The sequence below is a fragment of the Rhinopithecus roxellana genome, chromosome 12, assembly GCF_007565055.1.
Source record: "Rhinopithecus roxellana isolate Shanxi Qingling chromosome 12, ASM756505v1, whole genome shotgun sequence".
Classification (NCBI taxonomy): domain Eukaryota; kingdom Metazoa; phylum Chordata; class Mammalia; order Primates; family Cercopithecidae; genus Rhinopithecus; species Rhinopithecus roxellana.
Window position 1 is genome coordinate 114,922,886 of NC_044560.1, and position 60,948 is coordinate 114,983,833.

At 49.8% G+C, this 60,948-nt stretch overlaps 2 protein-coding genes across 4 annotated transcripts in view; one reads left to right on the forward strand and one right to left on the reverse strand.

Annotated features, from left to right (window-relative positions):
* Positions 1 to 10,193, reverse strand: part of NLRP7 (NLR family pyrin domain containing 7) — a 23,319-nt gene extending 13,126 nt beyond the window's left edge. For 2 of the 3 annotated variants that reach the window (XM_030912849.1, XM_030912847.1), the window contains exons 1-5: positions 10,168 to 10,193; positions 7,721 to 8,036; positions 5,793 to 5,867; positions 2,847 to 4,428; positions 1,572 to 1,769 (exon numbers count right to left, since the gene is read on the reverse strand). In XM_030912849.1, the coding sequence (XP_030768709.1) occupies positions 1,572 to 1,769; positions 2,847 to 4,428; positions 5,793 to 5,867; positions 7,721 to 7,997 (2,132 nt within the window). In that variant the 5' untranslated portion in view covers positions 7,998 to 8,036; positions 10,168 to 10,193. The remainder of the gene's footprint in view (positions 1 to 1,571; positions 1,770 to 2,846; positions 4,429 to 5,792; positions 5,868 to 7,720; positions 8,037 to 10,167) is intronic. The other variant, XM_030912848.1, reaches the window with a different exon arrangement.
* A 14,514-nt stretch (positions 10,194 to 24,707) lies between these two features.
* NLRP2 (NLR family pyrin domain containing 2) lies at positions 24,708 to 60,471 on the forward strand. The gene is made up of 13 exons (XM_010379162.2): positions 24,708 to 24,738; positions 31,595 to 31,893; positions 35,066 to 35,110; positions 38,942 to 39,013; positions 42,338 to 42,406; positions 43,675 to 45,241; positions 46,544 to 46,714; positions 48,762 to 48,926; positions 52,617 to 52,787; positions 53,086 to 53,256; positions 56,864 to 57,034; positions 57,643 to 57,813; positions 60,092 to 60,471. The coding sequence occupies exons 2-13, from the start codon at positions 31,614 to 31,616 to the stop codon at positions 60,228 to 60,230; spliced, it is 3,192 nt and encodes a 1,063-aa protein (XP_010377464.2). The 5' UTR covers positions 24,708 to 24,738; positions 31,595 to 31,613; the 3' UTR covers positions 60,231 to 60,471.
* Positions 60,472 to 60,948: the final 477 nt, after the last annotated feature.

The window sequence follows — 60,948 nt, forward strand, 5'->3', positions numbered from 1 at the left end:
ACATGTATAAACGAAAAGCTGTTTCACATTTAGAAACTATTAGAAGTTCTTGGCCAGGCACGGTGGCTCGTGTCTGTAATCCCAGCACTTTGGGAGGCCGAGGCAGGAGGATCACCCGAGGTCAGGAGTTCGAGACCAGCCTGGGCAACATGGTGAAACCCCATCTCTACAAAAAATACAAAAATTAAGGCCGGGCGCAGTGGCTCACGTCTGTAATCCCAGCACTTTGGGAGGCCGAGGTGGGTGGATCACGAGGTCAGGAGATCGAGACCATCCTGGCTAACACAGTGAAACCCCATCTCTACTAAAAATACAAAAAATTAGCCTGGCGAGGTGGTGGGCACCTGTAGTCCCAGCTACTCGGGAGGCTGAGGCAGAAGAATGGCGTGAACCTGGGAGGCGGAGGTTGCAGCGAGCCGAGATTGTGCCACTGCACTCCAGCCTGGGCGACGGAGCCAGACTCCATCTCAACAACAACAACTAAAATGCAAAAATTAGCTGGGGCCGAGGCAGGCAGATTGCCTGAGGTCAGGAGTTTGAGGCCAGTCTGACCAACATGGTGAAGCTCTGTCTCTACTAAAAATACAAAAAATTAGCCAGGTGTGATGGCGGGCGCTTGTAGTCCCAGCTACTCGGGAGGCTGAAGCAGGAGAATGGCGGGGACCCAGGAGGTGGAGGTTACAGTGAGCCAAGACCACGCGACTGCACTCCAGCCTGGGTGACAGAGCATGACTCCTTCTAAAGAAAAAAAAACATTCAAGAAGCAGAGGATCAGGATAAACAACTAATGGGTACTAGGCTCAATACCTGGGTGATAAAATCTGTACAACAAACTCCCATGTCACATGTTTACCTGGGTAACTAACCTGCACTTGTACCTACTTTTCGGTTTGCTTTGGTAACAAACAAAAAAAAAAAAGAAAGAAAGATAGCTAGGCCAGGCATGGTGGCTCATGCCTGTAACCCCAGCACTTTTGAAGGCCAAGGAGGGTGCATCACCTTAGGTCAGAAGTTTGAGACCAGCCTGGCCAACATGGAGAAACTCCACCTCTACCAAAAACACAAGATTGCACCACTGCACTCCAGCCTGGGTGACAGCGTGAAATTCTGTCTCAAAAAAGAAAAAGAAAACAAAGAAAAGAAAAAAAGATAGCTGGAAAATCCCCAAATCCATGGAGATGAAACAACACATTTCTAAATTTAAAAAAAAGTGCGGGCCGAACGCGGTGGCTCAAGCCTGCAATCCCAGCACTTTGGGAGGCCGAGATGGGCGGATCACGAGGTCAGGAGATCGAGTCCATCCTGGCTAACACAGTGAAACCCCGTGTCTACTAAAAAAAAATACAAAAAACTAGCCGGGCGAGGTGGTGGGCGCCTGTAGTCCCAGCTACTCGGGAAGCTGAGGCAGGAGAATGGCGTGAACCCGGGAGGCGGAGCTTGCAGTGAGCTGAGATCCGGTCACTGTGCTCCAGCCTGGGCGACAGAGCAAGACTCCGTCTCAAAAAAAAAAGGGGGGGCAAGAAGCTGAGTCATGGTTCAGGGTCTCCCTCGAAAGATGAGTTTCTGCTTACTCCACTTTCTGCAGATGACACGTGCTACGGGTTATGTGGTCACAAAGAATCCGCACAGAAGAGTCGCTCAGGAAGCTTTGTTTCACTTCCAGAAACTTCAGATTGCTCTTTGAGCTGAAGAGAGAGCAGAAATCCGTCCAGAGGCGAAGAGAGCGAAGATCCTGCTGAGCCCAGCTGGGAAGGCTTACGTAGGTGCACCTGCGGGAGAACACACGGTCATCTCCTATGCCTAGTACCTGCGTCGGGGGACGGGTGTCTGCAAACCACATTTCAATGGCAAAAACCACAATGACTTTTGCACCAACCTAAAGCAGTGTCTATAGTAAACAATATTGAATCACATACTTTGCTAGGAGTATAGATCTTAAGTTTTACAAAAAAATAAAATAGCCAGGTGTGGTGGCTCATGCCCTCCTCGGCCTCCCAAAGTGCTGGGAGGCCGAGGCGGGCAGATCACGAGGTCAGGAGATCAACACCATCCTGGCTAACACAGTGAATCTCCGTCTCTACCAAAAATACAAGAAAATTAGCCGGGCGTGGTGGCGGGCGCCTGTAGTCCCAGCTACTCGTGAGAGAGCTTGCAGTGAGCAGAGATCACGCCACTGCAGTCCAGCCTGGGTGACAGAGCGAGACTCCCTCTCAAAAAAAAAAAAATTCCCTCCCTGCCATTGTTATATACGAAATGGCTCAAGTGTTTGGGGATATTCAGCACCATTCCCACCTGAAAACTAAACACTTAAAAGTCTGTGTTTTAAGCCTCAATTCCTGGCCGGGCTGAGTGAGTGAAGACAGGCGAGGGGGAAGGAGGTGGTGCAGCAGACCAAAGGGTACAGACGGGCCGGGTGCAGTGGCTCAGGTCTGTAATCCCAGCACTTTGGGAAGCCGAGGCGGGCAGATCATCTGAGGTCAGGGGTTCAAGACCAGCCTGGCCAATGTGATGAAACCCCATCTCTACTAAAATTACAAAAATTAGCTGGGCATGGTGGCAAGCGGCTGTAGTCCAAGCTACTCGAGAGGCTGAGGCAGGAGAATCGCCTGAACCTAGGAGGCAGAAGTTGCAGTGAGCCACTGCACTCCAGCCTGGGCAACAAGAACAAAACTGTCAAAAAAAAAAAAAAAAAAAGCCCCAATTCCTAATTGCCAAATCGCATCTCCATGTTGAACTGTGAAGCTGGAAGAAAGTCTAGCCAGAGGGAAATTCTGACCGTAAACCACAGGGCACAAGAGACGCTGGCCTCTTCCTAGTGGAACATGGGATGGGAAAACAGTTCTTACCTCTCAAATTCAATGTCTGGTTCGAAATCCACGTAATTCTCCAGGAACACCCCCTTTGCAACCTGCAGGGAGACCTTCTCCAAGTCTCGACAATGCTTCAGGCTGAAGGAACAGTGCATCATTTCAGAAGTATTTGTCAAGTTAATAGAAATTTCCTTGAACGGGGCCACCACCACCTTCGCCAGCTCCTCCTCCTGAGACTCGTACAGGCAGCACAAGACCTCCTTCAGCTCTGTCATGGATAAGGGCTTATTTGCATGAAGATTTGCTTTGCATCGCAGTAATCCCTGTTTGATCTCCGGTGACATCTGGCAGCCAAAAGTGGCCTCCAACTCCTTGGCTCTCTTCTCATTAGCCAGGCCGAATAAGAAGTGCCCTACTTGAATCAGGTCGGGGTTCTTGAGCCTTTCTTCTTCGGAAAGCAGCTTCTGCACGTCCCCAATGTCCCAGGCATGGCCGTCCCTGTCCTCCTCCTCCTCCTCCTCCTCCAGGACGTAGAACAGCGCAGTGAGAAACTGTTGGAAGCTGAGGTGGATGAAGGAGTAGCAGCCTTTGGAGACTCTGTCCTGGCGAAGAATGTCTCTGTCCAGGAACGGGCGGAGGTCGGACTCCTGCACCCCAACCCTTTCCAGGTCCTCTCCGTGGAGCACGGACATCTGCGCCCACAAACTCTGCGCGGCCAAGAGGCTCAGCGCCCGCAGCGCACCCCGGAGCTGTGCGCCCTGCGGGAACTGGCTGCAGAGGAAGCGCAGGAACAGCCCCGTGCTGGTGAGGCAGGTGGGGGCCGGGTCCTCCCCCTTCTCCATCTGCAGCTTCAGAGTCGTGCACACGATCCAGCACACCGCGGGCGCCGAGCCCAGCTGGAACAGGGCCGCGTTGCTCCTCATCAGCTCAAAGGCACGCATGGCTTGGTCCTCGTCTCCAAAGTGTCTCAGGAAATAGGCCCTCCTGTCCTCCTCCAGGAACCCCTCTACCCTTATGTAGATCGGCTGCTGCACCAGGAGCTGGAGGTCCCTCAGGGCCCTGGGCCGCGTGGTGACCAGCAGGGCAGCCTTGGGTAACATCTTCCTCTTCAGCAAACTCCCCAGGAGGACCGGCACCGGCTTCTGCTGCTCCCAGTCCCCGCAGAGGTCCTGGATCAGCGCCCCAGGTGGGACTTTCAGCTCATCAAGGCCGTCGACCACGAACAGGATTCTCTGTGCTTGGGCTAGAATGTGTGGAATGTCATCCTGCCATTCAGGCCAGTCTTTGGAGATCAGCTCTGCAAAACTGCATGGGCCCATGTGGCTGAGCTCCTTGCAGCTGAGGTAGAAAGCGTATCTGGCCGTCGGGCTGAGGTTGCAGTCTGTCCAGTCCAGCATACACTTTTTGGCCAGTGTGGTTTTCCCCACGCCTGCGGGGCCGTGCAGCACCACGGTGTAAGGTGTTAGCTTCCTGGGTGTTCTGGGATTCAAGAATGGAATGAACCGTTGGTTTCTCCGAATGACGTCATCATGGAAACTGTCAGTGTCTCCTTGCCAAAAGGTGTTCTTCCAGACCAAAGACTGTTTCTCCACTGAATTTCTCCGTCCCTCCTTTTCACCTGCAGTGACAGCCCATAGGACAGTTGAGGTTGATGATTACGCTCTTCTGAAAATTACTTTGCCAAGTACCAGAAATGAAGGCCGGGTATGGCAGCTCATGCCTGTAATCCCAGCACTTCAGGAGGCCGAGGTGGGTGGATCACTTGAGGTCAGGAGTTCAAGACCAACCTGGCCAAGATAGTGAAACCCCATCTCTACTAAAAATATAAAACAGGCCGGGCGCGGTGGCTCAAGCCTGTAATCCCAGCACTTTGGGAGGCCGAGATGGGTGGATCACGAGGTCAGGAGATTGAGACCATCCTGGCTAACACGGTGAAACGCCGTCTCTACTAAAAATACAAAAAACTAGCCGGGTGAGGTGGCAGGCGCCTGTAGTCCCAGCTACTTCGGAGGCTGAGGCAGGAGAATGGCGTAAACCCAGGAGGCGGAGCTTGCAGTGAGCTGAGGTCCGGCCACTGCACTCCAGCCCGGGCGACAGAGCAAGACTCCGTCTCAAAAAAAAAAAAAAAAAAAAAAAAAAAAATATATATATATATATATATATATATATATATATAAAACATTAGCTGGGGGTAGTGGCGGGCGCCTGTAATCCCAGCTACTCAAGAGGCTGAGACAGAGAATTGCTTGAACCCGGGAGGCAGAGGTTGCAATGAGCAGAGATGGGACAACTGCTCTCCAGCCTAGGGGAGAGAGCAAGATTCTGTCTCAAAAAAAAAAAAAAAAGTACCAGAAATGAAGAAAACCAGGAAGAAGTGATGCACCGTGCACGCTCTCAAACACCACACTCGTGACCACACGACCGTATTTACCCACCTGGCTTTGCTAACTCTGAGTCGTCTTCTGCATCTCCCAGCTGAGGGCTATCTATTTCTTGCACCTGTCCAGCCTCTGTAAAATACTTAGATGTAAGCCTGACACAGCAATTTGCACTGCATAAATCAGACATTATTATACATAAAGTGTCAGCCGGGCGCGGCAGCTCACGCCTGTAATCACAGCACTTCCGGAGGCCGAGGTGGGTGGATCACTTGAGGTCAGGAGTTCAAGACCAACCTGGCCAAGATAGTGAAACCCCGTCTCTACTAAAAATACAAAACATTAGCTGGGGGTAGTGGTGTGCGCCTGTAATCCCAGCTACTCAAGAGGCTGAGGCAGAGAATTGCTTGAACCCGGGAGGCGGAGGTTGCAATGAGCAGAGATGGAACCACTGCACTCCAGTCCGGGGGACAGAACAAGATTCTGTCTCAAAAAAAAAAAAAAAAAAAAAATAGTACCAGAAATGAAGAAAACCAGGAAGAAGTGATGCACCGTGCATGCTCTCAAATACCACACTCATGACCACATGACCGTATTTACCCACCTGGCTTTGCTAACTCTGAGTCGTCTTCTGCATCTCCCAGCTGAGGGCTATCTATTTCTTGCACCTGTCCGGCCTCTGTAAAATACTTAGGTGTAAGCCTGACACAGCAATTTGCACTGCGTAAATCAGACATTATTAAAGTGTCAGCCGGGCGCGGCGGCTCATGCCTGTAATCCCAGCACTTTGGGAGGCTGAGGTGGGCAAATCACAAGGTCAGGAGCTCAAGACCAGCCTGGCCAATGTGGCAAAACCCCATCTCTACTAAAAATACCATAAAAAAAAAAATTAGCCAGGTATGATGGCACAGGCCTGTAATCCCAGCTACTCGGGAGGCTGAGATAGGAGAATCACTTGAACCTGGAGGCGGAAGTTGCAGTGAGCCAAGATCTCACCACTGCACTCCAGCCTGAGTGACAGAGCGAGATTCTGTCTCAAAAAAAAAAAAAAAAAAAAAAAAGTGTCAAGTATATACGTATATATTTACAGATGGGGTCTCGATTATGTTCCCCAGACTGGATTCAAACTCCTGGATTCAAGCAATCCTCCCACCTCAAGACTCCTGAGTAGCTGGGACTACAGGAACACATCACTGCCTTTGGCTCAAATATTCTTTGTTGTTGTTGTTCTATTGGCCCCACCCTTGTAACCCCATTTCATCTTTACTCCTGAAGCCTTATCTCCAAATACATAGTCACATGGCAGGTGGGGAGGTGGTTAGAGCTTCAGTTTAAGTTTTTTGGACACAATTCAGTACCTGGTTTAGAGATTGTCTTTTTTTCTCTCTCTCTAGAATAACTAGCATGTTATTTCCTGACAAATAGAAACTCGAATCTTTCCTGCATTTAAAAATAGAACAACTTGCTTCTTCAAAAACACAGAATTACCATATGACCTAGCGATTTTGCCCCCACAAAACAGAGTCAATAGGTATCCTTCCAGACCAAAGATCGTTTCTCCATAATGTTTCCGGAGGAGGCAGAGGTTGCAGTGAGATTGCGTCACTGCACTCCAGCCTGGCGACAAAGCAAAACTCCATCTCAAAAAAACATAAATAATAAAATTATTCCCAAACAAAGTATTTAAAAGCATGCTACCAGACATGGTGGCTCACACCTGTAATCTCAGCCTCTTGGGAGACGGAGGCAAGAGGATTTCTTGAGCCCAGGAGTTCGAAACCAGCCTCATCAACATAGCAAGACCCCATCTCTACAAAAGAGAAGAAAAAATGAGCTTGGAAGGCTGAGATGGGATGATAGCATGAGCCCAGGAGTTGGAGGCTGCAGTGAACCATGATCGCACCACTGCACTCCAGCCTGGGCAACAGATTGAAATTATGTCTCAAAGGAAAAAAAAAAAAATGCTGAGCCAAGCACAGGACAGGTACCTGTATCTCCAGCTACTCAACAAGCTGAGGCAGGAGGATTGCTTAAGGCAAGGCGTTTGAGGCTGTAGTGTGCTATGATTATGGCTGTGAAGAGCCTGGGCAATGTAGCAAGACCACATCTCTTAAAATATGCTAAAAATGCAAAACAGGTAATAGGAAAGTTAAGATCATGACTATATATACAAATCTATCTAATTTTTTTGAAATGGAGTCTCACTCCATCGCCCAGGCTGGAGTGCAATGGCACTATCTCGGCTCACAGCAACCTCCGCCTCCCAGGTTCAAGGGATTCTCCTGCCTCTGCCTCCTGAATGGCAGGGATTACACACATCCACCACCCCGCCACGCTCGGCTAATTTTTGTATTTTTAGTAGAGGCAGAGTTTTACCATGTTGGTCAGGTAGGTCTCAAACTCCTGACCTCAGGTGATCCCCCCCCACCGCCTCAGCTTCCCAAATCGCTAGGGTTACAGGCATGAGCCATCGCACCCGGCCAGGGCTCATTCTTTGTTACAAATGACCAGGACACCCCAGGTTCTACTTACCCAGCATCTCAGACTTTGCCACCTTACACAATTCTGTGAGGTTCATCTCTTCCAAGACAGTCACAGTTGCATTCCTTATCCAATTTTCTGAGGATGTGTTGATGAGAATTTCTGCCAGTTTCTTGCCATCAGCCTCTTCCACCTCAGACCACGGGGTCTTCTGCAGCACGTCTTCCAGGGGAAGAGCCCTTAAGAGGGATTTGAAACTCTTTAATTCATCCTCGTTCAGCTGCTCCAGAAGAGTCTGCAGGGTCCACTCGAGCTGTGGCGATGTCATAGTGCTCCAAGTATGAGACTTTAGGTTAAGGCTGAAGACCTGGGAGAAAAAAGAAAAAACAGTTCAAGGCCGGGCGCGGTGGCTCACGTCTGTCATCCTAGCACTTTGGGAGGCCGAGGCGGGCAGATCATGAGGTCAGGAGATGGAGACCATCCTGGCTAACACGGTGAAACCCCGTCTCTACTAAAAATACAAAAAAAAAAAAACTAGCCGGGCGTGGTTTCTCCATGTTGGCCAGGTTGGTTTTGAACTCCTGACCTCAGGTGATCACCCGCCGAGGCCTCCCAAAGTGCTGGGATTACAGGTGTGAGCCACGGCATCCAGAAATCTTTTTTTTTGTTTGTTTTTTTTTTGGAGACAATTTCACTCTCATTGCCCAGGCTGGAGTGCAATGGCGTGATCTCAGCTCATTGCAACCTCCGCCTCCTGGGTTCAAGTGATTCTCCTGCCTCAGCCTTCCAAGTAGCTGGGATTACAGGCGCTCACCACCACGCCCGGCTCATTTTGTATTTTTAGTAGAGACGGGTTTCTCCATGTTGGTCAGGCTGGTCTCAGACTTCCGACCTCAGGTGATCTGAAAGTGCTGGGATTACAGGAGTGAGTCGCCACACCCGGCTTACTTTTTCTTTTAAACAGGGTCTCCATCTCATCAGGCTAGAGTGCAGTGGCACAATCACACCTCATTGCACCCCCCACCTCCCGGCTCAGGTGATCCTCCCACCTCACTCCACAAGTAGCCTGGACACAGCACGAGGTCTGGCTGCCTTTGTTTTTTGAGACGGGGTCTCCCTCTGTGTCCCAGACTGGAGTGCAGTGGCGCAATCTCAGCTCACTGCAACCTCCCCCTCCCAGGTTTAAGCCATTCTCCTGCCTCAGCCTTCCAACTAACTGGGATTACAGGCATGCACCACCACACCTGGCTAATTTTTGTGTTTTTAGTAGAGACGGGGGTTTCACCATTTTGGGCAGGCTGGTCTCGAACTCCTGGCCTCAAATGATTCACCCACCTCTGCCTCCCAAAGTGTTGGGATAACAGGCATGAGCCACAGTGACTGGCCTTGTATTTTTTGGAGACAGTTTTACCATGTTGCCCAGACTAGTCTCAAACTCCTGAGCGCCTTTAAACTATATTTGAATAGAAGTCCTTAAGATAACATGAGGCCAGGCGCGGCGGCTCACGCCTGGAATCCCAGCACTTTAGGAGGCCGAGTCAGACAGATCACCTAAAGGCAGGAGTTCAAGACCAGCCTGGCCAACATGGTGAAACCCTGTGTCTACTAAAAATACAAAAATTAGCTGGGCATGGTGGCGGGTGCCTGTAATCCCAGCTACTCAGGAGACTGAGGCAAGAAAATCACTTGATCCCAGGAGACGGAGGTTGCAGTGAGCAGAGATCATGCCACTGCACTCCAGCCTGGGCAAGAGTGAGACTCTGTCTAAAAAAAAAAAAAAAAAAAAGAAAGAAAGAAAAAAGAAAAAAAGAAAAAAATCCTTCCAGGCCGGGCGCGGTGGCTCAAGCCTGTAATCCCAGCACTTTGGGAGGCCGAGACGGGCGGATCACGAGGTCAGGAGATCAAGACCATCCTGGCTAATACGGTGAAACCCCGTCTCTACTAAAAAAAAAATACAAAAAACTAGCCGGGCGACGAGGCGGGCGCCTGTAGTCCCAGCTACTCGGGAGGCTGAGACAGGAGAATGGCGTGAACCTGGGAGGCGGAGCTTGCAGTGAGCTGAGAGCCGGCCACTGCACTCCAGCCTGGGCGGCAGAGCAAGACTCCGTCTCAAAAAAAAAAAAAAAAAAAAAAATCCTTCCAGCATCCTCACACCAACCATCCAACCATTAAGGCTTGGGAAGGGCTATGGTGGAAACTCAACCAATAATGTCTTCTCTCTTAAACGAGGAGAAAAATCAATGCAAGAACCAGCACTCACCTCCCTTAGGTGAGGTCTTGCTTCCAGCCTGTAATTTCTGCAAAGGAACTGGATAAAACTCAACCACTAATTACTTCTCCCTTGAAGAAACAAATAAATTGATTCAAGAACCAGCACTCACCTCCCTTAGGTCAGGTCTTGCTTCCAGCCTGTAATTTCTGCAAAGGAACTGGATAAAACTCAACCAGTAATTCTCCCTTGAAGAGACAAATAAAATGATTCAAGAACCAGCACTCACCTCCCTTAGGTCAGGTCTTGCTTCCAGCCTGTAATTTCTGCAAAGGAACTGGATAAAACTCAACCAGTAATTCTACCTTGAAGAGACAAATAAAATGATTCAAGAACCAGCACTCACCTCCCTTAGGTCAGGACTTGCTTCCAGCCTGTATTTTCTGCAAAGGAACTGGATAAAACTCAACCAGTAATTCTCCCTTGAAGAGACAAATAAAATGATTCAAGAACCAGCACTCACCTCCCTGAGGTCAGGACTTGCTTCCAGCCTGTATTTTCTGCAAAGGAAATGGATAAAAAGGGGAGGTCTCTGATTGGCCCTCAGTACGCAGGGCGGAGAGAGACCTTTCCTGCCCAGGGTGGAGCCGCCTCGCTGAGATTAACATTGGGTGATTCCCAACCACTGACCTCAGACTCACCTTGACATCACCTGGGCCCCATCCTCAGGGATTCAGCTGTAATTGTGCTGCAGTGGGCTTTGGGGAATCATGGCTTGCTAAATCTCCCCAGGTGAAGTTAATGTCCGGTTCCCTTCCTAGACCAAGCTGTAATTGGGCTGCAGTGGGCTTTGGGGGCTGTAATTGGGCTGCAGTGGGCTTTGGGGAATCACGGTTTGCTAAATCTCCCCAGGTGAAGTTAATGTCCAATCACGGCTTGCTAAATCTCCCCAGGTGAAGTTAATGTCCAGTTCCCTTCCTAGACCACCGGGATCAGGTGTGATAGGTGACGGAACAGGAAATACACATTTTGGATTTTGCAGGGTACCTGGCTCCCAGCTCTAAAAACTCTTGTAGAGAAAAAAAATTAAACAAAAATAAATAAATAAAAATTTGTAAAAAAATAAGGATTAAAAACTCTTGTGACTTCCTAAGTTACAAATAAAATAAGTCTACTTTGTGGCCAACTGTGGTGGCTCCTGCCTATAAATCCCAGGAGGCCGAGAGGCCTAGGCCAGCGGATCCTAGGGGCCAGGAGTTTGAGACCAGCCTAGGCAACATAGCAAGATGCATTCTCTACAAAAATATTTAATAATTAGCCATGCATAGGCTGGGCATGGTAGCTCATGCCTGTACTCCCAGCACTTTGGGAGGCCAAGGTGGGTGCATCACCTGAGGTCAGGCGTTCAAGACCAGCCTGGCCAACATGGTGAAACCCTGTCTCTACTAAAAATACAAAAATTAGCCGGGCGTGGTAGCGGGTGCCTGTAATCCCAGCTACTCAGGAGGCTGAGACAGGAGAATCACTTGAACCCAGGAGGCTGAGGTTGCAGTGTGGCGAGATCACGCCATTGCACTCCAGTCTGGGTGACAAGAGCAAGACTGTCTCAAACAAAAACAAAAACAAAAAAATTGTCCATACATGATGGCCTGCACCTGTAATCCCAGCTATTCAAGAGGCTGAGGTGGGAGGATGACCTGAGCCCAGGAGTTTGAGGCTGCAGTGAGCTGTGATTGTGCCACCTCACTTCAGCCTGGGCCACAGAGGAGACCCTGTCTCAAAAAAATAAATAACTGATATTTAATTTTTTTTTTTTTTTTTTGAGATGGAGTCTCGCTCTGTGGTCCAGGCTGGAGTGCAGTAGTGCAGTCTCAGTTCACTGCAACCTCCGCCTCCCAGGTTCAAGCAATTCTCCTGCCTCAGCCTCCCGAGTAGCTGGGACTGCAGGCACATGCCACCATGCCTGACTAATTTTTTGTATTTTTAGTAGAGACAGGGTTTCACCATATTGGCCAGGCTGGTCTCGAACTCCTGATGTCAGGCAATCCACCCACCTCGGCCTCCCGAAGTGCTGGGATTACAGGCATGAGCCACCACACCTGGCCTAAAATTGTTTTTAAGTAAAATAGTGTATGTTGTGGAAAGCATTCAGCACAGAATTTTGGTAAACTGTTAATTTAATGGAAGCAAATGGTCCCACAAATGAAGACATCTGTATCAGCTGCAGCATGCCAGCTATAGAGACAGGCACTATGGAGGCCGGGCACGGTGGCTCATGCCTGTAATCCCTGCACTTCAGAAGGCCGAGGCGGGTGGATCATCTGAGGTCAGGAGTTCGAGACCAACCTGGGCAACATGACAAAATACCCCCACCTCGCTACTAAAAATAAAAAATTAGCCAGGCATGGTGCTATGTACCTGTAATCCCAGCTACTCAGGAGGCTGAGGCATGAGAATTGATTGAATCTGGGAGCCAGAGGATGCAGTGAGCCCAGATTGCACCACTGCACTCCAGCCTGGGCAACAGAGACTCCATCTTAAAAAAAAAAAGAGAGAGAGAGAGGGAGAGATAGCCAGTCGCAGTGATTCACGAATGTAATCCCAGCCCTTTGGGAGGCTGAGGCGGGAGGACGGCCTGAGTCCAGGAGTTCAAGACCAGCCTGAGCAACATGGTGAGGCTCCCTCTCTGAAAAAAAAGAAAATAAAAACAATCAAAATAAATTCTATTCTAGCTCACAAAAAAAAAAAAAAAGAGAGAGAGAGAGTATATTTTGTTAAAGCATTTGACCTTTAGTCCTAGAGCAGCTATGGAGAGAGAAAGGTAAAAGAGGTATCTCTTGTTATGCATAGCCAGGCCCTCCAACCACACCTGAGTTTATGTTAATGAGGTGATTTTTGGAAAGGCCCTAGATAACCCCACAAGGGTGGGGGACTGGCTGCCGATAACAGCAATTAGACATTAGGAACTTTCAGCCCCAGGCTCCAAGTGGCCTCCAGGGAGGGGAGAGGTGCTGAAGGTTGAATTGATTATGAACTGCCAGCTATGTGATCAGCATTGCCCACCTAAGGAATCCTCCATAAACTCCAAAAGGAAAGGGTTTGGGCCGGGCGTCATGTGGCTCATGCCTGTAATCCCAACACTTTGGGAGGCCTAGATGGGAGGATTGCTTGAGCCCAAGAATTCTAGACCACTCTGGACAAAATAGCAAGACCCTGGCTCTACAAAAAAAAAATGAAAAATTAGCCAGGCGTGGTGGAGTGCACCTGTGGACCCAGCTACTCAGGAGACTGAGGCGTGAGAATCACTTGAACGCAGGAGGCAGAGGCTGCAGTGAGTTGAGATCACGCCACTGCACTCCAGCCTGGGTGACGGAGTGAGACTGTCTCAAAAAAAAAAAAACAAAAGAGTTCAGAAGAGCTTCCTGGTTGGTGAACCGGGGTGCACCCATGTGCCAGGACTGTGGTGCACCCCAGGTCCACAGGGACAGAAGCTCCTGCACTCGGGACTCCTCTAAACATCCCCCAATGCATCTCCTCCTTCACTGTTCATTTATATCCTTTAAAATATCCTTTGTAGGCCAGGCACAGTGGCTCAGGCCTGTAATCCCAGCACTTCGGGAGGCTGAGGCAGATGCATCACTTGAGGTCAGTAGTTTGAGACCAGCCCCAGCCAACACGGTGAAACTGCGTCTCTACAAAAGTACAAAAATCAGCCGGACATGGTAGCTCACGCCTGTAATCCCAGCTACTCGAGAGGCTGAGGCAAGAGAATTGTTTGAACCCAGGAGGCAGAGGTTGCAGTGAGCCGAGATTGCACCACGGCACTCCAGCCTGGGTGCGACAGAATGAGACTCTATCTCACAAAAAAAAAAAGAAGAAGAAGAAGAAGAAGGAAAAAGAAAACCCTCTTTTAGTAAAAATAACAAAAATGAAAAAGTGTGAATCAGCCTGCACTCTGGCCCGCGTCCTGGCTGCTGAGTGTCACGTGGCTCTAGACAAGGCACGTTTGCCTCCTCATTGTTCCTGTAGATAGGATTTCTGACAGGAGGGTCATAACACAAATTTGCATCCGCATGATTCCTATAGATAAAACTCTGAGACATTAGAATTACAAGGCTTTTGTTTAAGGATGGTTTCAGATGTTTTCAGACCCTGAATTCCAGCCAAACAGCTGACGCTAACCAGTAGGAAGACCCCACTGAGGAACTGGGTCAGCATGAGAACACTGCATCTTCATGTCCCCGTCTCCACCAGCAGTCAGCATGGCCACACTCAGGCCCACACCAAAACACTTAAAAACCCTAGCCGCGGCCGGGCGCGGACGCTCACACCTGTAACTCCAGCGGACGCTCACACCTGTAACTCCAGCACTTTGGGAGGCCATGGCAGGTGAATCACCTGAAGTCAAGAGTTCAAGACCAGCCTGGCCAACATAGTGAAACCCCGTCTCTACTAAAAAAACGAAAATTAGTCAGGTGTGGTGGCAGGTGCCTGTAGTCCCAGCTACTCAGGAGGCTGAGGCACGAGAATCGCTTGAACCCAGGAGGTGTAGGTTGCAGTGAGTTGACATCGTACCACTGCACTCCAGTCTGAGTGACAGAGTGGGACACCATCTCAAAAAAAAGAAGAAGAAAAAAAAAAAACCCAGGCCTGGCCAGGCACGGTGGCTCACATCTATAATCCCAGGACTTTGGGAGGCCAAGGCAGGTGAATCACCTGAGGTCAAGAGTTCAAGACCAGCCTGGCCAATATAGTGAAACCCCATCTCTACTGAAAACACAAAAAAATTAGTCGAGTGTGGTGCCTGTAACTCCAGCTACTCAGGAGGCTGAGGCAAGAGAATTTACTTGAACCTGAGAGGCGGAGGTTGCAGTGAGCAAAGATCCGGCCACTGCACTCCAGCCTGGGCCACAGAGTGAGACTCCATCTAAAAAAAAAAACCCTAGACCCAAACTTCTGGAGGAGATGGATTGGAGGTTTCCTCCCATCTCCTCATTCCTCAGCCCTACAATTAAACTTCCTTCTCTTCTGCAACCCAGTGACACGGAAAATGGACTCACAGAGTACACTGGGCAGCGCACCTACTGTCAGAGGCGTGTGAACCAGAGCAACTCCATCTTGAATAGGAGCTGAGTGAAATAAGGCTGAGACCTACCGGGCTGCATTCCCAGACAGTTAAGGCATTCTCCAAAAAAAAGAAAAATGCCAGGCATGGTGGCCCAGCACTTTGTGAGGCCGAGGCGAGTGGAGGTCGAGTGTTCGAGACCATCCTGGCCAACATGGTGAAACCCCATCTCTAATGAAAACACAAAATTTAATCGGGCATGGTGGTGCGTGCCTGTAATCCCAGCTACTTGCGAGGCTGAGACAGGAGAATCGCTTGAGCCTGGGAGGCGGAGGTTGCAGTAAAAAGAAGGAAAAAAAAAAAAAAGCATTCTAAGTCACAGGATGAGATGGGAAGTCAGCACAAGATATAGGTCATAAGGACCTTGCTGATAAGACAGGTTGCAATGTAGCAGGACAAGCTGCAGACGAAACTCCTCAGACACCGAGTTAAAGAAGGAAGGGGTTTATTCAGCCAGGGACATGGGCAAGACGTCTGTCTCAAGAACCGAGCTCCCCAAGTGAACAATTCCTGTCCTTTTTAAGGGCTCACAACTCTAAGGGGGTGCGTGTGAGAGGGTCCTGATCAATTGAGCAAGCAGGGGGTACGTGACTGGGGCCGCGTGCACCAGTAATCAGATCAGAACAAAAAAGGACAGGGATGTTCACAGTGCATGTCTATACAATGTCTGTAATCTATAGATAACAGAACCGATTAGGTCAGGGGTGGATCTTTAACTACCAGGCCCAGGGTGTGGCGCCAGGCTGTCTGTCTGTGGATTTCATTTCTGCCTTTCAGTTTTTACTTCTTCTTTCTTTGGAAGCGGAAATTGGGCATAAGACAATGTGAGGGGTGGTCTCCTCCCTTAGCAATAAAGAAGCCAGCCAAACTCCACCAAAACCAAGATGGTGACGAGAGTGACCTCTGGTTGGCCAGACCCGGCGGCTCACGCCTGTAATCCCAGCACTTTGGGAGGCCGAGACGGGTGGATCATGAGGTCAGGAGATCGAGACCATCCAGGCTAACACGGTGAAGCCCTGTCTCTACTAAAAACACAAAAAATTAGCCAGGTGTGGTGGCGGGTGCCTGTAGTCCCAGCTACTCAGGAGCCTGAGGCAGGAGAATGGCGGGAACCCGGGACGCGGAGCTTGCAGTGAGCCGAGATCGCGCCACTGCACTCCAGCCTGGGCGACAGAGCGAGACTCCAACTCAAAAAAAAAGAAGAGTGACCTCTGGTTGTCCTCACTGCTACACTCTCCACCAGCCCAGGATAGTTTACAAATGCCATGGCCAAGTCAGGAAGTTACCTAATCTAAAAAGGGGAAGCATGAATAATCCACCCCTTTTTAGCATATCCACAGAAATAACCATCACAATGGGCAACCAAGGCCGGGTGTGGTGGCTCACGCCTGTAATCCCGACACTTTCAGAGGCCTATGCAGGCAGATCACCTGAGGTCGGGAGGTCGAGATCAGCCTGGCCAACATGGTGAAACCCCATCTCTTACTAAAAATACAAAAATTAGTGATGGCGGGCGCCTGTAATCCCAGCTACTCGGGAGGCTGAGGCAGGAGAATCGCTTGAACCCAGGAGGCGGAGGTTGTAGTGATCTGAGATCACGCCATTGCACTCCAGCCTGGGCAACAAGAGCAAAACTCCATCTCAAAAAAAAATGAGGGCAACCAGCAGCCTGTCTATGGAGCAGCTATTCTTTTATTCCTTCACTTTCCTGATAAGCTTGCTTTCACTATACTCCATGGACTTGCCTTGAGTTCTTTCTGGCGTGAGATTCAAGAACCCACTATGCCCAGCTCGTCCTTACTTGCTTTTAAAAAGTATCATTGGTGGTCAGACACGGTGGCTCACGCCTGTAATCCCAGCACTTTGGGAGGCCAAGGCGGGCAGATCACCTGAGGTCAGACGTTGGAGACCAGCCTGACCAACATGGAGAAACCCTATCTTTACTAAAATACAAAAAATATTAGCTGGGTGTGGTGGTGCATGCCTGTCATTCCAGCTACTCGGGAGGCTGAGGCAGGAGAATCACTTGAACCTGGGAGGCGGAGGTGGCAGTGAGCCAAGATCGCACCACTGCACTCCAGCCTGGGCAACAAGAGTGAAACTCCATCTCAAAAATAAATAAATGGCCGGGCGCGGTGGCTCAAGCCTGTAATCCCAGCACTTTGGGAGGCCGAGACGGGCAGATCATGAGGTCAGGAGATCGAGACCATCCTGGCTAATACAGTGAAACCCCGTCTCTACTAAAAAATACAAAAAACTAGCCGGGCGACGAGGCGGGCGCCTGTAGTCCCAGCTACTCGGGAGGCTGAGACAGGAGAATGGCGTGAACCTGGGAGGCGGAGCTTGCAGTGAGCTGAGAGCCGGCCACTGCACTCCAGCCTGGGCGGCAGAGCAAGACTCCGTCTCCAAAAAAAAAATAAAATAAATAAATAAATAAATAAATAAATGAAATTAGTGGAATAATTTTCTTTAGGAAGAGCAGCCTTGGGCCAGGCATGGTGGCACATGCCTGGAATCCCAGAACTTTGGGAAGCCCAGGCAGGTGGATTGCTTGAGCTTTCACCTGCCTGGGAGTTCCAGACTGGCCTGAACAACATGACAAAACCTCATCTCAATAAAATATACAAAATTTCGACTGAGCCTGGTGGCTGTAATCCCAGCATGTTGGGAAGCCAATGTGGGTGAATCATTTGAAGTCAGACTAGCCTAACATGGTGAAACCCCATGTCTACTAAAAATACAAAAATTAGCCAGGCATGGGGGTGAACGTCCATAAACCCAGCTACTCAGGATGCTGAGGCATGACAATCACTTGAACCCGGGAGGCTGAGGCTGCGGTGAACTGTGATCCTCAACACAATTGCAAACATTGCAATACAAAAATGCACTCGAGCTTAGATGACAGGACTGCACTCCAGCCTGGATGACAGAGCAAGACTGTGTCTCAAAAAATAAATAAATAAATAGCCAACTGTGATGGTGCATGCCTGTAGTACCAGCTGCTCAGGAGGCCAAGGTAGAAGGATCACTTGAGACTGGGAGGTAAAGGCTGCAGTGAGCCGTGAACTGCCCTCCAGCCTGGGCAACAGAGGGAGAGAAAGAGAAAGAGAAAGAGAAAAGAAAAGAAAAGAGAGAGAAACAGAGAGAGAAGGAAGGAAGAAGGAAGGAAGGAAGGAAGGAAGGAAGGAAGGAAGGAAGGAAGGAAGGAAGGAAGGAAGGAAGGAAGGAAGGAAGGAAGGAAGGAAGGAAGGAGGGAGGGAAGGAAAGAAGGGCAGTCTTGTGGGACTCAGCCCTGAACCTGTGGGATCTGATGCTGTCCCCAGGTAGAGAGTGTCAGAACCGAACCAAAGGAGAGGACAACCAGCTGGTCTCTGCTGGAGAACTGGTTGTTGGTGGGGAGAAACAAACATTTTTGGTGAAGTATTCTGTGTTGAGTGTGAAAGTAGGAAAAACAGGGCCGGGCGCCGTGGCTCATGCCTGTCATCCCAGGATTATGGGAAGCCAGGGCAGGCAGATCACTTGAGGTCAGGACTTTGAGACTACCCTGGTGAACATGGCGAAATCCCATCTCTACTAAAAAAAAATACAAAAATTAGCTGGGCGCAGTGGCGCGCGCCTGTAATACCAGCTACTCCGGAGGCTGAGGCAGAAGAATCACTTGAATCTGGGAGTCGGAAGTTACAGTGAGCCGAGATTGTGCCACTGCACTCCAGCCGGGGAGACAGAGCAAGACTCCGTCTCAAAAACAAACAAACAAACTAAAAGGCCAGGTGCGGCGGCTCACACCTGTATTATCAGCACTTTGGGAGGCCACGGCAGGTGGATCACAAGGTCAAGAGATCAAGACCATCCTAGCTAACATGGTGAAACCCCATCTCTACTGAAAATACAAAAAGTTAACTGTGCATAGTGGTCCATGCCTGTAATCCCAGCTACTCAGGAGGCTGAGGCAGGAGAATCGCTTGAACCCAGGAGGCAAAGGTTGCAGTGAGTCAAGATCAGGCCACTGCACTCCAGCCCAAGGGACAGAGTGAGACTCTGTCTCAAATAATAATAATAATAATAACTAGTGGCCAGGCGCAGTGGCTCATGCCTGCAATCCCAGCACTTTGGGAGACTGAGGCAGGCAGATCACGAGGTCAGATCAGTACTTTGGGAGGTCAATGGTGGGAGGATCCCTTGAGCCCAGGAGCTCAAGTCCAACCTGGGCAACATAGCAAGAGCCCCATTTCCGATGTTAGTGTATGTGCTGCCAAAGCAAGTACTGTGACACCCTGTTTCTACAAAAAAATAAAAAAATAAAAATTAGTCTGTCTAGAAAATAAATGGAGACAGTTTCATTTTACCCAACTGCTGCGTTTTAGGTCTGCCCTTGAGCTTCTGTTGTTCCTAGCCATGCAACCCTGAGAGCCAACTCCTGGCTGCAGAGGCTTGTTAGAAGCAGGCAATGTACACAGAGACCCAAGGCCTGGTTTAGACAGGCTTTCACGGACCTGGGCATTTTGTTGAATTGTTTTTGAATTGTGGTTTCTTATCAGTTCATCCAATACTCTGTTCTGGCCACGTAGTTCCTCTTTTGGATCTCCAAACGCCTTTGCAGGCTCCATCTATCCGAACCAAACTCACTTATTTCAACAGAAGTCTGGGTTTTTTTTTTTGCTTTGTTTTGTTTTGAGACCTTGTCTCCCTCTATTGCCCAGGCTGGAGTGCAGTGGCGAGATCTCGGCTTATTGTGACCTCCCCTTCCTGGGTTCAAGCAATTCTCCTCCCTCAGCCTCCTGAATAGCTGGCATTACAGGCACCCACCGCCACACCCAGCTAACTTTTGTATTTTTAGTGCAGATGGGATTTCACCATGTTGACCAGGCTGGTCTCCAGCTCCTGACCTCAAGTGATCCACCCACCTCGGCCTCCCAAAGTGCTGGGATTACAGCTGTGAGCCACGATGCTCAGCCAGCAGTCTGTTTAAATCGGCCGGGCGCGGTGGCTCAAGCCTGTAATCCCAGCACTTTGGGAGGCCGAGACGGGCGGATCACGAGGTCAGGAGATTGAGACCATCCTGGTCTACACGGTGAAACCCCGTCTCTACTAAAAAATACAAAAAACTAGCCGGGCGAGATGGCGGGCACCTGTAGTCCCAGCTACTCGGGAGGCTGAGGCAGGAGAATGGCGTGAACCCGGGAGGCGGAGATTGCAGTGAGCTGAGATCCGGCCACTGCACTCCAGCCTGGGCGACAGAGCGAGACTCCGTCTCAAAAAAAAAAAAAAAAAAAAAAAAAAGAAGTCTGTTTAAATCCATCCTTCTCCCTAGCCACCCTTGAGTTATGTGACCTTGGGGTTGCTACCTACCATTGCAGTCTCAATTTCCTCAATGGAACATAAGTTAGCAAGAATAACAAAAGATAATTTCTTAGTCCCATGTGTTTGAGTCTTAAAAAAAATTCTATATAATTCATAGGTCAAAGAAGAAATAACAAAGGGTATTTTTTAAAATGTTAGAACTGAGTGGTGGTGAAATGGCTGTTGAAATGTGTGTGTTGCACTCATGGAAATTCATAAATGTAAATATTTATATTAAAATATAAAATCATGGGCCAGGCATAGTGGCTCACACCTGTAATCTCAGTACTTTGGGAGGGCAAGGTGGGAGGGCCATGGAGCCCAGGAGTTCAAGACGAGCCCGGTGTACAAAGGGAGACCCAGTCTCTATTTTAAAAAGAGGGGGTACCATCCTGGCTAATACGGTGAAACCCCGTCTCTACTAAAAAATACAAAAAACCAGCCGGGCGACGAGGCGGGCGCCTGTAGTGTCAGCTACTCGGGAGGCTGAGGCAGGAGAATGGCGTCAACCCGGGAGGCGGAGCTTGCAGTGAGCTGAGAGCCGGCCACTGCACTCCAGCCTGGGCAGCAGAGCAAGACTCCGTCTCAAAAAAAAAAAAAAAAAAAAAAAAAAGAGGGGGACAGGGACGGGCACGGTGTCTCATGCCTGTGATTCCATCACTTTGGGAGGCCGAGGTGGGTGGATCATTTGAGGTCAGGAGTCCGAGAGCAGCCTGGCCAAGGTGGTGAAACCCTGTCTCTACTAAAAATACAAAATTAGCTTGGTATGGCCTTGCCAAGGTGGTGAAACTCTGTCTCTACTAAAAATACAAAATTAGCTTGGTATGGTGGCGGGAGCCTGTAATCCCAGCTGCCTGGAAGGCTAGGGCGGGAGAATCACTTGAACCCGGGAGGCAGAGGTTGCAGTGAGCCAAGATCATGCCACTGCACTCCAGCCTGTGCAACAACAGCGAGACTCTGTCTCAAAATAAATAAATAAAAGAAAATACAGGCCGGGCGCGGTGGCTCAAGCCTGTAATCCCAGCACTTTGGGAGGCCGAGACGGGCGGATCACGAGGTCAGGAGATCGAGACCATCCTGGCTAATACGGTGAAACCCCGTCTCTACTAAAAAATACAAAAAACTAGCCGGGCGACGAGGCGGGCGCCTGTAGTCCCAGCTACTGGGGAGGCGGAGGCAGGAGAATGGCGTGAACCCGGGAGGTGGAGCTTGCAGTGAGCTGAGAGCCGGCCACTGCACTCCAGCCTGGGAGGCAGAGCAAGACTCCGTCTCAAAAAAAAAAAAAAAAAAAAAAAAAAAAAAAGAAAATACAAAATTTTTTTTAAAAAGGCACTGTGACTGGGCATGGTGGTTCACACCTGTAATCCCAGCACTTTGAGAAGCCGAGGCAGGTGGATCTGAGATCAGGAGTTCAATAAGAGCCTGACCAACATGGTGAAATACCGTCTCTACTAAAAATTAGCCTGGTATGGTGGCGGGCGCCTGTAATTCCAGCTACCCAGGAGGCTGAGGCAGGAGAATTGCTTGAACCCGGGAGGCAGAGATTGCAGTGAGCCGAGATCACGCCACTGCACTCCAGCCTGGGCAACAGAGCGAGACTCTGTCTCAAAAAGGAAAAAAAAAGGTACCTCCAAATTATGGTAGGGTGTCCATATTAAGAAGGTAGAAAAAGGTGGGGGGAAGCGGCTCATGCCTGTAATCCCAGCACTTTGGGAGGCTAAGGCAGGTGGATCACCTGAGGTCAGGAGTTCAAGAACAGCCTGGCCAACACGGTATGGTGGAAACCCGTCTCTACTAAAAATACAAAATTAGCCGGCCATGGTGGTACCTGCCTGTAAACCCAGCTACACAGGAGTCTGAGGCAGGAGAATCACAAGAACCTGGCAGGAAGAGGTTGCAGTGAGGCGAGATCACGCCACTGCACTCCAGCCTGGGTGACAAGAGCGAAACTCCGTCTCAAAAAAAAAAGAAAAGAAAAATAATTCACTGAAATGTGTGGTCTGAAAACTGCTGCTAGCACATTTTCATTCATCCTTCCTATTCCCTCCATCCCTCACTTTTTTTTTTTTGTGAGACAGAGTTTTGCTCTTGTTGTCCAGGCTGGAATGCAATGGCGCAATCTCAGCTCACGACAACCTCTGCCTCCCAGGTTCAAGCAATTTTCCTGCCTCAGCCTCCAGAATAGCTGGAATTACAGGCACCTGCCACCATACCCAGCTAATGCTTTGTGTATTTTTAGTACACACGCGGTTTCACCATGTTGGTCAGGCTGGTCTCGAACTGCCCGACCTCAGGTGATCCACCTGCCTCGGCTTCCCAATGTGCTTGGGATTACAGGCGTGAACAACCACACCTGGCCCCTCACTTTCTTATTCTTCCTAGAATTGGCAACTGAGCGCAGCAGTGAAGAGCTGGGCTTCCAGAAGCTGACAGCTGTTCGTGATCTTCAAGACCTCAGGCAGGTTTTCTAAATATACCTTGCCTTCATTTTCTCAAAGACTGTGAAAAATGGGTAGGGTCATGGCAATCACTACTGTGTAGCAAAGTTTAGAAGACCTAATAAGTAAATACAGGGTCAAGCATGGTGGCTCATGCTGGAAATCCCAGCACTTCGGGAGGCCATGGTAGGAAGATTGCTTAAGCCCATGGGGTTGAGACCAGCCTGGGCAACATAGTGAGACCCCCGTCTCCACAAAAAATACAAAAATCTAGTAAGACATGATGCTGTATGCCTGTAGCCTTCAGTGAGCTATGATTGTGCCACTGCACACCAGCCTAGGTGACAGTGAGACCCTATCTCAAAAAGAAAAAAACAAAAAGGAAAGAAATATAGATGTACATATACATATATTGGTTCTAAAACATGAAAAAAGCCAGGCACGGTGGCTCCTGCCTGCAATCCAAACACTACGGGAGGCCGAGGCGGGCAGATCACGAGGTCAGGAGTTTAAGACCAGCCTGGCCAACATAGTGAAACCTCGTCTCTACTAAAAATACAAAAAAAAAAAAAAAAGGTTAGGCACAGTGGCTCATGCATGTAATCCTAGCACTTTGGGAGGCCGAGGTGGGCAGACTACCTGAGGTTGGGAGTTCAAGGCCAACCTGGTCAAACACGGTCAAACCCCATCTCTACTAAAAATACCAAAATTAGTCAGGTGCAGTGGCACGCGCCTGTAATCCCAGCTACTCAGAAGGCTGAGGCAGGAGAATCACTTGAACTCTGGAGGAGGAAGTTGCAGTGAGCCGAGATGGCGCCACTGCACTCCAGCCCGGGGGACAGTGAGACTCAGTCTCAAAAAAAAAAAAAAAGAAAAGAAAAGGCAAAACAAAAAAAAAAATGAAAAAAAAGCTATAAACTCAACTTTTTAGTCTTATCTATATGTTTACAAAATTAATACTGCCAGTCAGGCACGGTGGCTCACGCCTATAATCCCAGCACTTTGGGAGGCCGAGGCAGGTGGATCACGAGGTCAGGAGATCGAGACCATCCTGGATAACACGGTGAAACCCCGTCTCTATTGAAAATACAAAAAAAAAAAAAAATTAGAAGGGCGTGGTGGGGGCGCCTGTAGTCCCAGCTACTGGGGAGGCTGAGGCAGGAGAATGGCGGGAACCCGGGAGGCGGAGCTTGCAGTGAGCCGAGATTGCGCCACTGCATTCCAGCCTGGGTGACAGAGCGAGACTCCATCTCAAAAAAAAAAAAAAAAAAAAATTCAAAAATTAGCCAGGCGTTGTGGCACATGCCTGTAATCCCAGCTACTCGTGTGGCTGAGGCAAGAGAATCGCTCGAACCCGGGAGGCGGAGGCTGCAAGGAGCCGAGATCACGCCATTGCACACCAGCCTGGGCAACCAAGCAAGACTCCATTAAAAATAATAATAATACTGTGAGTGTAAAACCGATGAACTCGGTGCTTTTCATGTGTCTCGTAGTTGACGTGTCATTGATATTTCACTTGAAATGCGTTTGGATTTTTATTAATAATATACTTGGGGCGATGGGAGAAGGTAGCCAATCACAGCTGAGGCTTCTAATCGGTGATTCTCAGCGGCAATCACAATTATCTGGGACTCTTTAAAGAACTCCAGGGTCTGAGCAGCCCCAGTCTAACTCATCAACCAGCATCTCTGGGCGTTCGTGCTTTGAAATGAGGACCCAGATAGGTAAGTTTAACAGGCAGCCTAGATTGAGAACCACAGGTGCAGATCCGGAAGCTCATGGGAGGCATTGAGCCCCGCCCCCGGCCTCTCTAATTCCGGCGGATACAGGAAGTGCTCAGCAGGGATTACGCCCCGAGAGCCAATCACAGGGCTGCGGCCAGAAGAAGCCTTTTTATTAGAGCTTTCTCAGCCCACATCCCTCAGTGCCGCCGGGGAGTAGGGCCAGGTGTTAGGAGGTGAGTAGCTCTCGGGCAACTCTGCAACTTCATTTCTTTATTTCTCCATTCCACAGCTGGTAAAAATTTCTCCTTTTTTTTTTTTTTTTTTTTTTTTAAATTGAGACGGAGTGTCGCTGTGTCGCCCAGGCTGGGGTGCAGTGGGGCGATCTCGGCTCACTTCAAGCTCCGCCTCCCGGGTTTCCGCCATTCTCCTGCCTCAGCCTCCCGAGTAGCTGGGACTACAGGCACCTGCCACCACGCCCGGCTAGTTTTTTGTATTTTTAGTAGAGACGGGGTTTCACCGTGTTAGCCAGGATGGTCTCGATCTCATGACCTTGTAAACCACCCGCCTCGACCTCCCAAAGTGCTGGGATTTCAGGCGTGAGCCACCGCGCCCGGCCTTTTTTTTTTTTTTTTTCTTGACGGGGAGTCGGTCTTGCTCTGTCGGCCAGACTGGAGCGCAGTGGTGCAATCAGGTTCAAGCTTGAACACTTACCAGGTTCAAGCTGTTTTCATGTCTTAACCTCCTGAATAGCTCGGACTACAGGCGTGAGCCACCATGCCTGGAAAACACTGAATAGCTTTTCTTTTTCTTTTTTTTTTTTTTTTTTTTTTTCTTTTTTGAGGGTCTTACTCTGTTTCCCAGGCTAGAGCATTGTGGCAGATCTCAGCTCACTGAAGCCTTGACCTCTTGGGCGCAAGCAACCCTCGCACCTCAGCCTCTGAAGTAGCTGGGACCCTGGGAGGGTGCCACCACATCTGTTACGGCTAAATAATATGATCACTATTTGTAGAGACTCACTAGATGTAGGGTGTTAGTATGTTGCCCAAGCTGGTCCCCCGGGTTCCAGAGATCTTACTGCCTCAGACTCCCAAAGTGCTGGAATTACAGGCAAGAGCCACCGTTCCGGGCCTAAATCTTGTCTTCTGTTAGAAGTTCAATGTTTCTGCGGGTCTCGGTGGCTCACACCTGTAATACCAGCGCTTTGGGAGGGTAAGGCGGGCAGATCACCTGAGGTGATGACCAACATGTAGAAACCCCGTCTCCACTAAAAGTGTAAAATTAGGTGGGCATGGTGGAGCATGCCTGTAATCCCAGCTCCTGGGGAGGCTTATAGCAGGACCAGCCACAGACCAAACCTCTCAGACACCCAGTTGTAGCAGGAAGGGCTTTATTCAGCTGGGAGCATCGGCAAGCTACTGCCTTAAAATCCGAGCTCTCCAGTGCACAATTTCTGTCCCTTTTTTTTTTTTTTTGAGACGGAGTTTCGCTGTGTCACCCAGGCTGGAGTGCAGTGGCGCGATCTCGGCTCACTGCAAGCTCCGCCTCCCGGGTTCCCGCCATTCTCCCTCCTCAGCCTCCCAATAGCTGGGACTACAGGCGCCCGCCACCTCGCCCGGCTAGTTTTTTGTATTTTTAGTAGAGACGGGGTTTCACCGTGTTAGCCAGGAGGGTCTCGATCTCCTGACCTCGTGATCCGCCCGCCTCGGCCTCCCAAAGTGCTGGGATTACAGGCTTGAGCCACTGCGCCCGGCCTAATTTCTGTCTCTTTTAAGGGCTCACAACACTAAAGGTTTCATATGAAAGGGTTGTGATTAAGCAATCTAGGGGATACGGGATGGGGGTTTCATGCACTGGTACAGAAACAACAGGGCAGGGAGTTTCACAACGTTCTATACAATGTCAGGAACATGGGTTTCTAAGTCATGAGTTGATTTTTAACTACTGGGTTTAGGCTAGGCAGACCCAGACATGGTTCTGGGCTTGGCGCCGGGCTGCCTGTCTTTGGTTTTACCTCCCAGTTTTTTTTTCTTTCTTTTTTTTTTTTTTTTTTTTTTTGAGACGGAGTCTTGCTCTGTCGCCCAGGCTGGAGTGCAGTGGCCGGATCTCAGCTCACTGCAACCTCCGCCTCCCGGGTTCATGCCTTTCTCCTGTCTCAGCCTCCCGAGTAGCTGGGACCACAGGCGCCTGCCACCTCATTCGGCTAATTTTTTGTATTTTTAGTAGAGACGGGGCTTCACCGTGTTAGCCATGATGGTCTCGATCTCCTGACCTCGTGATCCGCCCATCTTGGCCTCCCAAAGTGCTGGGATTACAGGCTTGAGCCACCGCGCCCGGCCCCAGTTTTTTTTTCTTAAAACAAGTACTGAGTATAAAACAATATGAGGGCCGGGCGCGGTGGCTCAGATGCTTAGATCTAGAGTGTCTAGTTTACATTGGTTCATAAGAGGATAGGTTTGTGTGCTTTTATTTCTGGTCTCGGGGGATTTGGGATAACGCTCAAAAAAAAAAAAAAATGGAACAGGTCAGATGCTGTGGTTGCTGTGTGTGGAGTCCTGGGCGGTGCTGAGGTTGTGTCTAATGAGTCCTCTTAACAGAAGGTATTGTCTTTTATTCATTGAGGTGGTGGAGCCTCTTATCGTCATTCTATTCCAGCTTCCCGACCTGAGTCTTATGCAAATACCTATGCTAGTTGTCATTCTCACGTTATTCACAGCTAGCATATAGAGAGGTGTTACACCCTTTCTGTAAAGTTTTTGTTGCTGCTGCTATATATATATATATTTTGTTGTTGTTGTTGAGACAAAGTAGCTCTGTTTCCCAGGTTGGAGTGCAATGGCGCTACCTCAGCTCACTGCCACCTCCACCTCCCAGGTTCAAGCAGTTCTCGTACGTCAGCCTCCTAAGTAGCTGGGACTACAGCCGTCTGTCACCATGTCCAGCTAGTTTTTGTATTTTTAGTCAATAGAGGGTTTCACTGTGTTGGCCAGGCTGGTCTCAAGCTCCAGACCTCAGGTGATCCTCCCGCCTCGGCCTCCCTAAGTGCTGGGATTACAGGCGTGAGCCACCCCACCCGGCCCTGCTGTTGTTTTTAAAATAAAGACAGGGTCTTATGTATGTTGCGAGGCTGGTCTGGAATTTCTGGACTGGAGTGATCCACCCACCTCAGCTTCCCAAAGTGCGGGGATTACAAGCATCAGCCACCACCCCCAGTGTTGTGTTTTTGTTCTACCAGGCTGGAGTGCAGTGGTGCGATCACAGCTCACTGCAGCCTTAACTTCCCTAGCTCAGGTGATCCTCCTGCCTCGGCGTCCTGAGTACCTGGGACTACAGGTGAATGCCACTATGCCCAGCACTTCTTTTTTGTATCTTTTTTTTTTTTTTTTTTTTGTAGAGACAGGGTTTTGCCATGTTGGCCAGGCTGGTCTCAAACTCCAAGCAATCCTCCCACCTTGGCTTGCCTTGGCTTCCCAAAATGCTGGGGTTACCGGTGTGAGCCACAGCCCCCAGCCAGCTTCAGTAAAGTAAAAGTCACACACCTGTGTCCTGAGACCAGGCTCCACCTCTAACTCATCTTCAAGCCTTTTTTTTTTTTTTTTTTTTTTTTTTGAGGCGGAGTCTCGCTCTGTCGCCCGGACTGGAGTGCAGTGACCGGATCTCAGCTCACTGCAAGCTCCGCCTCCCGGGTTTACGCCATTCTCCTGCCTCAGCCTCCGGAGTAGCTGGGACTACAGGCGCCGCCACCTCGCCCGGCTAGTTTTTGTATTTTTAGTAGAGACGGGTTTCACCGTGTTAGCCAGGATGGTCTTGATCTCCTGACCTCGTGATCCGCCCGTCTCGGCCTCCCAAAGTGCTGGGATTACAGGCTTGAGCCACCGCGCCCGGCTTTTTTTTTTTTTTTTTTTTTTTGAGACAGTTTCACTCTTGTTGCCCCAGGCTGGAGTTCAATGGCTCGCCACAGCCTCCGCCTCCCACTCCCGGGTTCTAGCGATTCTCCTGCCTCAGCCTCCCAAGTAGCCGGGACTACAGGCATGTGCCACCATGCCCGATTAATTTTTGTACTTTTAGTAGAGACGGGGTTTCATCATATTGGCCAGGCTGGACTCTGTCACGTGCGTCCATGTGAAGAGCCCACCAAACAGGCTTTGTGTGAGCAATAAAGCTTTTTAATCACCTGGGTGCAGGCGGGCTGAGTCCGAAAAGAGTCAGTCAGCGAAGGGAGATAGAGGTGGGGCCGTTTTATAGGATTTGGGTAGGTAAAGGAAAATTACAGTCAAAGGCGGGTAGTTCTCTGGTGGGCAGGAGTGGGGGTCACAAGGTGATCAGTGAGGGAGATTTTTGAGCCAGGATGAGCCAGGAGAAGGAATTTCACAAGGTAATGTCATCACTTAAGGCAAGGACCGGCCATTTTCACTTCTTTTATGGTGGAATGTCATCAGTTAAGGCCGGGACCCGCCATTTGCACTTTTGTGGTGGAATGTCATCAGTTAAGGCCGGGACCCGCCATTTGCACTTTTGTGGTGGAATGTCATCAGTTAAGGCCGGGACCCGCCATTTGCACTTTTGTGGTGGAATGTCATCAGTTAAGGCAGGGACCCGCCATTTGCACTTTTGTGGTGGAATGTCATCAGTTAAGGCAGGGACCCGCCATTTGCACTTTTGTGGTGGAATGTCATCAGTTAAGGCCGGGACAGGGCATTTTCACTTTCGTGATTCTGCAGTTACTTTAGGCCATCCGGGCGGGCGGATATATGTACAAGTCACAGGGGATGCGATGGCTCAGCTTGGGCTCAAAGGCCTGAGAATCTCGAACTCCTGACCTTTGGCGATCTACCCGCCTCAGCCTCCCAAGTGCTGGGATTACAGGCATGAGCCACCAGGCCCAGCCTCAAGCCTGTTTTAATTCAACTTGCCATTTTACTTCCATTTAAGTAACCTCCATTCAGTAGCTCCTTGTTTTCCATTTATTCTGTGTGAATCCAACCCACCTGGGGAGTGGCCAGAGCCAAAAAGAATGGTTAAGTAATAAACAGTGTTGGCCAGATGCGGTGGCTCATGCCTGTGATCCCAACACCTTGCGGGGCTGAGGTGGTTCAGATCTCTTGAGGTCAGGAGTTCAAGACCAGCCTGGCCAACATGGCAAAACCCCATCTCTACTAAAATTACAGAAATTAGCCTAGCGTGGTGGCCAGTACCTGCAATCCTAGCTACTCAAGAGGCTGAGGCAGGAGAATCGCTTGAACCTGGGACGCGGAGGTTACAGAGAGCCCAGACTGCACCTGGGGAGTTTTTTGAACTCCGTCTCAAAAAAGCAAACCCTAGCACGGTGAATTGCTGAGGCCTCTCTGCCCCAGCTCCGCTGCCCCGCCCTAGCCTGAGGCCACAGCTCCTCAAATGCTTGACAAACCATTGTCTTTGCCATTGCAAGAGCAGAGGGCAAAGCGAAGTCCCTGGATCACTCCTGAGAGGTCTCCATGTGTGTGCTTTTTTTTCTTTTTCTTTTTTTTTTTTTTTTTTTTTTTTTGAGACGAAGTCTGTCGCCCAGGCTGGAGTGCAGTGGCGCCATCTCAGCTCACTGCAAGCTCTGCCTCCTGGGTTCACGCCATTCTGCCTTAGCCTCCCAAGTAGCTGGGACTACAGGTGCCCGCCACCATGCCCGGCTAATTTTTTGTATTTTTAGTAGAGACGGGGTTTCACTGTTTTAGCCAGGATGGTCTTCATCTCCTGACCTCGTGATCCGCCCACCTCGGCCTCCCAAAGTGCTGGATTTACTGGCATGAGCCACCGTGCCTGGCTGTGTGTTTGCATTTTCACATTCACCCCAGTTTTCATGAAGTGTCTTATCTCCTGGGTGACTGACATAGCTTTCCACTTCCTCATCCGATCTATGCTTGTCCTTACATTGTTGTGTTACTACTTTGCTATAATGAGAGAATGTTTTCACTTTATAGGCTTTTAGAGCCTGAGCAGTCCCTCAGGGAAAACTGTAACAGTAGCTGGTTATTTTGCAGTTAGAAAAACTAGCTGGGCATCGAGGCAGGCGAATCAGGAGGTCAGGAGTTCGAGACCAACCTGGCCAACTTGGTGAAATCACATCTCTACTAAAAATACAAAAATTAGCTGGGCAGGCCGGGCGCGGTGGCTCAAGCCTGTAATCCCAGCACTTTGGGAGGCCGAGACGGGCGGATCACGAGGTCAGGAGATCAAGACCATCCTGGCTAACACGGTGAAACCCCGTCTCCACTAAAAATACAAAAAAAACTAGCCGGGCGAGGTGGCGGCGCCTGTAGTCCCAGCTACTCGGGAGGCTGAGACAGGAGAATGGCGTAAACCCGGGAGGCGGAGCTTGCAGTGAGCTGAGATCTGGCCACTGCACTCCAGCCTGGGTGACAGAGCGAGACTCCGTCTCAAAAAAAAAAAAAAAAAAAAAATTAGCTGGGCATAGTGGTGAACACCTGTAATCCCAGCTACACAGGCGGCTGAGGCAGGAGAATTGCTTGAATCCAGGAGGTGGAGGTTGCAGCAAGCTGAGATTGTAGCAATGCACTCCAGCCAGGGTGACAGTGACACTCCGTCTCAAAAAATAAAAATAAAAATATAAAGTAGCTGGGTGTGGTGGTGGGTGCCCATAATCCCAGCTACTCGGAAGACTGAGGCAGGAGAATTGTTTGAACCTGGGAGGCGGAGGTTGCAGTGAGCTGAGATCACACCACTGCACTCCAACCTGGGCAGCAGAGTGAAACTGTCTCAAAAATAAGTAAATAAAAGTAAAACGAGATGAGGTTTCACTCTGTTGCCCAGATGGGAGTGCAGTGGCACAATCAGGCCTCACTGCAGTTTCAATCTCCCAGGCTCAAGCGATCCTCCCACCTCGGCCTCCTGAGTTGCTGGGACTATAGGCATGCACCACCACCCACTGCTAACTTACTTTTTGTGGAAATGGGGGTCTCACTGTGTTGCCCACGCTGGGAGTTTGTTCTTGAAGAAGCAGGGTAATGTGAGAGTGCCCTTGTTCATGGCACAGAGGGGACTGGCATTGAGACAGGAGTGCTGATCACCATCCCTCTCCATTCCTCCCTTAATTCTCATCAGAACTGCCACGTGGGACAAGATGGTGTCGTCGACCCAGGTGAACTTCAACCTGCAGGCTCTCTTGGAGCAGCTCAGCCAGGATGAGCTGAGCAAGTTCAAGTCTCTGCTCAGGACAGTCTCCCTGGGAAATGAGGTCCAGAAGATCCCCCAGAAGGAAGTAGACGAGGCGGATGGGAAGCAACTGGCGGAAATCCTCATCAGCCACTGTCACAGCTACTGGACGGAGTTGGCGACCATCCAGGTCTTTGAAAAGATGCACCGAGTGGATCTGTCTGAGAGAGCAAAGGACGAACTCAGAGGTGAGCAGAAGTCGGTCCACACTGTGTCCTAGGAGGAAGTAAAGCGACGTCTCCAGGACTTAGAAATTCAGAAGGTCATCCCAGCACTTTGGGAGGCCGACTTGGGTGACTGAGGTCAGGAGTTTGAAACCAGCCTGATCAACATGGTGAAACCGCATCTCTACTAAAAATAAAAAATTAGCCAGGCGTGGTGGCAGACACCTGTAATCCCAGCTACTCGGGAGGCTGAGGCAGGAGGATCCCTTGAACCTGGGAGGCGGCGGTTGCTGTGAGCCGAGATCATGCCATTGCACTCCAGCCTGGGCAACGAGCAAAACTCGGTCTCAAAAAAGAAATGGCATTGAGGCTTAGAGAAGGACTGTGTGTTCTGAACACAGGTGCTAGATCTTCATCAACTCTGGTGTCTGTCCTTTTTTGACCTGTTTCTGTCCCTTTCAGGGATCGTACCGTTGGCCTGACATATCTGTGGATTTCACCAATCCCAGATCAGAAATAATGGGGGCAAAGACAATTAAAAATTACAATAAAATGCACATGAACTGTGGTTATTACTCTCTTAAGAGAGGATCTCGCTCTGTCCCCCAGGCTGGAGTGCCGTGGCATGATCTCGGCTCACTGCAACCTCCGCCTCCTGGGTTCAAGCGATTCTGCTGCCTCAGCCTCCCGAGTAGCCAGGATTACAGGCACGTCCCACCACGCCTGGCTGATTTTATTTGTATTTTAAATAGAGATGGGGTTTCACCATGTTAGCCAGGATAGTCTCGATGTCCTGACCTCGTGATCTGCCCGCTTTGGCCTCCCAAAATGTTGGGATTACAGGCGTGAGCCACTGCACCCAGCCAGCTAGTGCATTTAAAACAACTCTACTTTCTACCCCATAACTTTATTTTACACTTTTTGTTTGTCTGAGACGAGTCTCACTGTGTCATGCAGGATGGAGTGCAGTGGTGCAATCTGTTCATTGCAACCTCCGCCCCCCAGGTTCAAGCGATTCTCCTGCATCAGCCTCCTGAGTAGCTGGGATTATACAGGCACCTGCCACTGTGCCTGGATAAATTTTGTATTTTAATAGAGACGGGATTTCACTATGTTGGACAGGCTGGTCTTCAACTCCTGATTGCGTGATCAGAACGCCTCAGTCTCCCAATGTGTTGGGATGACAGGCGTGAGCCGCCACCTGGCTGTACTTTTTTTTGAAACGGGGTCTCGCTTTGTGGCTCAGGCTGGAGTACAGTGGGGCGATCACAGCTCACTGCAGCCTCGACCTCCCAGACTCGAGCAATCCTGCCACCATAGCCTCCCACCACACCTCGCTGATCTTTGTATTTTTTTTTTGTAGAGACAGGGTTTCACCATGTTGCCAAGGCTGGTCTGAAACTCCTGTGGGCTCAACTGATCCTCCTGACTTGGCTTCCCAAAGTCCTGGGATCAGAAACATGAGCCACAGTGCCTGGCCAGTGCAGCTTTATTTACAGTTACCAAGATACAGAGTCAGTCTAAGTGACCATCACTGGATGAATGGAAAATGTGGTGCCCGTTGGGTACACTGCCTACTGCCTGGGTTATGAGATTATTGGGACCCCAAGCCTCAGAAAGGAAACCTGGTAGGCCGGGCACGGTGGCTCACACCTGCAATCCCATCACTTTGGGAGACCAAGGCGGGTGGATCACTTGAGGCCAGGAGTTTGAGACCAGCCTGGCCAACTGGGTGAAACCCTGTCTCTACTAAAAATACAAAAAAATTAGCCAGGCATGGTGGTGGGCGCCTGTAGTCCCAGCTACTTGGGATGCTGAGGCAGGAGGATGGCTGGAACCAGGGAGTTGGAGGTTGCAGTAAGCTGAGATTGCACCATTGCACTCCAGCCTGGGTAACGGAGTGAGACTCCCTCTCCAAAAAAAAAAAAGGTATTAATTACACAATGGAATACTCTTCAACCTTAAGGAAATCCTCTCTTCTTTAAAAATTGCCAGTTTTATTTCCGTTGGAGATCACTTCTTAGCATAATATTTCCTATCTTTAATGGATGGGTGAGGGTTTTTGGTTTTTTTTGAGACGAAGTTTCACTCTTGTCACCCAGGCTAGAGTAGAAAGGCGTGGTCTCGGCTCACTGTGACCTCCGCCTCCTTGGAGGGAGTGATTCTCCTGCCTCAGCCTCCCAAGTAGCTGGGATTACAGGCGCCTACCACTATGCTCGCTAATTTTTGTATTTTAGTAGAGATGGGGCTTCACCATGTGGGCCAGACTGATCTGAAACTCCCGATCTCAGGTGATCTGCCCACCTCAATCTGCCCACCTCGGCCTCCCAGTGTTGGGATTACAGGCGTGAGCAACCATGCCCAGCCAAGGGTTTTTACCTCTAGCTGGCCTCCGGAGGTTACAAGTTTGAAAATAGGAGGAGGAAACCCAGAGAGTTGTAAACTTACAAGGATCTGAGCCCTGAAAAAGATGCAAAGTTTCTTTCTGTGCTGATCGCGCTCACACAAACATGGTGAATGTTCCTAAAACCTGCCGGACTTTCTATAAGAAGTGTAGCAAGCACCATCCCCACAGAGTTACACAGGGCAAGGATTTTGGTATGCCCAAGGGAAGCAGTGTTATGGCAGGAAGCAGAGTGACTACGGTGGGCAGACTAAGCCAATTTTCTGGAAAAAGGCTAAAACTACAAAGAAGATTGTGCTAAGGCTTGAGTGCATTGAGCCTATCTGCAGATCTAAGAATGCTAGCCAAAAGATACAAGCGGCCAGGAGCGGTGGCTCACGCCTGTAATCCTAGCACTTTGGGAGGCCAAGGTGGACAGATCATGAGGTCAGGAGTTTGAGACTAGCCTGGCCAAAATGGTGAAACCCCATCTGTACTAAAAATACAAAACTTAGCCAGGCATGGTGGTGCGTGCCTGTAGTCCCAGCTACTCGGGAGGGTGAGGCAGCAGAATCTCTTGAACCTGGGAGACGGAAGTTGCAGTGAGCCAAGATCTTGCCACTCCAGCCTGGGTGACAGAGTGAGACTGTCTCAAAAAAAAAAAAAAAAAAAAAAAAAAAGATGCAAGCATTTTGAACTGGGAGGAGATAAAAGACCAAGTGATCCAGTTCTAAGTGTTGTCTTTTATGAAGGCAATAAAATCTTGAATTCATATTAAAATGCAAATCTCCCCCCCCCTTTTTCCTTTTTCAGAAGCAGCTTTGAAATCATTTAATAAGAACAAGCCTTTATCATTAGGTAAGTTACTCATTTACAACTTTCATTCTTCATGTGAGGTTTGGGGCTTGGGGCTCTTTTTTTTTTTTTTTTTTTTTTTTGAGACGGAGTCTCGCTCTGTGGCCCAGGCGGGAGTGCAGTGGCCGGATCTCAGCTCACTGCAAGCTCCGCCTCCCGGGTTCACGCCATTCTCCTGCCTCAGCCTCCCGAGTAGCTGGGACTACAGGCGCCCGCCACCTCGCCCGGCTAGGTTTTGTATTTTTAGTAGAGACGGGGTTTCACCGTGTTAGCCAGGATGGTCTTGATCTCCTGACCTCGTGATCCACCCGTCTCGGCCTCCCAAAGTGCTGGGATTACAGGCTTGAGCCACTGCGCCCGGCCGGGGCTTTGTTTTAAGAAGAGACAGTACTGACTACTAAGAATGTAAAGAAATGCCGGACTTCTCATCCCTGCTCCCAGGACGGAGCTGGTCACACAGGTGGGTAGCGGTAAGACCTGGGAAGCTGAAACACGGTAGCATTTGTTGGAAATCTATAAATACATAAAAAGTGGGGAAGAGCAAGCTTGGCCTTTGAAACTGGATAAGCTAGAGACATTTCTTTTTTGAGATGGAGTCTTGCTCTGTCACCTAGGCTGGAGTGCAGTGGCACGATCTCGGCTCACTGCAACCTCTGCCTCCCAGGTTGAAGCAATTCTCCTGCCTCAGCCTCTGGAGTAGCTGGGATTACAGGCAACCACCACGAGCCCTGGCTAGATTTTTGTGGTTTTTATAGAGATAGGGTTTCACTATGTTGTCCAGGCTGGGTCTTGAACTCCTGACCTCAAGTGATCTGCCCACCTCAGCCTCCCAAAGTGCTGGAATTGCAGGCATGAGTCACCACACCCGGCTTTTTTCTTTTTTTTTTTTGAAATGGGACTTCACTCTGTCACTTAGGCTGGAGTGCAGTGGTGCAATCATAGCTCACTGCAGCCTTGACCACACAGGCTTAGGCGATCCTCCTGCCTCAGCCTCCTGAGTAGCTGGGACCACAGGCACTTGCCACCCCGCCTGGCTCACTTTTTCACTTTTTTTTTTTTGAGACGGAGCCTCGCTGTGTCGCCCAGGCTGGACTGCAGTGGCGCGATCTCGGCTCACTGCAAGCTCCGCCTCCCGGGTTCCCGCCATTCTCCCGCCTCAGCCTCCAAGTAGCTGGGACTACAGGCGCCCGCCACCGCGCCCGGCTAGTTTTTTTGTATTTTTAGTAGAGACGGGGTTTCACCGTGTTAGCCAGGAGGGTCTCGATCTTCTGACCTCGTGATCCACCCGCCTCGGCCTCCCAAAGTGCTGGGATTACAGGCTTGAGCCACCGCGCCCGGCCACTTTTTCACTTTTTGTAGAGACAGAGTCTTGCTGTGTTGCCCAGGCTGGTCTTGAATTACTAAACTCAATCAGTCTTCCCACCTCATCCTCCCAGAGTGCTGGGGTACAGGCGTGAGCCATGACACCTGGCCCCTACCAGCTACTTATATCCTGAGGATTTTTTTTTTTTTGAGATGGGATCTTGCTCTGTTGCCCTGGCTTGATTGTGGTGGCACAATCATAGCTCATTGCAGCCTCAGCCTTCCAGGCTCCAGAGATCCTCTTACCTCAGCCTCCTGAGTAGCTGGACTACAGGTGTGCCCTGCCACACCTGACTAATATTTGTATTTTTGGTGGGGACAGTTTCACTGTGTTGCCAGATACGGTGTCAAACTCCTGGTCTCAAGTGATCCTCCCACCTTGGCCTCCCAGAGTGCTGGGGTTACAGACATGGTTCACCACACCTGGCCATGAAGACTTTTTATTTTATTATTATTATTATTTTTTTTTTTTTTTTTTTTTTTTTTTGAGATGGAGTCTCGCTCTGTCGCCCAGGCTGGAGTGCAGTGGCCGGATCTCAGCTCACTGCAAGCTCCACCTCCCAGGTTCACGGCATTCTCCTGCCTCAGCCTCCCGAGTAGCTGGGACTACAGGCGCCGCCACCTCACCTGGCTAGATTTTTTTTGTATTTTTTAGTAGAGACGGGGTTTCACCGTGTTAGCCAGGATGGTCTCAATCTCCTGACCTCGTGATCCGCCCGTCTCAGCCTCCCAAAGTGCTGGGATTACAGGCTTGAGCCACCGCGCCCGGCCTATTATTATTATTTTTTTTTTTTTTTTTTTTTTTGACAAAGTCTCACTCTGTCGCCCAGGATGGAATGCAGTGGCATGATCTCGGCTCACTGTAACCTCTGACCTCCGCCTCCCGGGTTCAAGCGATTCTCTTACCGTCGCCTCGGAAGTAGCTGGGATTACAGGCACCCACCACCATGCCCAGCTAATTTTTGTAATTTTAGTAGAGACAGGATTTCACTGTGTTCGTCAGGCTGGTCTCGAACTCCTGACCTCGTGATCCACCTGCCTCAGCCTCCCAAAGTGCTGAGATTATAGGTGTGAGCCACTGTGCCCGACCTTATGAAGACCTTTTTTGAGACAGTCTTGCTCTGTCACCCAGGCAAGATTGTACAGTGGTACAATCTCACTAAAGCCTCCGCCTCCCAGGTTCAAGAGATTCTCCTGCCTCAGTCTCCCTAGTAGCTGGGATTACAGGCGCCTACCACCATGCCTGGCTAATTTTCATATTTTCAGTAGAGACAGGGTTTCACCATGTTGGCCAGGCTGGTCTCGAACTCCTGAACTCAAGTGATCTGTCTGCCTCGGCCTCACAAAGTGCTGGGATTACAGGCGTGAGCCACCTCGCCTGGTGGTGAAGACTCTAAAGGTTCTTCTCAGACCAGCCTTTGTCCTGAAGTTCACGTGCCCGTGTCCAGTTGCCTCCCCAGCATCTTTTCAGGAGTTCCACGGACTCGCCCCTTCATTATCCAGGGTTAAGCTGCAGATACTAGGATTCCACCTTGTTCTTTTTTTTGAGATGGAGTCTCACTTGCTTTGTTGCCAGGCTGGAGCGCAGTGGCGCAATCTTGGCTCACTGCAGTCTCTGTTTCCTGGGTTTAAGCAATTCCCCTGCCTCAGCCTCCCAAGTACCTGGGACTACAGTTGCGTGCCACCATGCCTGGCTAATTTCTTGTGTTTTAGTAGAGATGGAGCTTTACCATGTTGGTCAGGATGGTCTCAATCTCCTGACTTAATGATCCACCTGCCTCGGCCTTCCAAAGTGTTGGGATTACAGGCATGAGCCACCCCACCCGACCGATTCCACCTTGTACTTACATTCTTTCCCAGTTCATTTTAAATTTATCTACCTCATCAGAAACTAGGGAGTTAGGCCCCGCAGGCAGATAACCTGAGGTTGGGAGCTCGAGACCAGCCTGACAAATATGGAGAAACCCTGTCTGTACTAAAAATACAAAATTAGCCGGACATGGTGGCGCATGCCTGTCATCCCAGCTACTCGGGAGGCTGAGGCAGGAGAATCACTTAAACCCAGGAGGCAGAGGTTGCAGTGAGCCGAGATCGCGCCTTTGCACTGCAGACTGGGCAGCAAGAGCGAAACTCCGTCTCAAAAAAAGAAAAATTAGGCAGTTAATCCTCAGAGCCTTTCCAGTGACCTTATGTGTGAGTACTCTGTGTGTGTGTGTGTGTGTGTGTGTGTGTCTTTCACACCTTGCGTTCTGAACTTTTAGAATTCGCACCAGAAAGGCACCTAAACCTGGGATCATGGCCCAATGTACTTTCACTTTTACATCCAGTACCTCGTCAACATCCTTTTTAGTAATCTAGTAAATGACCTAATCTAGGCTTAACTGTTGAGACTCAGTGGTCGAACCTGAGCCATCTTGGAGTCCCACTGCCAGCACAGCAACAGGCCTGTAATGCCCCCCTTTTTTTCTTCAGGGATAACACGGAAAGAAAGACAACCTCTAGACGTGGAGGAAATGCTGGAGCGTTTCAAAGCAGGAACACTAGGTGGGTGTCAGGACCTCCGACGCTGGAGTCAGCTGAGGGAAGCTGTCCCTTCTTGCTGCTTTCTCCTGTTCCTTTTCAGAACCCCATCTCTTTCCAATCTTTTTCTCCACTATTCTTAATCTGCCCGCTGTCTCCTGGAGAATTCCAACCTCCCTTCCATAAGAATAGCGGGAAGAACAAACGTTGCGGAGAATCAGAACCAGTCTGTAGAAAGTTAGGAGCATGGTGCACTTTTGTTTTTGCTTTGAGTTGGAGTTTCTCTGTCGCCCAGGCTGGAATGCAGTGGTGCGATCTCTGCTCACTGCAACCTCCATCTCCCAGGTTCAAGCGATTCTCCTGATTCTCCTGCCTCAGCCTCCTGAGTAGCTGGGGTTGCAGGTGCCTGCTACCACACCCAGCTAATTTTTTTTTTTTTTTTTTTTGAGATGAAGTCTTGTTCTTGTCATCTAGGCTGAAGTACAGTGGTATCATCCCTGTTTACTGTAGCCTCCGCCTCCCAGGTTCAAGTGATTCTCCTACCTCAGCCTCCCAAGTAGCTGGGATTACAGGTGCATGCCACCAAGCCCAGCTACGTTTTTCTTTTTTTGTATTTTTAGTAGACAGGTTTCACCATCTCAGTCAGGCTGGTCTCGAACTCCTGACCTCAAGAGATCTGCCCCGCCCCAGCCTCCCAAAGTGCTGGGATTACAGGCGTGAGCCACAGCACGCGGCCTTCTTTAAATTCTTTAAAAGTTGACAGGTGGCCAGGCGCGGTAGCTCACGCCTGTAATCTCCCAGCATTTTGGGAGGCTGAGGCGGATGGATCGTGAGTTCCAGAGATCGAGACCATCCTGGCCAACATGGTGAAACCCTGTCTGTACTAAAAATACAAAAATTAGCTGGGTGTGGTGGCGCGTACCTGTAGTCCAGCTACTCAGAAGGCTGAGGCAGTAGAATCCCTTGAACCTGAGAGGCAGAGGTTGTAGTGAGCTGAGATCGTGCCACTGTACTCCAGCCTGGCAATAGAGCAAGACTCCGTCTCAAAAAAAATTGACAGGTATAAATGTATTTATGGTACATTGTTCAGACAACTTGAAACAACTCAGAGAAGATTGAGTCTTATGGGTCAGTGACTTGTCTGAGCTGACTTTGTGATCAGGTTTTTTCTGTTTGTTTTTTTCTCGAAATGGAGTCTCACTCTGTCACGCAGGCTGGAGTCCAGTGGCTCAATCTCGGCTCACTGCAATCTCTGCCTCCCAGGTTCTAAGGGATGCTTCTGCCGCAGCCTCCCCAGGTACTGGGACTACTAGGTGCCCACCACTATGCCTGGCTAACTTTTGTGTTTTTGGTACAGATGGAGTTTCCCCAGGGTAGCCAGGTTGGTCTGGAACTCCTGACCTCAAGTGATCTGCCTCCCTGGGTCTCCCAAAGTTCTAGGATTACAGGTGTGAGCTACCACGCCCAGCCTGTGATCAGTTCAAGATCAGCCTTGCTTACTCTCACGTTCCCTTTTATCTTCCTGGTAGCATTTGTGTTTTTTCTTCAGCGTTTCTCCCTTGTCGCCCAGGCTAGAGTGCAATGGCGTGATCTTGGCTCACCACAACCTCCACCTCCCAGGTTCAAGCGATTCTCCTGCCTCAGCCTCCCAAGTAGCTGGGATTATAGGCGCCCGCCACCACATCTGGCTAATTTTTTTTTCTCTTTTTCTTTTTTTTTTTTTTTTTTTTTTTTTGAGACGGAGTCTCACTCTGTCGCCCAGGCTGGAGTGCAGTGGCCGGATCTCGGCTCACTGCAAGCTCCGCCTCCTGGGTTTATGCCATTCTCCTGCGTCAGCCTCCTGAGTAGCTGGGACTACAGGCGCCCGCCACCTCGCCCGGCTAGTTTTTTGTATTTTTTAGTAGAGACGGGGTTTCACCGTGTTAGCCAGGATGGTCTTGATCTCCTGACCTCATGATCTGCCCGTCTCGGCCTCCCAAAGTGCTGGGATTACAGGCTTGAGCCACCGCGCCCGGCCGATAGAGCAAGTATTTATTGTTATGGCTCTGTAGAGTAGAGGTGAGTAACTTGGTTGAAGGAATTGTTTGCCCTGTTCATCTCTCTAGACGTGGCCAATGTCATTCCCAGCACAGAATCTTGACAATTCCAGTGAGACTGGGGGCGCTGTGGAGCCTGCTCTCTGTCATGCTCCAGCAGGAAATGTGGGTGAACAGTGCTTGGTGGCACGGCGGGTAAAGAAATTTATCAAGACAATCGTAAAGTTTGGCAAGTAAAGAAAGGTAAAGAAAGGCAGGTTTATTGGAGAAAGGAGGAGAAGACATTGGCAGACCACAGCGGGCAGGCTGTCACGAGAGACGCGCACTGCCGGGAACCACAGCTTCCGGCAGATTGGATAGAACAGGGCTTGGGCTGATTGTTGACGTCAGGTCAACAGGCGGTTGAACTTGCCGACTTCGTTCAGCAGACGTGTTTGATGAACTGAGGCGTTTCATGGCAAGCAGGGAGTTTGTGAGCAGCTCTGTGTGTGATCTGGTCAGGAAGGCTAAACATCTTGGACCGTATCTCCTGGACCATAAAAGCAGACCTGGCCCGGTGCAGTGGTTCACACCTGTCATCCCAACACTTTGGGAGGCTGAGGTGGGTGGATCACCTGAGGTCAGTAGTTCTAGACCGGCCTGGCCAACATGACGAAACCCGTCTCTACTAAAAATACGAAAATTAGCCAGACGCGGTGGCACATGTCTGTAATTCCAGCTGCTCGGGAAGCTGAGGCAGGAGAATCACTTGAACCCGGGAGGTGGAGGTTTCAGTGAGCCAAGATTGTGCCACTGCAGTCCAGCCTGGGCGACAGTGAGACTGTCTTAAAAAAAAAAAAAAAAAAAAAACCTATAGCTGACCTGTTTCCTCTTGTTTCTACGCTCTAAACCATGGAAGAAAGCTTGTTTTATTGATGGAGTATTGTTCTGTTGCCCAGGCTGGAGTGCTGGATCTCTTAGTGCAACCTCCACCTGCCAGGTTCAAGCAATTCTCGCGCCTCTCAGCCTCCCAAGTAGCTGTGCACCACTACGCCTGGCTAATTTTTGCATTTTTAGTAAAGACGGGGTTTCTCTGTGTTGGCCAGGCTGGTCTCGAACTCCTGAGCTGAAGTGATCCGCCCACCTCGTCTTCCCAAAGTGCTGGGATTAGAGACATGAACCGTCACACCTGGCTGGAAAACATATTTGTAGCTCATTTGCTTTATCTGTTTCTCCAGCTGGTCCTGTCAGCTTGACTCCTTTTCCCTCATTGGGACTCCACAGGAAATACACTTGATTTCATGTCAAGTTCACATGTGTTTGTATTTTGTAGAGTGTACAGAAACAGAGGAAGATGTCACTGTCCTGACTGAAGTCTTCAAAGTCAAAGGAGAAAAGTCAGGTCTGTACCATATCTTCCTGCAGTGAGGTTGGGATCAGGTTTCTCTTTATAAACTTGAAGTCCCCTTTCCTATGTAACACAAAGCATTTATTTATTTATTTATTTATTTTTGAGACGGACTCTCGCTCTGTCACCCGGGCTGGAGTGCAGTGGCCAGATCTCAGCTCACTGCAAGCTCCGCCTCCCGGGTTCACGCCATTCTCCTGCCTCAGCCTCCTGAGTAGCTGGGACTACAGGTGCCGCCACCTCGCCCGGCTAGGTTTTTTGTTTTTTTTTTTTTTTTTTTTTTTGAGACGGAGTCTTGCTCTGCCGCCCAGGCTGGAGTGCAGTGGCCGGAGCTCAGCTCACTGCAAGCTCCGCCTCCCGGGTTCACGCCATTCTCCTGTCTCAGCCTCCCGTGTAGCTGGGACTACAGGCGCCCGCCTCGTCGCCCGGCTAGTTTTTTGTATTTTTTAGTAGAGACGGGGTTTCACCGTATTAGCCAGGATGGTCTCGATCTCCTGACCTCATGATCCGCCCGTCTCGGCCTCCCAAAGTGCTGGGATTACAGGCTTGAGCCACCGCGCCCGGCCTTTTTTTTTTTTTTTTTTTTTTTTTGAGGCGGAGTCTTGCTCTGTCACCTGGGCTGGAGTGCAGTGGCCGGATCTCAGCTCACTGCAAGCTCCGCCTCCCGGGTTTACGCCATTCTCCTGCCTCAGCCTCCCGAGTAGCTGGGACTACAGGCGCCCGCCACCTCGCCCGGCTAGTTTTTGTATTTTTAGTAGAGACGGGGTTTCACCGTGTTAGCCAGGATGGTCTTGATCTCCTGACCTTGTGATCCGCCCGTCTCGGCCCCCCAAAGTGCTGGGATTACAGGCTTGAGCCACCGCGCCTGGCCACGCATTTATTTATTTATGTATGTATATGTATGTATTGAGACACAGTTTTACTCTTCTTGCCCAGGCTGGAGTGCCATGGCATGATCTCTGCTCACTGCAACCTCCGTCTCCCAGGTTCAAGCAATTCTGCCTCAGCCTCCCGAGCAGCTGGGATTACAGGCATGCTCCACCACACCCAGCTAATTTATTTTTAGTAGAGACAAGGTTTCTTCATGTTGGTCAGGCTGGTCTTGAACTCCTAACCTCAGGTGATCTGCCTGCCTCGGCCTCCCAAAGGGCTGGGATGACAAGTGTGAGCCACCACGCCCGGCCAACACAAGGCATTTTGTTGTTCTGGTTTTCCCTATAGATAACTGATTACATTCTCTCTCCCTTCCCTCCTCACCAAAGATAACGAGAATAGGTACAGGCTTATATTGAAGACGAAGTTCCGGGAGATGTGGCAGAGCTGGCCTGGAGACCGCAAAGAGGTCCGTGTTGTGGCTGAAAGATACAGGATGCTGATCCCATTCAGCAACCCCAGGATGCTTCCCGGGCCCTTCTCACACACGGTGGTGCTGCACAGTCCTGCAGGCCTTGGGAAAACCACGCTGGCCAATAAACTCATGCTGGACTGGACAGAGGACAACCTCATCCAGAAATTCAAATATGCATTCTACCTCAGCTGCAGGGAGCTCAACCGCCTGGGCCCGTGCAGTTTTGCAGAGATGGTCTTCAGGGACTGGCCTGAATGGCAGGATGACATTCCACACATCCTAGCCCAAGCACAGAAAATCTTGTTCGTGATTGACGGTTTTGATGAGCTGGGAGCCCCACCTGGGGCCCTGATCCAGGACCTCTGCGGGGACTGGGAGCAGCAGAAGCCGGTGCCGGTCCTCCTGGGGAGTTTACTGAAGAGGAAGATGTTACCCAAGGCTGCCCTGCTGGTCACCACACGGCCCAGCGCCCTGAGGGACCTCCGGTTCCTGGCAGAGCAACCAATCTACATAAGGGTAGAGGGGTTCCTGGAGGAGGACAGGAGGGCCTATTTCCTGAGACACTTTGGAGATGAGGACCAAGCCATGCGTGCCTTTGAGCTGATGAGGAGCAACGCGGCCCTGTTCCAGCTGGGCTCGGCGCCCGCGGTGTGCTGGATCGTGTGCACGACTCTGAAGCTGCAGATGGAGAAGGGGGAGGACCCGGCCCCCACCTGCCTCACCAGCACGGGGCTGTTCCTGCGCTTCCTCTGCAGCCAGTTCCCGCAGGGCGCACAGCTCCAGGGTGCACTGCGGGCGCTGAGCCACCTGGCCGCGCAGGGTTTGTGGGCACAGATGTCCGTGCTCCACGGAGAGGACCTGGAAAGGGTTGGGGTGCAGGAGTCCGACCTCCGCCCGTTCCTGGACAGAGACATCCTCCGCCAGGACAGAGTCTCCAAAGGCTGCTACTCCTTCATCCACCTCAGCTTCCAGCAGTTTCTCACTGCGCTGTTCTATGCCCTGGAGAAGGAGGAGGAGGAGGACAGGGACGGCCATGCCTGGGACATTGGGGACGTGCAGAAGATGCTTACCAGAGAAGAAAGACTCAGGAACCCCGACCTGATCCAGGCAGGACGCTTCTTCTTCGGCCTGGCTAATGAGAAGAGAGCCAAGGAGTTGGAGGCCACCTTTGGCTGCCAGATGTCACCGGAGATCAAACAGGAATTGCTGCGATGCGACGTAAGTCGTAAGAATGGACATTCCATGGTGGCAGACCTGAAGGAGCTCCTCTGCTGTCTGTACGAGTCTCAGGAGGACGAGCTGGTGAAGGAGGTGATGGCTCAGTTCAAAGAAATAACCCTGCACTTAAATGCAGTAGACATTGCGCCATCTTCATTCTGCGTCAAGCACTGTCGAAACTTGCAGAAAATGTCACTGCAGGTGATAAAGGAGACGCTCCCGGAGAATGTCGCTGCGTCTGAATCCAACGCTGAGGCTGAGAGGTAGGAACCGTTCACTCGACTGGTCGTTTAGCCTCATCCCATGCGCCCTTAGGAAGAGGCCAGAGCCTCCTATGCACTGTGGCTTAGGGCCAGGAATTCCCTCTTTTTGGACTCTTTTTTTTTAATTTGAGACAGAGTCTTGCTCTGTCACCCAGGCTGGAGTGCAGTGGCACGATCTTGGCTCACTGCAACCTCTGCCTCCCGGGTTCAAGCGATTCTCCTGCCTCAGCCTCCTGAGTAGCTGGGACTACAGGTACCTGTCACCATGCACGGCTAGTTTTTGTATTTTTAGTAGAGACAGTCTCGCCATGTTGGCCAGTCTGGTCTTGAACTCCTCCTGACCTCAGGTGATCCACTTGCCTCAGCCTCCCAAAGTGGGATTACAGGCATGATTCACTGTGCCTGGCCCAAATATATGGATATTTTTAAGACAGGGTCTTGCTCTGTTGCTCAGGTTGGAGTACAATGGTGCAATCATAGCTGACTGCAGCTTCAAACTTCTGGGCTCAAGTGATGCTCCTGAGTACCTGGGATGACCGGTATTAGGTGTGCACCATCGTGCTCAGCTAACTTAAGTGACTTTTTTTTTTTGTATGTTTTTGAAAGAGAATCTCACTATGTTGCCCAGGCTGGTCTTGAACTCTCAAAGCACTGGGATCACAGGCATGAGGTACCATACACCCTGCCTAAATATTTCTTATTGACCTGTATATTCACAATCTTTTTCTTTTTTTTTTGAGACAGCGTGTCACTCTTTTGCCCAGGTTGGAGTGAAGTGGCTCGATCTCAGCTCACTGCAACCTCCACCCCACCAGTTTCAGTGATTCTCCTGCTTCAGCCTCATGAGTAGCTGGGATTACCTCCACCCACAACCACGCCCGGCTAGTTTTTGTACTTTTAGTAGAGACAAGGTTTCACCATGTTGGCCAAGCTGGTCTCGAACTCCTGACCTCAGATGATCCAACCGCCTCAGCCTCACAAAGCACTAGGATTACAGGCGTGAACCACCGTGCCCCGCCTCTATTCTTTTATCAATGATGTGCTTAGCATTTTAACTTATTTTTACCCTCTGTTGGATTTTTGTGTGAGAATAGGTTCTTTCTCCTGTGATACGTCTTGGGTGTTGAGTTGTCTGATGTCTTGGGTGTTGAGTTGTCTGATGGTGGTGCCAAATGATTAAATAGTCCAGCTTTCAGTTATACTTATTTATACTTATTTGTTAGGGGTATATGCCCAGAGAAACCCTAAATACTTCAGCCATGATGGACTTACATTGATGTAATCCCCTTCTCTTCCCTGTAGATCCCAGGATGATCAGGACATGCTCCCTTTCTGGACGGACCTTTGTTCCATATTTGGCTCAAATAAGGATCTGATGGGTCTAGAAATCAATAATAGCTTTCTGAGTGCCTCCCTAGTAAAGATCCTGTGTGAACAGATAGCCTCTGACAACTGTCATCTCCAGAGAGTGGTGTAAGTAGACACTAATTCATGAACTAAAATCCTTAGGGTGTGAAAATGTTACAATTTTAATATTGGAACAATATTCAAATTCCTGTCATAGACTCTTTTTTGAGATGGAGTCTTGCTTGACGCCCAGGCTGGAGTGCTGGAGTGAGGTGGCGCGATCTCGGCTCACTGCAAGCTCTGCCTCCCGGGTTCACTCCATTTTCCTGGTTCAGCCTCCCGAGTAGCTGGGACTACAGGCGTCCACCACCACGCCCGGCTAATTTTGTGTGTGTGTGGTTTTTTTTGGTTTTTCTTTTGTTTTTTTTTTTTTTTTGAGAAGGAGTCCAGAGTAGCTGGGATTACAGGCATGCGCCACCACGCCCAGCTAATTTTGTATTTTTAGTAGAGATGGTGTTTCTCCATGTTGGTCAGGCTGGTCTCCAACTCCCAACCTCAGGTGATCCATCCGCCTCGGTCTCCCAAAGTGCATGAGCCACGGCAGTCAGCGTTTTTTTGAGACGGAGTCTCTCTCTATTGCCCAGGATGGAGTGCAATGTCTGACCTCAGCTCACTGCAACTTCTGCCTCCCAGTTTCAAGCAATTCTCCCACCTCAGCCTCCCGAGTAGCTGGGATTACAGGCACCCACCATCATGTCTGGCTAGTTGTTGTAGAGATGGGGTTTCACCATGTTGGCCAGGCTGGTCTTGAACTCCTGACCTCAGGTGATCCACCCACCTTGGCCTCCCAAAGTTGAGATTACAGGCATGAGCCACCGTGCCTGGCCCACAGTTTTTGGGTTTTTTTATTTTTATTTTATTTTATTTATTTATTTATTTTTTGAGACGGACTCTCGTTCTGTCACCCAGGCTGGAGTGCAGTGGCCAGATGTCAGCTCACTGCAAACTCCGCCTCCCGGGTTTACGCCATTCTCCTGCCTCAGCCTCCCGAGTAGCTGGGACTACAGGCGCCCGCCACCTCGCCCGGCTAGTTTTTTGTATTTTTTTAGTAGAGACGGGGTTTCACCGTATTAGCCAGGATGGTCTCGATCTCCTGACCTCGTGATCCGCCCGCCTTGGCCTCCCAAAGTGCTGGGATTACAGGCTTGAGCCACCGCGCCCGGCCGTGTGTGTGTGTGTTTTTTTTTTTTTTGAGACGAAGTCTCGCTCTATCGCCCGGGCTGGAGTGCAGTGGCCGGATCTCAGCTCACTGCAAGCTCCGCCTCCCGAGTTTACGCCGTTCTTCTGCCTCAGCCTCTGGAGTAGCTGGGACTACAGGCGCCAGCCACCTCGCCCGGCTAGATTTTTGTATTTTTTTAGTAGAGACGGGGTTTCACCGTGTTAGCCAGGATGGTCTTGATCTCCTGACCTTGTGATCCGCCCGTCTCGGCCTCCCAAAGTGCTGGGATTACAGGCTTGAGCCACCGCGCCCGGCCAATTTTTTGTGTTTCTAGTAGAGATGGGGTTTCACCGTATTAGCCAGGATGGTCTCAATCTCCCGACCTCATGATCCACCCACCTCGGCCTCCCAAAGTGCTGGGATTACAGGTGTGAGCCGCCGTGCCCGGCCCGTAGACTCTTAAGTGCTCAAGACACAGGGAATTGAGAGTCCTGTGCTTAAATTTGTCTTATGGGATAATCTTAAAAAGTAATTTTTAGGGGTCAGGCACGGTGGCTCACACCTGTAATCCCAACACTTTGGGAGGCCAAGGCAGACAGATCACTTGAGGTCAGGAGTTCCAGACCAGCCTAGCCAAGATGGCAAAACCCCGCCTCTACTAAAAATACAAACATTATCCTGGCGTGGTGGCAGGCGCCTGTAATACCAGCTACTCCAGAGGCTGAGGTAGGAGTCGCTTGAGTCCGGGAGGTGGAGTTTGCAGTGAGCCGAGATCACAGCATTGCACTCTAGCCTGGGCGACAGTGAGACTCCATCTCAAAAAAAAACAATCTATATAAAGATTTAAAAAAAAATTAAACATGGAAAAAATAGTCTAAACATATTGAGCCCCTAGTTTCTATTTAAGTACAATATAGGTCTAGACGCTCAGGATTTCACTTTTGTTTTCCCTAGGTTCAAAAACATTTCCCCAGCTGATGCTCATCGGAACCTCTGCCTAGCTTTTCGAGGTCACAAGACTGTAACGCATCTGACCCTCCAAGGCAATGACCAGAAGGATGTGCTTCCCGCATTGTGTGAGGTCTTGACACACCCAGAATGTAACCTGCGATATCTCGGGTATATCTCTTCATCGTTAAAATCCTTGGTCACACAAACAGCTACCACAAGCTTATGTGGCAATTTTGTGTAAATTAGAAAAAGTTCGTTATTGTGACTAGAAACAGTACTAAAGGCAGATGATCCAGGAGACAGCATGGGCTAAACTTGAGTTTCTACTTGCCTTGAGCAGTAAACAACCTAGACAACCATACGTGAGGACCCTGAATCCGAGGAAACACCCAGAATCTTTTTCTTTCTTTCTTTTTTTTTTTTTTTTTTAGATGAAGTCTTTCCCTGTTGCCCAGGCCGAAGTGCAATGGCATGATCTTGACTCACTGCAACCTCTGCCTCTCGGGTGCAAGTAATTCTGCCTCAGCCTCCCAAGTAGCTGGGATTACAGGCACCCACCACGCCCGGCTAATCTTTGTGCTTTTAGTAGAGGCTGTTTCGCCACATTTGCCAGACTGGTCTTGAACTCATGACCTCAGGTGACCTGCCCCCCCCCTCAGGCTCCCAAAGTGCTAGGATTATAGGCGTGAGCCACCGTGCCCAGCCAGAATCCTTATGTTCTTTTTTTTTTTTTTTTTTTTTTTTTTTTTTTGAGATGGAGTCTTGCTCTGTCACCCAGGCTGGAGTGCAATGGTATGATCTCAGCTCACTGCAACCTCTACCACCCAGGTTCAGGTGATTCTCCTGCCTCAGCCTCCTGAGTAGCTGGGATTACAAGCACGCGCCACCATACCTGGTTAATTTTTGTATTCTTAGTAGAAATGGGTTTTTATCACATTGGCCAGGCTGGTCTCGAACTCATGACCTCAGGTGATCATCCTCCTCAGCCTCCCAAAGTGGGGCGTGAGCCACCGTGCCCGGCCCAGAATCTTTAGTTTCTGTCAGAGATCATTCACCATGGTGCATGCTTCTCCTGTATGAGGATTCAGAATACCAGCTATTGACATTTTTCAAGCAAGATTCCTTCAGGAACATGGAGTTGCCCCTTTTCTGTTAGTCTTCTGGTTTGAGAGCTCTCCCCTTGGGAAGCTCTCCACGTGGCTGCCCAGGTGATGAGAACCATCATGCGTCATGGGGTTCCATGGAGCCTCACTTGGCCACACTGGCGTAGTAGGTGGTCACTGGCCTCAAATTGTTCCCCTGGGCCAGGCCCAGTAGCTCACGCCTGTGATGCCAGCACTTTGGGAGGCTGAGGCAGTGAATCACTTGAAGTCAGGAGTTCGAAACCAGCCTGGTTAACATGGTGAAACCCCGTCTCTACTAATAACACAAAAATTAGCGGGGCACGTTGGCACACGCCTGTAGTCCCAGTTACTCAGGAGGCAGAGGCAGGAGAATCATTTAAACTTGAGAGGTGGAGGTTGCAGTGAGCTGAGATCACACCACTGCACTCCAGCCTGGTCAACAGCGCGAGACTATCTCAAAAAAAAAAAAAAATATTGACCGGGTGCGGTGGCTCATGCCTATAATCGCCTATAATCCCAGCACTTTAGGAGGACAGGGCGGGTGGATCACAAGGTCAGGAATTCAAGACCAGTCTGGCTGACATGGTGAAACCCTGTCTCTACTAAAAATACAGAAATATTAGCCGGGCATGGTGGCAGGCGCCTGTAATCCCAGCTACTCATGGAGGCTGAGGCAGGAGAATTGCTTGAACCCAAGAGGCAGAGGTTGCAGTGAGCCAAGATCACGCCATTGTACTCCAGCCTGGGCAACAGAGCAAAACTCCATCTCGAGAGTAAAAAAAAAAAAAAATTGCTCTGGCTCTACTGATAAGGATCCTAGGCTGCTTAATGGGATCTTCTTGTCAGTTGAATGGGATACTGTACATCTCACAGGTATTTGAAGGTTGAAATGAAACCAGATCCAAGCCCATATATTCAATAGTGGCTGCTGTCGTTACTAACCACAATTACCCTCTTTTCTTTGTTACATGAGAATAATGGGGTACAGGGTGAGGGGGAACATCGGGTAAATTAAAGATGTGGGTCACTAATCTATTTCTTTTTTTTCCTTGAGATAGTCTTGCTCTGCCTCTCAGACCGGAGTGCAGTGCCACAATCTTGGTTCACTGCAACCTTGGCCTCCCAGGTTCAAGTGATTCTCCTGCCTCAACTTCCTGAGTAGCTGGGATTACAGGCACCCAGCTGTATTTTTGTATTTCTAGTAGAGACAGGGTTACGCCATGCTGGTGGCCAGGGTGGTCTCAAACTCCTGACCTCGGGAATCCACCACACCCAGCTAATTTTTTGTGTCTTTAGTAGAGACGGGGTTTCACCATGTTGGCCAGGCTGGTCTCGAACTCCTGACCTCAGGTGATCCACCTGCCTTCCAAAATGCTGGGATTACAGCCATGTGCCACCCCTCCCAGCTAATTCTTGTAGTTTTAGGAGAAATGGGGTTTCATCATGTTGTCCTGGCTGGCCTTAAATTCCTGGCCTCGTGATCTACCTGCCTTGGCCTGGGATCCACCTGCCAAAGTGCTGGGATTACAGGCATGAGCCACCATGCCCAGCCACTCATTTCTTACGAATTTATTCTAACACATTTTCCAGATGAAAACAGAGCACCTTGAAACGTAAGTTAGTGGGCTGGGCATGGTGGCTTATACCTGTAATCCCAGTACTTTGGGAGGCCTAGGCTGGTGTATCGCTTGAAGTCAGGAATTTTTGTTTTGAGATGGAATCTTGCTCTGTCGCCCAGGCTGGAATGCAGTGGAGTGATCTTGGCTCACCGCAGCCTCCACCTCCTGGGTTCAATTCTCTTGCCTCAGCCTCTTGAGTAGCTGGGACTACAGGCGTGCGCCACCACGCCCAGCTAATTTTCGTATGTTTAGTAGAGCTGGGGTTTCTCGAACTTCTGACCTCGTGATCTGCCCGCCTCGGCCTCCCAAAGTGTTGGGATTACAGGTGTGAGCCATGGCCCTGGCCAAAGTTAGGAGTTTGAGACCAGCCTGGCCAACATGGTGAAAACCCGTCTCTACTAAAAATACAAAAATTAGCCAGGCAAGATGGCACACGCCTGTAATCCCAGCTACTCGGGAGGCTGAGGCAGGAGAATTGCTTGAATCCAGGAGGCGGAGGTTGCTGTGAGCCAAGATTGTGCCACTACACTCCAGCCTGGGTGACACAGAATAATTCCCTTTAAAAAAACCAAACAATGAAACATAGGTTAGTGGACTCTGCATCCAACATTTGAGTCAGGTTGACTGAGGTTCATGTATTTCCAGCTGATTCCTGGACAATGCTGATGCCACTGGTCTGGGGACCACCTTTTGGCAATCACTGCTCCAGATAATTCAAGTTGGGATGTAACAGAACCAGTGAGATATAAATCAAAGACGATTCCGTGGTTAGATTCTCAAGAATGACTTATTCCGCTGGGCGCACTGGCTCACGCCTGTAACCCCAACACTTTGGGAGACCAAGGCAGGTGGATCGCCTGAGGTCAGGAGTTCGAGACCAGCTTGACCAATGTGGAGAAACCCCGTCTCTACTAAAAATACAAAATCAGCCAGGCTTGGTGGTGCATGCCTGCAATCCCAGCTACTCGGGAGGCTGAGGCAGGAGAATCGCTTGAACCCGGGTGGCGGAGGTTGCTGTGAGCCGAGACTGTGCCATTGCACTCCAGCCTGGGCAACAAGAGTGAGACTCCGTCTCAAAAAAGAAAAAAAAACACTTGTTCCCATTTCTCCCACAGGCTGGTGTCTTGTTCTGCTACCACTCAGCAGTGGGCTGATCTCTCCTTGGCCCTTGAAGCCAACCAGTCCCTGATGTGCGTAAACCTCTCCGACAATGAGCTCCTGGATGAGGGTGCCAAGTTGCTGTATACAACTTTGAGGCACCCAAAGTGCTTCCTGCAGAGGTTGTCGTAAGTCTCTCCTCTTCCTCCAGAGCAGCTGTGGATTCGATCTGGGGCCATAGACGAGCAGTGGTCATGCCTGATTTGGCTGTTTGGAACCTCTCGCTGACGTGAACACCTGTTCCCATGTTTAGATCCAGGCCGATGGCTTGCGAATCTTGTTCTCTCCTTCCTGTTCCTTCATAGGATCACCAGCGCGTGACAGAGGGTGGGGAGTTCACAAGAAGGGGCTTTCGGATGCTGGCATTTGGAGATAGCCGAGAAGTTGGAAATATCAACCGTGTTGTCATTTGTGATTCTTTTGCAGGTTGGAAAACTGTCACCTGACAGAAGCCAATTGCAAGGACCTTGCTGCTGTTTTGGTGGTCAGCCGGGAGCTGACACACCTGTGCTTGGCCAAGAACTCCCTCAAGGATACAGGGGTGAAGTTTCTGTGTGAGGGCCTGAGCTACCCCGAGTGTAAACTGCAGGCCTTGGTGTAAGTCTATGCTGGCTGCCTGTGTGTGTGTGTGTGTACATAGTCCCCCACCTCCGGGTTCTAGTAGGGTGGTTATGAGAACACTTAATTCCTCTAAATGCCCCAAGCATGATGCTAATGGTTACAACTGGTGAGATCTGGGGAGATGGTGATAGTAAAAAAAGTATAAGTAGTAGTAGTAGTAGTAGTAGTAGTAGTGGAGGAGGAGGAGGAGGAGGAGATGGTGATAGGAAAAAAAGTGTAAGTAGTAGTAGTGGTAGTAGTAGTAGTAATCTATAGGGATTTGGAGAATATAGCTGGTTTTCAGAGTTTTTTTTTTTTTCCCTCTTTATGCATGTGTTTGAGATGGGGTCTCGCTATGTTGCCTAGGCTGGTCTCAAACTCCTGAGCTCAAGAGATCTGCCTGCCTTGGCCTCCCAAAGTGCTAGGATTATAGGCATGAGCCATCTCACCCCACGCTGTGTTTTCTCTTAATCTGTGTTCTTAGCCCTATAATTGTGTAACATAAATTGCATGCAATTGGTTGTAAATGGAATTCATTTATTTAATGATTTGCAAATCAGGTAGTCTTCTGGGCCATCGTAGGCTCAGACTCCCAATGGAAGCTATTGGAAGCTACATGCTCAATATGATCTTCCTGTTAATACTAAAATTATAAGACAGGTGGCCTGGCACAGTGGCTCACGCCTGTAATCCCAGCACCTTGGGAGGCCAAGGCAGGAAGATCCCTTGAGACCAGGAGTTCAAGACCAGCCTGGCCAATATGGTGAAACATCGTCTCTCTACTAAAAATACGAAAATTAGCTGGGGATGGTGGGACATGCCTGTAATCCCAGTTACTCAGGAGGCTAAGGCAGGAGAATCACTTGAACCTGGGAGGTGGAGGTTGCAGTGAGCTGAGATGGCACCACTGCAGTACAGTCTAGGCAATAGAACAAGACACTCTCTCCAAGAAAAAATTACAGGACAAATCTTTAGAAAGGAATTGAGTTCTGGCACGGTGGCTCACGCCTGTAGTCTCAGCACTTTGGGAGGCCAAGGTAGGCAGATCACCTGAGGTCAGGAGCTTGAGTCCAGCCTGGCCAACATGGTGAAACCCTGTCTCTACTAAAAATACAAAAATTACCCAGGCGTGTGGTGTGGTCCTGTAATCCCAGCTACTTGGGAGGCTGAGGCAGGAGAATTGCTTGAAGCCAGGAGGCAGAGCTTACAGGGAGCCAAGATCATGCCAGCCTGGGTGACAGAACGAGATTGTCTCAAAAAAAAAAAAACTGTCTGCACTGATGGTTTCTGTTCAGAGATTCGATTCATCTCTGGTATTTTTTTTTCTTTTTTAAGATGGAGTCTTGCTCTGTTGCCCAGGTTGGAGTGCAATGGCGTGATCTCGGCTCACTGCAACTTCTGGCTTCAAGCGATTCTCCTGCATCAGCCTCCCAAGTAGCTGGGACTACAGGCGCCCACAACCACGTCTGGCTAATTTTTGTATTTTTAGTAGAGACGGGTTTCACCACGTTGGCCAGGATGGTCTCGAACTCTTGACCTCGTAATCTGCCCACCTCAGTCTTCCAAAGTGCTGGGATTACAGGCATGAGCCACTGCTCCTGGCCATACATCTCTGGTATTCTTTGTCTCTAACGTCACCTCCAACAGTTGGGAACTGTCATCTTCCTATAAAGTAGCTTTAATCTAGGATATGCACCTGGCATCTGAAAACTACCCACTTTAATGACATACTCAGTTCATGGCTGGAGATGGGTAGAAGGAAGGGATTCTTCCCACACCCACTGTATTTGGGCCCTGAAACACTAAAACTGAAGTCCCACAGGCAGTGAGATGTCACTCACTTGCTATCTTCAAATTAATGTCTAGTTTTCTTGGTTTTGTGTATGCATGTGTGTGGTGTTTTTGTTTTGTTGTTGTTGTTGTTTTTTTTTTTTTTTTTTTTTTTTTTTGAGACGGACTCTCGCTGTCTCCCAGGCTGGAGTGCAGTGGCTCGATCTCGGCTCACTGCAAGCTCTGCTTCCCGGGTTCCCGCCATTCTCCTGCCTCAGCCTCCCAGGGATTAAGGTGCACGCCACCACGCCCGGCTAACTTCTGTATTTTTAGTGGAGATGAGGTTTCACCACGTTGGTCAGGCTGGTCTCGAACTACTGACAGGTGATCTGCCCACCTCAGCCTCCCACAGTGCTGGGATTATAGGCGTGAGCCACCGTGCCGGCCCCCTCAATTCAACTTTTTGATCTATGCCCCTATTTTGCTAAGTTGTCAACTTCCCTTTAGTCTTATGTGGGCTTTCCTCCATCACACAGTCATGGAAGTTTCTAGAAGGCTGGGTATGGTGGCTCACGCCTGTAATCCCAGCACTTTGGGAGGCTGAGGCAGGTGGATCATGAGGTCAGGAGTTCAAGACCAGCCTGGCTAACACGTGAAACCCCATCTTTTACTAAAAATACAAAATTAGCCAGGCGTGGTGTTGGATGTCTGTAATCCCAGCTACTTGGGAGGGTGAGGCAGAGAATTGCTTGAACCCAGGAGGCGGAGGTTGCAGTGAGTCAAGACTGCACTCCTGTACTCCAACCTGGGTGTCAGAGCCAGACTGTCTCAAAGAAAAAAGAAGTTTCTGTACATTCACAAACCTTTAAGATTTAGGGGTGTGTTTTCACTCCTCTGTCATGGGCTCCAATCTGCCCTCTATTTCCATGGCCCTTCCAGGTCCTGTGTCCCTCAGCTAGTGGTATACTTCGCTTGGGACCCAGAGATATGTGGGCATCATAGTTCAAATTATAATTAAGGTTAGAACTCTATCTTAAGGTGAAATCTGTCTGATAAGCTGTGTTGGTTGGTATCTCAGATCCTACTACCAGATACATTGGAGTCTGAGCTGGCGTCTTTTGCCTGTAAGACACTACCTCTCTAGCAACTGAATTTAGGAAATAGAATTGTAATCCCAGCACATTAGGGAGGCCAGGATGGGCAGATCATCTGAGACTGGGAGTTCGAGACCAGCCTGGCTAACATGGTGAAACCCTGTCTCTACTAAAAATAGAGAACTTAGCCGGGTGTGGTGGTACACACACGTGTGCGTGTGCCTGTAATCCCAGATATTCGGAAGACTGGGGCATGAGAATCGCGTGAACCCGGGAAGCGGAGGTTGAAGTGAGCCACCGTGCCCGCTGAGAATCCTTTTTACTTCTCCAGCTTCTGTTGGCCACCTGCATTCCTTGGCTTGTGGCCCTTCCTCCGACTTCAGCAGAGCATCTTCAAACATTGCTCTGGCTCCCTTATCAGGTCACCTCCTGCTGGCTTTGACTCTCAGCTCCCTCTTACGAGGATCCCTGTGATTGCTGGACCTACCCAAATAAACCAGGATATAAAGCATCTTAAGATGCTCAGTCACATCTAAGATGCGAGGTCCCTTTTGCTCGCAGGTGCCAGGAGTTGGGACTTGGGAGGCCATTCTTCTGTCCACCACACACCCCATGATTCCATTTCCAGGTCACCATTGTCTCTAAGCGTCTCTAAAACCCTCGGCTCAGAGTCGAAGGTGCCTCACACCAGTGAGAACTCACAGGTTCGGGCTTGCTTTCTTCCTGTGGTTGATTTCTAGGCTGTGGAACTGCGACATCACGAGCGATGGCTGCTGCAGTCTCGCAAAGCTCCTCCAAGAAAAATCAAGCCTGTCGTGTTTGGATCTTGGACTGAATCACATAGGAGTTACCGGAGTGAAGGTCCTGTGCGAGGCTTTGAGCAAACCACTGTGCAATTTGAGATGTCTGTGGTGAGTTAACTTGTAAGTTCAACTTCCTCTACTTAGACCTTATTGAATCTGTGGCTAATGTAAAGCAATCAGTGAAGCCAACTTCCCAATTTATGTAACTGAGAGGACTCGGATAGAGTCAACTGAGCTTTCACTAGGATGGTTAAAGGAATAGTTCTAGTCTATGTCTAAGTCTTTTTTTTTTTTTTTTTTTTTTTTTTTTTTTTTTTTTTTTGAGATGGAGTCTCGCTCTGTCGCCCAGGCTGGAGTGCAGTGGCCAGATCTCAGCTCACTGCAAGCTCCGCCTCCCGGGTTCACGCCATTCTCCTGCCTCAGCCTCCCGAGTAGCTGGGACTACAGGCGCGCACCACCTCGCCCGGCTACTTTTTTGTATTTTTTAGTAGAGACGGGGTTTCACCAGGTTAGCCAGGATGGTCTCGATCTCCTGACCTCGTGATCCACCCACCTGGGCCTCCCAAAGTGCTGGGATTACAGGCGTGAGCCACCGCGCCTGGCCTGAGACTTGTGTTGGTCATGCAGGTCCCCAACACCCGAGGCTGTGCTTGGCTTATAGGAGGGCATCGATCAGCACCAGTTGAATCAACGTGCTCATTTCTGTGTCTCCTCAGGCTGTGGGGATGTTCCATCCCTCCCTTCAGTTGTGAAGACCTCTGCTCTGCCCTCAGCTGCAACCAGAGCCTCATCACTCTGGACCTGGGCCAGAATCCCCTGGGGTCTAGTGGAGTGAAGATGCTGTTTAAAACCTTGACACGTCCCAACAGCACCCTCCAGACACTCAGGTATGATCCATTTACTTCCCCGTCAGGCTTTCTCCGGGGTGGTAGTTTTAGGGGAAACATAATGACATGGACCTGCTGTAGGAGACTGATCCGGTAGCTGGAATTACAGGTGCCCGCCACCACACTCAGCTAATTTCTGTATTTTTAGTAGAGACGGGGTTTCACCATGTTGGCCAGGCTGGTCTCAAACTCCTGACCTCAAGTGATCCACCTGCCTCGGTCTCCCAAAGTGCTGGGATTACAGGCGTGAACCACTGCGCCCAGCCCTTTTTTTTTCTTTGAGGCAAGAACTCACTATGTTCCCCAGGCTGGAGTCCAGCAGCACAATGATGGCTCACTCCAGTTCCTGGGCTCAAGCAATCCTCCTACCTCAGTTCCTGCTGAGTAGCTAGGTTTATAAGCATGAACCATTGCACCCAGCCATGGCTGCTTGTCTGCCTGCTCACGAGAGCCAGTTGTCATTGGATTGTGTTTTGTTTGTTGGGTTTTGTTGGGGTTTTGGGTTTTGTTTTGTTTTGTTTTCTGAGGTGGAGTCTCGCTCTGTTGCCCAGGCTGGGGTATAGTGGTGTAGTATCTTAGCTAACTGCAACCTCCGCCTCCCAGGTTCAGGCTATTCTCATGCCTCAGCCTCCCATGTAGCTGGGATTACAGGCATACACCACCACACGTAGCTAATTTTTGTATCTTTAGTAGAGACAGGTTTTGCCATGTTGGCCAGGGTGGTCTCGAACTCCTGACCTTGGTGGTTCACCCACCTCAGCGTCCCAAAGTGCTAGGATTACAGGCATGAGCCACTGCACCCAGCCTGAGTTGTATTTCAATACCATGGCGTCAAAGAACCAAGAGCCCCTTCCTAGGAGTGTGGGAACTTCCAGAAATTCTCACAAGCAATATAGTCTACTGCTGGCTTAAAATAATCTTTATGTAGAAGAAACATAGATTACTTGCTTAACATGAATCTCAGCCTAAGATACTTTGCAAGTCAAAAGACATATGGACGTTAAGGGCTTTTTAAGCTTTGAGTTTATTTTTTGGAGATGGAGTTTTGCTCTTGTTGCCCAGCCTGGAGTGCAATGGTGCTATCTCAGCTCACTGCAACCTCCGCCTCCCGGGTTCAAGCAGTTCTCCTCCCTCAGCCTCCCAAGTAGCTGGGACTACAGGCATGTGCACCACGTCTGGCTCATTTTGTATTTTTAGTAGAGACGGGGTTGCTCCATGTTGGTCAGGCTGGCCTCGAACTCCCAACTTCAGGCGACCCGCCTGCCTCAGCCTCCCAAAGTGCCGGGATTGCAGGCGTGAGCCACCGCGCTTGGCCTTCCATCTCCTCTGTTTAACCTGGTACTCTTGGGTCCACTGAGTAGAAGTTGCCAAAGTGGGTGATGGAGCAGGTAGGCAGGTATTAGAGATATAGCCCAGCTGCACTCAGCAATTCCATTTTCTGTGCATGATAAACAAGAATCTAAAAATACACAATGGCTTGATACCATTACAAGGTTAACCTGATATTATGTTTTTCTCATCAGATCAACATGGTTGAGAATAAGAGGAATGAAAAAGATTAAAAAGAGAAATGAAAGTCTTTAATTTTGCATTTTATTATTTATTTTTGAGACAAAAATCTCACTCTGTTGCTCAGGCTGGAGTGCAATGGCCCGATCTCGGCTCATTGTGACATCCACCTCCCAGGTTCAAGTGATTCTCCTGTCTCAGCCTCCTGAGTAGCTGGGACTATAGGCACGCACCATCACACCCAGCTAACTTTTATATTTTTAGTAGAGATGGGCTTTCACCATCTTGCCTAGGCTGGTCCCAAACTCCTGACCTCAAGTGATCTGCCCGCCTTACTCTCCCAAAGTGCTGGCTTTACAGGCATGACCCACCACATCTGGCCTCATTTTATATTTAAAAATAAATAAGCAATCAGGCCAAGTGTGGTCTGGGCAACATGGTAAAACCTCAACTCTATTAAAAATACAAAATAAGCTGAGCATGGTGGCAGGCGCCTGTAGTCCCAGCTACTCAGGAGGCAGAGGATAGGATGGCTTGAACCCTAGAGGCATAGGTTGCAGTGAGCTGAGATGGTGCCACTGCACTCTAGCCTGGGCAACAGACTGTCTCAAAGAAAAAAAGAAAATCGATATGGAACACTCCTTTGCCACCTAGAATAATCAGGAAAGGTGACCCATGCTCTGTACCTCAACAGAATTTCAGGTACTTGGGAATTTGAAAAATCTTCTTGACACACAAAGTAACCTTTTCCTCCCCCATTGTACCCCAGGTTGAAAATAGATGACTTTAATGATGAACTCCATAAGCTTCTGGAAGAAATAGAAGAAAACAACCCACAACTGATTATTGATACTGAGAAACATGATCCCTGGAAAAAAAGACCTTCTTCTCATGACTTCATGATCTGAATCCCCCCCGAGTCACTCATTCTCCATGAAGTTGTTGATCTTCCAGGTGTTGGTGAACTGCCTGTGACTCCTCTTCTCCCCCGCCCCCACTCCTCAGGGATAATGAGTTCACTGCTAGGCTAGATGTTTCAGCCATGGTTCTGCCTCTTATTTACACGTGCACACGTCCTTAACTTTGTTACATATGAAGTATCTGTATCACGGGTACATTGAGAGAAATAAAGGTGAGAGCATTCACAAATGAAGCTGTTACTTAATAATGGACTTTTGCAAGTTAGAGAAAAGATAATCTTGGCCGGGCGCGGTGGCTCACGCCTGTAATCCCAACACTTTGGGAGGCCGAGACGGGCAGATCACGAGGTCAGGAGATTGAGACCATCCTGGCTAACATGGTGAAACCCCGTCTCTACTAAAAAAAATACAAAAAACAGGCCGAGCACGGTGGCTTAAGCCTGTAATTCCAGCACTTTGGGAGGCTGAGGCGGGCGGATCACGAGGTCGGGAGATCGAGACCACCCCGGCTAACATGGTGAAACCCCGTCTCTACTAAAACATACAAAAAACTAGCCAGGCGAGGTGGCGGGTGCCTGTAGCTGGGAGTACAGTACAGGCGCCCGCCACCTACAGGCTGAGGCAGGGTAAGGGCGTAAGCCCGGGAGGCGGAGCTTGCAATGAGCCGAGATCCAGCCACTGCACTCCAGCCTGGGCGATAGAGCGA

What these genes read in the sequence shown, in the direction of transcription:
- NLRP2 (XM_010379162.2), top strand. Translation starts at nt 31,614, where the DNA reads ATGGTGTCGTCGACCCAGGTGAACTTCAACCTGCAGGCTCTCTTGGAG. An exon ending in TCCAACGCTGAGGCTGAGAG is followed by an intron (nt 45,242 to 46,543) that starts GTAGGAACCGTT and finishes TCTTCCCTGTAG; the next exon opens with ATCCCAGGATGATCAGGACA. An exon ending in AGCACCCTCCAGACACTCAG is followed by an intron (nt 57,814 to 60,091) that starts GTATGATCCATT and finishes ATTGTACCCCAG; the next exon opens with GTTGAAAATAGATGACTTTA.